Genomic DNA, 60,948 nt, shown 5'->3' on the forward strand with positions numbered 1-60,948 from the left:
TTAAAGTTTTCTTTACCATTTCACAATGGAAATGTTGCAGCTTCGTATGAATTTGAAACCATTGGAAATTTTACTGCAGGCTTCAGCTACCTACTCCTGAGCCAGTTACCAACACAGCTTCACACACTGCTCTGGCTTCAAGTAGAAAAACTACTTGAAGGTACTTCTCTTGATCTGTCCTAAACTTTCTCTCTCACTCCAACCACAAAATCATAGAATCACAGAATGGTTTAGGTTGGAAAAGACCTTAAGATCACCTATCTAGTTCCAAGCCCCTGCCCTGGGCAGGAACATTCTTCCCCATGGTACTACTGCACCATCATGAAGAAATAAATCTCTGCTTTATGTGACATGTCCTAGGAAAAACATTTCCAGTTAGGAAAACAATCCTGAAATCCAATTCCCCAAGCCCCTCTCACGCAGCCTGGCAGACACTTGATCTGCAGCGAGCTTTAAGGCATGTGAATTGCCAAAACTTTTGAAGACGGTGTATTGCGAGCTACTGGGAAGACAACTGTTGTCTCGCAGCGTCGGGCTGGCAGCGGTTATGGAGCTTTGCTTCGCCAGCTGACACCTCCGAGGCAGCGATTTCAAGGAAAAAACATGGAGTAACAGCCCAGGGGATGGAGCGCCTTCTCCCCAGTGGTCTCTGTCGCCATCCCCCTCCTCTCGCTCGCTCCCCGGACCCCCGCTCTCCATCAGGCTCTCCCCTAGAACGCAACTCCCTCAGCTTCTCCGCGCACTTGCAGCAGCCGCCACCTCCCTCCGGGTCCCCCCCGGGGCGGCTCCACCTCCCCGGAGGAGGCTCCGCCGCGGGCCCGCCGCCGCCGCGGTCCCCTCCTCCCGCGCCGAGCCCCCTCTCAGCCGCGCCCCCGGAGCCGCGCGGCTGGCTCTGCCCACCGCCCTAACGGCCCGTCCCGCCCTCCGGCGCGGCGGCGCCCGCGGGCAGCACGACGAGTGCCGCCGCCTTCCTCTCACCTGCGCCGCTGCCGCCGCCTGCGGCCCGGCTCGGAGCGGCGCGGAACGGCCTCAGCTCCGGCACCGTTCGGGCGCCATTTTGTCTCCAGCCTCGGAAGTGACGTTGGGGGGAGGCCAGCGGGCAGGTCCCCCCACCGCGGGACCCCCTCCTGCCTGCTGCCCCCAGCCTCTGCTGCGAGGCTCGTCAAGACCCCTTCAGCTTATCCCGCGGCCTCCGGCCACCACCCTCATCGCAAACTATAAGCTGTAGAGAAGAGCAGGTTCTTTCCCCCTATTTTTGGTTTTTCGTTCGGTTTTTTCTTCTCATACTAACGCAGCTCCGCAGGGAGGTGGTTTTCTCGCCTCTGTCTGAAAACGAGGTGTCTGAGGGGAAATGATTTGAATAACGAGGTGGTGTGAGGAGAGATGCTCGCCCCGGAGAATGCGTGGACGGTTTCTCTGGGCCAGTGCTCTGTGACAGGCCAAGACCTATTTGCCTCACGTATTTGGTGCTTTCCTGTATAAACCCTATTTTTCTCACTCTCATTTCTGAGCGAGTACCTGAAGAGAAAAAAACCACCCATAGGCACCTCGTGGGAGATGTTTCTATGTGTATTGCAGGAATAACAGTGTCTCTTTAATTTGGAGAGCAGAATACCTGTTACTTAAATTCTATATTCATAATACTGCCAAAAAAAAGATGTAATCCTCCTTGGCTAGGTCTGCTTTTTACAAAGAAATGTTAAGAGTTTGACCTTTTTTCCAGAGGAAAAGGCCATGAGTTAAACAAGTAGGAGATGGGAGGCATTAGTACCGTTACAGATTAGAACTGAAAGGTCAGAAGTGTTTTACATGGCTTTGTTTTCGTATTCATTGTGAAAGTGACATGAAACTTGGTGGTGAGCCTGGACAAAGCACTCACCTTGTACCAGGATGGAGAAATCCCATTCCATGAGCTAGAAGGTTTCTTTCACAAGTAGCCAAGTGAGTCCCCTGACTACTCCCTCTTGTCAAACCGAAGTATTTTTTAAAATCCACCATATTTTGAACAAAAATAGCTACAATGACAACATTTCAAGCATCAGGAAGATGTACACTCTGAAGACAGAGAATTTGAATGTCTCTGCGGCAGCAGACTGAAAAATAACAGGACACAGTGATCTTCCCACCTGGAATACTCAGAATGTGTTTGAATTTTAAAACATTGCCTAGATATACCAGAATCAGTTTTAAGCCTTCTGACTTTAATAGCAACAAATTCATATAAGCATGTTTAAGTTAGTTTATTAGGCTAAATTCGTTCTAATTTAGCTGTATTAACATTTAATTTCATAAGTGAGCCTGACTAATTACACCTGTGTTAAGTTTGGAGATAATTATAAGAAAAGCCAAGACTCTTATTTCTCTTATTTAACATGTTAGAGCTTTATAACAGAGAAAACAAAACCAAGAGCACAACACATACCACATCAGTTAATGAACCTTTCTACCCTCAAAATGAAGCCTAAGCTTTGCCAATAGTATCACAAGCAACACAAATTGTAACTGTCCTTTACTTAGCATGTTTATAGCTCCAGAAAAAACTTCCAACAGAGCTCAGACCTCCTCTTTTGAAAAAATACATTCAGCTTCCTACTTCTTTGATTTTTTTTTTTTCCCCACTGTGTTCTAGAGACATTACTATTGAAATCTTAAATGAGACAAGGTACATATCAACTTGCAGCACTAATGACAAAACACTGGTATTTTTAACATCCCCTTTGAGCTTCCTCATTTTATTTTGCCTGTCTAACTTGATTGCCACAATATTAATGTTTACTCACTGATTTAAGGATGAAAGAAGTAAAGGCTTTTACTCAAGAGCTGATGCTGCCTCTCCACTCCTTCCTCATCAAGGCTATGTTGGCTCTTCAAGGTCTTAATTTGAAGGCTCACCCTGCTACTGATTGGAGGATGTCCCTTTAAAAGACATGGTGGAAGGCCAAAGAAATTCAAGGCTGAAAACTAGAGCATAGAGGTGAAGTTGTTTTCAGGGAGACTGGTTATCTTTTGTTTTTTAATTTCCTATTGGTTTTGTTTGGCTTTTTGTAGGGATGCGATACAGCTGAGTTTGTTTTCTTGCGTTAATTGCATATTTTAAAAAGTGTTTTTTTATATTTGCTTTTTCTTAATCAACTTTCCAGTGAATGGAGCTTAAACCTTAAACTATTTCTGCTTGCTTCGAAACGTAATTTTTTTCTTATTATGTAGAAATATAGGCCTAAACCAATATGACGCTTTCTATACCTGTGTGTTGTTTATGAAGACTACCTAACTCCATGTTGCTTCTAACACTTTCTAGTTATTTTACTAATTTTACCCAAAAGAGGGTAAACAAGAGGCAATAAAGTTGGTTTTTGAATCCTGTATTGTTTGTGCAGTGACTTGTAATGGATTAAATTCTAAAGTCATCTTCACAAATGTCTACTGCATTTTGAGGCACAAGAATAAGGAGTCATGTGGTACCCACAAACACAAGCTTCTACTTTATCTATGGAAGCAGGCTTCAAGATCTGGAGAAGCTTGGGCATCCTTTGTCAGCTCAGTTTTACATCTATTGAACTAAAGGGATTCCAGTTACTTTACCTGGTCTCACTGGGGGTTTCTCAGCTGGTGTGTTTCTGCTTTATCCCGTCACTTTTGCTTTGTTGTAGTATTAATCGATGCTATAGTTTTCCAACTAGCTGTCACTTTACCAAGTTCTATATATTTAATCTACGTGCTTTGAGTGTGAGTAAAATACCTCTATACTGTCAGTACTTTTTTCCATATGCTTCTAATATGGGAAGACCCATAATCCTGTAATCAAGTGTATTTTTTGTTTTCTTATTGATTGTCCAAGTTCCAAATCATTTACACATTTCTGTGCTGCTGTGATTCAGTTAATATATAGCTTTAAAAGTGAAAGGTGGACCAGAGAGACACTAATATTTAACACCCTTTCTTTTAAAGTAATGCAGTAGCTCTGTGAGGTAGTTGAATCTGGCATATGTCCTTCTGATTAAAAATATTTCTTTAATACCTATTGCTTTTCATATATAGAATGTTACGTGTTATTTCAATGCTTCATTTAAAGCACTACCAAATGGAAAAAATGGATGAGACTCATTCCTATGTTGCTGTAAGGTATTATTAACAGTTGAGAGGAAACTTTGAGGACCTGTAGTATGGACAGTATGTTTTTAAAGCTATGGCAGGCTCCAACAGGGCAGAATTTTTGTCAAAGTTTGAAGCTGCATTTCTGTTTGGAAGTCATTAGTGTTTCTTTCACCTGTGATAACCAAAGTACTGACACAAATGGATTTGTATTTCAGGAGTATCGCTGTATGCTTATTTGCAAAAGGTGAAAAAGGATGTAGAAAAGCAAGATAATGTTTTCTGTCTAGCCTGAGATTAATATTGCTAGTTTAGAGTCATTAAATAGTAGAAACTCACATTAATATTTTAGTGTGTCACACTTGACGTAGAGGAGTTCTGTGTATGAGTCCTAGGGCTCTCAGGCTGCTCATTTAAATTATAAATGTCTCTACAAAGCTTACTGCAACATGCTACCCTCCCAGAGTGAGAAATGCTACAGCAGGCCAACCATTCCTTGTTTTCAGAGCTGTCCAAAACCGGTGAGGTTAACAGACTGGCAGCATTAGAAAGGCAGGTGACAAAATTTGGCTGGCTGTCAGGGAAACATGAAGGAAACATCTATTTTTACAATAAAAATACAGCTTCCAATATCAAGCTTGTCTCAAACTGTCTTGTACTATACCTCAGTTGCTTCTTTGTGGTATTCTTCACTTGTATTCAGGCACATCTGTGACTGTTAATCCCATTTTTCCAGATCTTGTCACTCAATCACACTGAACAGAACAAGCTGTTCTATTGGCATAGTCTGTGCTGGTCTTTGTTCCTCTCTTGCTCTGTTTATTGCTTGATATACCTCTTGGTTTTCTTTGCCTGGAAGGTTTTGCTTTTTTTGATTGTAGTGTAGTCATTTATTTGTGCTTCAAATTTAGCTACATCTGGCTATGTGTGTACAAGTCATCTTTATTTTCCCTGTATTTGCATTGAGAATATATACCACCTGATGGTGTTCAGTCACCTTGTAATTCAGTTTACACTATTTCTGGTGGTCAGAGAAGCCTGAAGATCAGCTGAAGATCTGAACACTGAAATTTTCTATATTGTGAAAATATCAATATTGCTGCTGTTGTGCTGTCTAAATTTATGAATTGGCTTTTCAGGTTGCCTGCATGTGTCTAAGCACAGACACGTATCAGCCCACAGTAGAGACAAATACTAGTGAAAACTCTTGTAAATCTGGGTATCAGACTCAATATATTCATAATGACTGAAAAAGTGACTCTTACTGCTTAGACAAGGAAATTCTTGTGTGTAGAAGCCCTAGTGAGCCATGGAAGGAAAAAGTACTTCTAGATTTTTCTCATGAGAGTCTAAAGCAGCCTTGAAACCAGACAGCCCCAAGTTATACCAGTATGGCCAGCTGCTGTCATGGTAATGGTCTTTATTATCAAGTTTATCTGCTATTCTAGTTTGTCCTTAAAAAGAGGAGACAGTGTGCTACATGTTGTGGCTTAAACTAATGTTTCTCTGGGAGAGACTGGCACAGTTTAACTGCCGGGGTTACTGGTCATTTAATAGCTCAGAATTTTAGGGAAAAAAAAAAAAGGTAATATTACTTAAAGAGCTTTTTACAGGTAAAACAAAGAATTGGCTGAACTACTAAGATATTTACTTAGCTTGTGCTTGAAATGTCCTGGAGAATGAGACTCAAAACTCAAGCACTTAAGTATTCTTGCTACTTCGCTTCGTTCTTGTTTATGTTATTCTTTCTGATTTAGGCTCAAGGTCCTTCAGAGTCTTAGATTTCTGCAGCCTGGGGAATTTGTACCAGTAGCAGGTTTCGTATATAAAAATCTAATTTTTCACAACACAAAGCACTGTCCAAGCTTACCAATGGAGTTTTCCACTACTCACAAATGTCTCATGGTTTCCTTGTCATTCTTGTCAGAGTTCATTGCTTGCCAGTTAAACTGCACATAAGCTCTTCTGCTAGGACAAGTGCTTCTTTTCCTATAGTTATTGACAGTTTCTCAGTACCACTTTATTGAATTGATGATATGGTCATAACTAGCTAGTCTTAGATATTTGGCCTCCATATGCAAGCTCCAAGTGGTCTTCCTGAAGTCCCATATGACTAACTTTAGCAAAAAGGTAACCAGCATATCTGATTGGCAGACTAATGCTGTCAGGTCAGTAAAATCAGGTTCACTACCTCCTGATCACAGGCTGTGGAACCTGAGATGTTTTTCTCCATCTGCAGAACAGATAGCTTCTGTCTTAAGACTGAACAGACATGCTTCACTTAAACATTGCCCTCTCCAGAACTTGACAGCAGCTGACATCTTCAGTCTATCAGGTAAGTTATGTAGGATTAGTAGCCATTACCTGTGTACTATTCCTACTAACTGAGTAAAATGAGTCTATGTCAATTACACCAACAGTGATACGGGGATGAAGATAAGGCCCATTTAAATTTGGATAAATTTAGATTTATCAAGTGGCATATGATGGTATCCCTTGCAAACTACAGCAGATCTTGTAGGGCTGCCTCTGTAAACTGATCCAAACGCTACAGGATTGGATTCCAAAAATGGATGACCAGCCAAGTTTCTTAGTTGAATTAATCACTTAAACTTCAACGCAAGTATTTATGTTGAGAGAAGATGTTGACAATACTCTGTGGAAGGGGAGGTGTGGTAAGAATAATGTTTAATTATTCTTTTGGCTGCCTACTACTTATGCAGTGATAAGCTGGTTCCGAGGGAGAAATAGCACTGAGTATTGAGAAAGTATCTGTTGTCTGTCCTAGTGCTGCTTTCAACTTTAAACAACTGGAACAACCAAAGCCAGTTGAGGTGCTGTATAGATGGGGTAGGCATGCTCTGTGAAACCAGTAATAACTTTGGTTTTGTTAGTAGCATTTTAAAACTAAAATCAGGCTTGACAGCTAGGAGGCGATATATAATAACCTGAACCTTTTCTATTTTGAACATGTTTATTTTTCTTTTAAAAATGCTTTCAATAATTCTTACCACTAGCTGGTGCTAGGGTACAATGCTCTGTGTGCAGTTATGGTGCTTGTGCATTACTAGCCTGTGGTGTGGGCCGAGTCTTTCGTTCTAGTGTTCTGCTTGTGTATTTCTTTATACATTGCAAGTTGTTCTTGTGGTGGTGGTTTAGTTTTCTGCATGAAATGCAAGCATGCCTTACCTTCTCAGATACTTTATTACTTTCCACACAGTCAGTCAAGTGTTCTTATTGTGGAAGTAAGCTAATTATTAATCATGACTAGATGAGCTGGAGAAAGCCATCAGGAAAACTCTTTTCAAGGAGTGACTTCATAATTCTGGAGTTAAACATTTAAATTCAGTACTTGTAAGTTTAGATGAACAGTTGGCAGGGTTTGCTCCCCTGGGAGTTGTGGTTAATAGCAGTGTATGTTTTCATAATCTCATTAATATTGTCTCTTACATAGAGGCAGATCTTAGTGCCAGGAGTAGTTTCCTCAGGCTAAGTCCAGCTCTGGAACACAGAGATAACTTTACGCAGCAACTTACACTATGTAAATTCTTTTACTACATTACTGATAAAGCAAAGGCTGCTGTTAAAGCAAGCTGTGTTTTACTATGCAAATTTCCTTTAAAGGCTGGTTTAGGTCAGTCTCGTATCACCAATTTCTAAAGCTATGTCTAAGATGTAAGAAGCAGACTTAATTCTCACTGTGTAAATGATTTGTATGAGTATAGACAGGGAAATACAGTTCTGCAAATGGCTGTCCCTTAGTATTTCTTAGTGCATCTTTATTGCATCAGGGCTAAGTGCACAGGAGAGGACATTCCTTTCAGGAGGAAGCTAGTGTGTGTTTTGCTATGCTCAGTTATTGCTGTTTATTCAATTTTTGTGGGATTTTTTGCAAAATGGCATACAGGAAATGAGGAAGAGCTGACTTTCCCATCTCTTTTCCCCTGAGTATACCTGCCAAAGCTGCTAATTCTTTCCTGCACAGGATGAGTCAAAAATGTTGCAAGGAAAAATATCCACAGGACTCTAAAGGAATGTGTTATGTGATGATAATGTGGTTGATAAAAGCAGGAAATCGAGTTACTTCCCAGCTCAAATGAGACATACACTACTAGTTTCCTAAGACAAACATCAGTGCATTTAAAATTACCTTGTTAAAAATGTTTAGTTGTTTCAGAGGTAAGGAGGAAGTGCTTTAAGGGTTTAGGTTCATCCACTTCTAGTCAATTATTTAACTCAGTTGCTGGTCAGTGTTACCTTTAAGTTGTTACCAGGTGATAGTCTTATTGTAGGGAAAATTAAAGGGCTTATGTAGTCCAGAAAAATTGATTTTCTTGAAACGTCAGTAGTTTCCTGTTCTGCACAGGAGAAAAAGAGGGCTTCTCTGAAGATTAGGACAGATTCTTCCTACCATTTTTCCCCTCAAAAAAGAGAGGGAGGTGTGGTTTTTTTGGTTGGTTGTTTTTCTTTCTGGTTTTTAATTTTGTTTTTTTCCTGGGTCTTACTTGAATTGTTGCTGTGCTGCATCAGTATTGCTCTTATTATGCTCCTTTTCCTATTGGAAGGTAAGTTTGCAATTACTTCAGTTACTTTCTGCTGCTGCAGTGTCTTCCTAGATTATATACTGTTAGGAAAACTAAAACCTAACACTGGTACAACTAGTGCTGCTGTACCATTTCGGAAGAAAATCAGTCCAGTTCTAAATTAGATGCAGAGCATGGAAGATTGAAGTTTACTTTATAGAACTTCATTATAGTTAATGATGCTTTCAGGAAGGTAAGCCATGAGAAATCCTTTGCTCCCTTTTCATTTCGCTAAGGTAGATTTAGCAGTGGGGGGGAGAGAGGTGCAAAAATTTGTTGCAAACTCAGTCTTTATTGACCAAAAGCAGTTCTTTGTTTGCAGAGAAGTGCATCCTGTGGCTTGTAACTGTAAACACAAAAAAGCTCTTAGTGATGTGCATCATGAAGTGTAACAAGACTACACTTGGTTGTGGTCTGTACTTTGTGTGAAAAACCAGGAAATACTCAGTAGAAATGGTCAAATCCATCTGACTTTTTAATGGGCTATAGTTACTATATTGTGGGAAGTTTGCTAATGAATACAGCTCTAGTCTAACAGAACCAGGACATGGCTCAGGAACGTGTATCTAGAGAAGCTGAACCTTTCTGGCAGGATAGTTCAGTATTGGAACGGTTTGCTGGATGGTGTGGTGGACTTCATAGAAATCTTTCAAAAGCCAGTTTTATTGAAAGCTGTGTTCTCATTACACCAGAGTTTCATTTGAGGTGTATCTTCTGGATTTCTAGATTAAGGAACAAGTAAGCTTAAAAGGAAACTAGTATTTCTGGAAGAATCTGTATGTGGGCACTTACCCATTCAACACTTGCTATAGACGGAAGATTTGACTTTGGTACCCAAGCAATTCTTTTCTCCCCATCTGTCCCAGTATTCCTTTATTTCAACTTGGATAGAATTTGCGGTGGTTTAATGTAAGGAAATACCTTCTTTATCCTTCAAAGAACCTATTTCAGAAGATTTTAAGGGCAGTTGTGGAAAAAATATCCAGTCATATCCTCAGTCATATCCAAGTGCATTTAAGTGAACTTCAAGGCTTAATGTTTGGTAGTTCTAGGGATCCTGATTGCACATAAAAAAGAAGAATATTGTATGTCTATGCAGTGGAACACTCTAATACTGCAAGAGCAGCCCAGGATTAACTGAGTGGTACCTTATCCTTGTATTTGTGGTGTGGGATCCCAGAGGACACTTAGATCTATGGTTCTATATTAACCTGAAGTGTAGCCCAGGAAAGGTTTACAGCCTGTGTATGCTGGACCCTGGACAAATGTGTTTGAGACAAACTTCTAGTCATAGAATCATAGCATAGTTAGGTTTGGAAAGGACCTTAAGATCATCCAGTTCCAACCCCCCTGCCATGGGCAGGGACACCCCACACTAAACCATGTCACCCAAGGCCTCACCCAACCTGGCCTTGAACACCGCCAAGGATGGAGCATTCACAACCTCCCTGGGCAACCCATTCCAGTGCCTCACCAATCTGTCAGAACAAAACATTTTTTCTCCTGATACAAGTTTTATCTTACTATCGATGTAGCTTCACATCTGAAATAGCCCCTGCAGGTGGGCAAGTCCTTTGTTTTATTTCAGCTCATTCTGGAAATGTGAATGAAAATTAAATGTTTATTGAAGACAATGTTCTGCAGTTGTGTACTTTCACCTCGTCCATTTTGCACTTTTCTTTTGTGGATGACACTGTTTGCTTTTGGTTCCGAGCTCTCAATCAATCGTCCTTGCCAACAGCTGTCTGGAAATGGATCACAACCTTAAAAATGCATGGAATGTGCAGCACTTCTTGCCTGCTAAGACACTTGCCAATTTAGCACTTACCAGAGTCTGAAAATGTGACTTCTTCAGCCTGGAAGAGCCTTCCAAGCTGCATGATTGAATGGGGACCTTTGTGTTGCTGTCCAACTGTTTGTTGCAGAGCAGGGGGAGCTGTGGGTTTGGTCCAGTGCCTAAATCCACAAGGCCTGGACAAAGACACATGGCTGATGGGATGCTGGGTTTATTTATACGTAAATGCCTTCATGCTGCAGCTGTGAGAAATATACAAAGCCCTAATTCAACCTTCTCATTATGGCACCTAGTGTTAAGTTACATATCCACTACTACCTTCTGTATCCATCAGTAGTTGCCTGGCAAAAGTAGAGGCTGGGAACTTCACTATAATTAATGCTTTAGGATTAAAAAGATGGCTGGAAAAGGATGGCTGTGGTTAATCTGACAAATAGGTGTAACAGTATCTTCAGACATGGTGTAGGCCAGTTAAAACTTAAGCTTTGAATTGCAGCAGTTCAGTAACATCTACAGTGCAAAACTTCAGGTGGTGGAGATGTTTTTAAATGTAATGATTTTTGATCAAACCCAACACAGCATATTTCTCATCTGAAGATTCTTGGTAGAGTCAGTAAGTTTTTCTCCCTATTGTTGCTATCTGATATTAAATAATGTTAAAGTTCATGCTAAAATAAACCATAATGGAACATCGCTTCATCTGAACTAGTATGGACCTCTGACAGCACTAATGGTTAAAGATTTCTGGGTTGGTGACTCTTCCCTTACATGTGGTTATAAGCTTTGGCAAGTCACATAATCAGTGTATCATCCTCTCCTGAACTGGAGGTACTTGCCATCCTCATATGAATGATGTATCAGTGCTTTTGAGTTTGGCAAATGTTAATGTGCAGGTTGTAGTTTATGAAATAATGTGTGGTTAGGATACTTTCAATAGCATACTGCGGGTGCTCTTAAAATGGATTAAAAGGAATCACTGAATGTTATAATTGGTATTTCACTATAAATGAACACTTTGAAAATTGGTTGGAGTAATGATCTCTGTGATTCTTCTAGTTCATACTTAATTATTGCTGATTTTATTGAATTTGTTGTTCTGACATTTTCTGATCTTTTAGTAAAAACATCTTACGTGAATTCCTGTAAGAATTGCTGTATGAATGCCTAGAAGTAGTAAAAATACTGATGCATCAAGTCACTGCTTTCATAGTATACTGATGTGTATCTTCCCCGCAGACATAAACACAAGGGGACAACTATGTTTATGATACTTTTTTGTGACATCTGGCATTCTCACAGGAAGCCTGGTGCCTTCTGGTCTGTTGGGGAGAGCCACATTTATGACTCCAAGCCAAGCTGCAAAAGGGAACATTACTGTTAGTAACTATAAAGGAATGAATGTGATCAGGACTAATGGCTTTAAGTTAAAAGCAAGTGTTGATGTATTCACTGTTGTGACTAAAAATCAAACCTGGCCAGCTGTTGAAAGTATGGAGCTGTTGTTTCCTCGTGTGTCCTCATGCATAGGAAGTCTCCTGACCTTGGGCCTTGATTCTGCAAGCATGTGTACTGATCATTCATTTCAGCTTACAGAAATATTTGCCCTAGGATAATGTGCTATGTGGCTTCTTGCGAAACAGAAAAGATCCCATCTTCCACGCAGATTCTACCAAAAAACATGGCTTATGTTTAACCTGCCTTTGAAGTCCTGAACTAGTAGTGGGAAGATAGATCATACAAGCCAATAAAAACGCAGTCACAGAAGGTTGCAGTAGTTTGCATATGGAATATAGACCTCTGCATGGATTTTTGAGTCAATATTTCTAGAATGCTTGTATCATGAAATTAAATTCCTGCTTAACAGAAAAAACTGGTGACATCTGTGCTGTTCCCTCCAGTGGTTGAATAATTCATAATTCCGTGAGGCATGCATTTGGTCAGACATAGAGTGCATATTACAGGGTAGTTCCAGTACAGACAAGAAATTGTTAAATCTTGAGTAACAGAAATTCCTATTCTTTTATGTTGCTATGATAAGAAAAAGCTGTAATCTTCCTGCTCTTGTATGAGTTTACATGTATTTTTAGCTAATTCATGTACATCAAACACGCAAATACAACAGTCATGTGAAACTTGGTCATAATTCTCTTTGAAAAAGTGGTATGTATGGACACTTGGAAACAAGATACCTGAACTAATCTGGTCCCCTTTAAGTCCTATAACCTAAAAGTACAGGGGCAAAGGATGCTAATATGAAAAAGTAAACTTTTTCTAGCCAAGTTCAGTCTTCAAGTGAACTGAGTCACAGGAAGTGGAAGGTGATTAAGGTGTGTGTGAATTGTATTTCAGGGATGGAGCCTTGTGTGTTCATCTGTACGACTTCAGACGTGCTTTCTTGGAAGATAACTCATTTGATGTACCAGAACTTTCAAAAATGAAAGTTTACCCTCACTGCATGACTTTGTTGCATGAGTAATGCTGCAGGGTGCAGTGAGTCAGAGATGAAAAAATCAACTGTTGCTGAAGTTAAACAGCTGCTTTTAAAAAACAAGTTAAACTGAGGTCCTGTGGCTTTCATAGAGGTTGTGAAGACTTTTCAACCTATTTCAAGCCTACTTTGGCTCTTGAATTTTGTACTTTAAAAATGCCCAAAACCAACTTGTGTTAGTAAAGGACTGACTTAAGATATACACTAGGCTTAAGCTTGTTTCAGGTTTGCATATAGTGCATTCATTGCACAGTGGTATCCTTAATTTGTCCGTTAGTTTTATGCAGCTTTTGAGTGTAAGCAGAAATAAACCACATAAGTTGCAAAATCATTCAGGAAAATTGAGGGAAGTTTAAATCAATTTTTTTTTATTTAAAAGAAAATAAAGAAACTGTGCAAAGTAAGACAGTTTACATTATAATTTTTATTTCCAAAGCTTGAAATGGTAGTTCAAGGCACATGAATGAAACAAAGCACATATAGCTAAGTTGACATGTTTAGCAATTACTGACCATATGGTTTATCATGATTTTTACACCAAACACTTAAAGTTTAGAAAACATAATGCCTGTCACTTGACATACAAAGCCTTTGCTCTGGACTCTGCATTCAGGTACTGCAGCACTAAACATGCCACAGAAAAGCTGTGGACTCCAAAGATGCTTTATATCTTACTAACATATTCTGTTCTTGTTTTGCACACATTATCAAACAAGCCCACTATACAGTTAGAAAAAAAATGTATATGCTAATTCAAAAGCTTCTACATATCAGCTCAAAAGTGGGCTGAGGAACTGGTTAAAGTGACCCATCAAAACTGGGTATTTTCCAAGCACCCTTTAGTTCAGGATGTGTATTTCAATCCCTGCATGTCTCTGCAACAGGAAAAGACAGGAAATTCCTGGTGCAGCAGTCAGAAAAGCAAGCTTTCAGCTGGTAGGTCAGTTCCAGCTGGGCCTACCATGTTTTGCCACATAATGTAAATATCAAGAGCAGAAAATCTGTATCAGGAGTGGAAAGATTTAGCTTCCAATATCTATCTTGTAAATAATTGGTTCTTGCTGAAGCCAATCCCTTCTTTTTGAGACATCATTTGGTAGATAAACATGCCACAAGCACTTAACCAGCCAAAACCACTTAAGATTCTGGAGATTTTTTTAACGCATAAAATGTAATGTGAAATAACCTTTGGTAGTGTTTAAAAATAAAGCTAGGATATTTATATATTACCCGCAAATCACATTTCAGATGTAAATCTCATTGCTGCTCAATTTTTTCTTACTGTGTAATCATTTTGTGCTTCTACTAAACTGGTTAGTAAAAACCTTATGAAACCACACTCTGTAGTCTGGGGCAGTGGGAGTCTGTAGAGTTGTGTGGGATCCCCGTAGATCTGGAATTTTTCAACCATATTTTCCATGGATCATCTTCTCACACAGATACAGGAATAGTCTTTATTTCTTATAAGAAGCAGTTGTATTTTTCTGGTGTAGAACAGAGTGGCTGCTTGTTTCAACTATTCAGGGCCTGTAGAACAAAAACCCAGATGTTTTATGTTCATACTTACCCAAATGTTGTGTAGTCTTTAGTCCCTGTTCTTGTATGTCTTATTTCACTTTCCAGTTCATAGTTTGCTTTATCCTAATGCTGTATCAGTAGTACTCAATAAACATAGTGTGGCTTTCTTACTAGTTTGGAGTTTATAAGCACTTCAGATTTACATGGCACCAGTAAATCTTGTTGATACCAAAACAGCTTCTATGAATGTACAGAGTAATAAGATAAAGATCACTTGTGTCACATGTTATCCAGCACTTCCAGAAGTTGGTCCTGTAATACTTTATAGTGGATTTTATCTCTGTGCAGTGGAGTAATCCAAAACCCATGCACCTGATAACTGTTATAACGGCATGAACACAGTGTCTGACTAACTTCTTTGAAGTGTGTAAGTGGGTTTAGATCAGTCACCTCACATTGGTGCCGTGAGGTCATGAAACAGGTTATTGTGTCAAAGCAGCATTAGAAATTTCCAAAGCAATCCCTGTGACCTTGCTCAGAGGATGGTGTTTGTTTGAAAAGCCTGAGTAACAATTTACTTACGAGTACCTGCCTGACATCTTCCTTACAACAGCAATGATGATTCCTGCAAGGATTCCAACTGCAACTATGACTCCAATAATTATTCCAACCAGTGCAATTGTTTCCAGACCACCTGAAAGAAAGTCGGGAATGTTAGCATGTTTCTGATGGAGACCAATGATAGGAGGCTACTGATAGAACTGACAGTGTTGTGCTGCATCCCACTCTTCAGGGAAAGTTGCCTTATCTTGTGAGCTCTGAATTAGGTTGGGTAAGTTCAGCAGGCTTTTCGTAACCTATAAATGTGCTTTTGGACTGGGGCGGGCTCCATAGAGATATAGCCGTGGAGACAGCAATGAAGTGAAACAGAGGAGGAGTTCAGAGAGCAGCTTGTGGCTCCTGCCAAAACTTTTATTTAAGTATAGCATGGGCATCACTAGTAGTTTTTTGAAGGGTATCACCTGGAAGTTAAGTTCTCCCGTGTTTTTGTAAGGGTTGCTTCTGTTCATACCTTTTTCAGTTTTTTCTGGCTCCCCACTCAGTCCACCTGTAAAGCCAAAGAGAGAACAATTTTATAATTACTTGCTCAGCTTTGTATGGAGTTTTTCATCCCAATTTTTAATGCTATATCAAAGTAAAACTTATCTACTTATCCAAGGAAAAAGTTTCTCAAACTTTTATGGGAGTGGTTTGAAGGTGTGTGTAGTAGGTTGTTCTTTCCATAGAAGTGAGCAAATGAGAAGCTTGAGAGAATGAATGTAAAGAGCTCTCTGAAGTAACAGAAATTAAAATCTAAGGGACTGATTGATCTAATATATACTAGTGAAGCTTAAGTGTGATCACATCAAGATCAATAAGGATATACCTGGTATAAAATGATTGAGACAGAAATCAGATTTTAATTGAGTTTATGCCGATATGCTGACAACAAGACACAACTTTATTTGCTGAACTACTCTTTGTTAATAAAGGCTTTTTTGTCAGTTTGAAAGATCCTCAAGTTGCTTAAGTAGTATTTTGTGTCTGGAAGATTGTACAAAACCTGTTTAGTATACTTCTCTAATCCTGGAATTTGTAGCTGAGGACTCATCAGAAACAGATGAAGCACAAATGCTACTTTGAATTCATTACAAGTATGTAATCCCTAATCTTTCATGTTCCCTTTTAGAAACATCTGAAAATTCTACATAAAATTCAAATCTGCTGAACAGTTTGTTATTTAATGCTAAGCTGAGAAGTCTCCACTCAGCAGAGAGAAGCAGGCTGGGAAAGGAGATAAAAGCATGTACAATTTTTAAACAAACGTGTCTGATTTACTGAGGGATATAAAACTGCTGTAGAACATGAAAGCTTCAAAAAGAAGCTAGCGAAAGAGAGAAGTGTTTGCTCATAGCTGCTGTCTAGAGGTAATTGGTTTGGGCTGCTTTGGGGAGAAGCAGTGAATAATATACCTACTACAAGACTTTGTAGAAACCCAATTGATTTGACTGTTTCAAAGCAAAGCCTATGTGCTAAAAACAAACTGACTTGCAGTGGGGTTGACAGATGCCATTCATGTGAATTGGGTTTATCACTAATGTATTCTGATAGGGGAAGCTGACATATCTGTGAACCTGATTGACTTCCAGTATTTCTAATCTGATTGTTGGGCTTGTACTTGAGGTAGAGTCCACAATGAGCATCTGTTGGCAACAGCTACTACTGTTCACATTAAATGAAGAATGGTTTCTTTGAGTTTTCTTAGACACTGCTGAATTTGCATTTGGTTATCAGAAAGTTGGTCTGGAAGCAAAACCACCTCTTTTCTCATGAAGGTTCATCTGATCACTTTAAAGTGAGATTCGTTAGACTGAAGATTAAGTCATTGGTACTGTTATATGACTGAAAGAGCAGAAATTATGATGCTTGTGTTCTCTCCCTTTTTACGGGTATGAGAGTGAAGTGCAAGAACAACCACTGGTGAACAGAATGATATAGCTACTCATTCCTATTATCGGTACACATCTGTGATGAAGTTAGGATGCAGAGTGATTATTGAGTAATTTTAGCAATCTCTTTTCAGCAATGCTACCTTTGAGACCACCTTCAACTTAGTATTTGAATTTTCCAGGTATTGTTTAGTAGGTGGCAGTAGAACTTTGATATAAAAGAACAAATGAAAGAATTTACCATCAGCATTTTCTGTGTTGACTTCGTAACCAGTAGAATTGTCACTGTCTTCAGCTGGGGCAAATGCATTTTCTGTGGTCATCAGTTGTCCAAACTCCAAGAGACTGGTTACACTCTGTAGTCTTGTGGGCAACTACAAGAATTTGGAGGGGGAAAGAGGGGAAAGAAAACCTCAGTACATTTGGTCTGTATGTATGAAATAAGCATTTTAAATCTCTTGGTCTGTCAGGTGGAGGATCTCTTAGCTATCATATGTCATCTTTGATTTGTGTACAGTGACAGGAAAAGTAAGGTGATTTGTCTTCCCAGCCAGAGGCTCTTAAGATGGGATGACCTCTCAGTAGCACTACAGAAGGTGTAGGACAGCACTGCAGAATATTGCAGACCTGCCTTTTTCATTGTTTTTTCTTTTTTACAGTTTGTCAGTTTAGTTTCACTGAAGCTAATGGAAAGATACTAAATTAAAGGTAAATGGCAGCACATAAGCAGTTATGAATCCTTTTTACAGCACAGAACTACTGTAAAAAAAGTGTTTTCAACTTTATTACCTTCAAGCTGATTGCCTGCAAAACAATGATATTGGTGTTAGAGCTCTTATGTTAGAACTCAAGATTATTCTTTATAATGATTATCGAAAATTTAAGACACAATACCAGGAATGTGAAATCAGGGTACCCTAAAGAGACCTCTCTATTCAGAACGATACTCACCAGGGTTGGTGATTCTTCAAGTTCTGTGTCATTTCTGGAATCTGTTGTTGCACTTTCTTCTCCCTCTAGAACTGCACTTGCTGAATAAAATTTTAGGAAATGAGTTAGCATTTTACTTGGTAATCAGGTGTCCTGCCTACACTGACATGGAAATTGTGTTAAACCTGAGATCTGAGTAGTGTTCCATCTCCCTTGCCCTGTGCACTTAGGTTTGCAAAATTATTTAGATTACCTTTGAATTCTGCTATACTCTTGTGCAAAGCTGTAGGATGAAGAGCTGAAATTCACATCCCTTAAACCTGGCACAACCTTGAAGCTTACTGGTTACTAAACACATTGTCTAAGAAGAGATTTCTTTGAGGAAAAAATTTCCCCCTTCCCTCTGGATGGAGGCAACTACTCCAGATCTAAAGTTAGGCATTAACTTATGTATTTGATAAATTATTTCAAGCATCTTCCACTTTTTAAAACAGTAAGAGCTTTCTTCCATTTTTCAGCTCAGTCCCAACTGCAACCTTTATTTTTAGAACTATCTTTAATGTTTATTGGTGTAGCTATAGTTTAGAAACTATTCCTATACAAATCCATTCAGAGCTTTTTTCTAAATTGAACACATTACTTGCTGAATATTGCTGAATAGGGATTTTTTATGTAACAGTGTAAGGTCTCCCTTTTCATTCTAGACCTTCATATGTCACCTGTGTTCTTTGGTGTAACAGACGTGTAAGTTTTGACCTACACAATGTTTTATTTACAAATACCTCAGACTTCATCAATAGGAAAAATAAGATGGAACAAGGTAGAACATGAAAGATGTATATATGAAGACAACTGATAATATCAATGTTAAACATAAGTATCATTTAAGTTTCTTGCTGATTCATAAAACTCTGATCATACATAGTATGATGCTACTGCAGTATGGCATCTCTTGGGAGTTTCTAATTCAGTGTGCTTAAAAAGCTTGGTGAGGCTGCTGTTATGCTGCTGCATGGGGCGTAAGGGTTTCTGCTAACTCCAGATAACAGTGTTTTAAGCTAACAGCTAATAACAGCCATTGTCCTGAGTGAAAACTGCAGGCAAAGCCCCTTAAACTTCTGAAAGATTCTTTCCTGGATTCCAATTTTGCATCTAACGTTAATTTCAGCAATTGGAGCAAAAGTTTGTCCAAGTAAGTTGTTGCCAGGAAACAGTGCACTGATGGCTGAAGGTTAAAATAAAAATGTTATTTCAAATGAAAAAGCCAATATTTAATTTTGAAACAAGTAACAAAATTACACTGAGCACTTTAAAGGAAACTTTTCATACAGAGGATGAATGATTTGACATTGGAAAAAAGCAATCTCTGGTTTTGCTTGAAACTCTCATCTGAATTGTACTGGAAACTTGCAAATATTTTTCCTTGCTCCCAAAACTCAGTTTTGAACCAAACTAACGCTTTTTCATCCGTCTCTGGCATTGTAAGACTGAGAGCTTTGTCCCATTGCCAGGAGCCCAAACACTGATCTAAACTTAAACTTCTAATTCCTGGTTTACCCAAGTAAATAGAGTTTTATATTTTTACACCTTTATAAACCCAAATGCAGATACGCTTTCATTTGAAGAGCCAAAAGGGTGTGCGAGTAGTACTTGAGACACAAACAGATGAAGAAAGTATATTCATATTATGCCAACATGAGGTCTAATTAAGCCAGTGAGTCTCCCAAAAATCACCACCGAATCCATGGAAAGTCTAGAACAGGCCGAGGTAAGTTATTTTTACCATCTAGCTTAGAAATAGGGTGTTTTGGTCATATTTGATTGAAATACCCTAGGTGAGCAGCCTTGCATACTTTTCTGTTGAGATAGCATTGAGGGGCCTGATTTAAGTGTGTTGCTTTAGCCACCATCTACCTATCAGGGCATTTTTAAGATATGGCACTACTTTGTAATATTTTTGTAAGTGTCTTTAAAGTACAATATTGGAATTATGCTCTGTAAACACTAAGTATAATGAAAGAAATTGCAGTAGGGCTGAATGTGAATTGTGTATGGGTCAGTTTACCTTGTAATCCCAATTGGAACTGAAAAAACATCCCTCATTCACCAGTTGCAAAATAAGCCCAGATGGAGAGAACCAATTGCCAAAGGAAAAACCCAGAGTTAGCAAGCAGCTTCTTTGAATATACTGTTGGCATGCCAGTAGCTTTCAGCCCTGGAGAGTTACCTGACACTGAAGGTAGGACAGTGTCACACAACAAAGGTGGAAAGAATTAGTTTGTCACAAAGAAGCATGAAATCATTATTCTTTGTGTGATAAAGTTACTGCAGATTCTTGGCAGTGAATGAAATGTAGAAAATCTCCTTCAGTGCATTTGCCCTCTGGGTACAGTGATTGATAAAAGGAGGTTGCCCAGATTAATCTAGCCTAATTTTAGGTTCTTAAAGGGGCCTAAATAAAATGTCTGCTTGCTCTTATCTCCTTTCATAGTCTGTAGGGAAAGATAAATCTAGAAGGTAATTCAGCTCACCTGAGATTTGGGTCACCCTAGGTAGTGCTGCCTTTCCTTTACTGCAAAGGGAAATGAGAATAATATGGCTCCCCTCTTACATGCCTCAAGCTTATTGATATCTGTCGTCGTGTCCCTGTCCTGTCCAATCCACATAATTCTGTGTTCAAGTTGAGCTCGAGGATTTGCTGGGGAATAGTCCCTGACTGTATTTCTAGGTTTGTTTTTCTGGAGAGACAGTTGGGGGTGGTAGTTAAGCTGACACTACTAACTGACCAAAAGACTGACTGGGATGTAATTTAGCGGTGTACTACATTTGTAAGAAGGAATACTGGATACCAGACAACTCTTTGGCAAAGAAATTTGTAATAGAGTGAAAAGTGTTTAACTGGAATTGAGAGAAACTATTGGACTTGAAATGTCTTTCCTTCGACCCAGTACAAGGCACATACATCACTGACATCAAAGAGACTGTAAATAGGATGCAAGGCTGTATGTGCTTTAGTTATTTGTTTGTTTTGTCTAATGTGGGTGAGTGTAGCAAGAGCCATAGGGTTAAGTAGTGCTTTTGCATATGTTCTTGATATGATCTTCGAGGAGGCTGTAAATGAAAACATTGACTCACAGTGCTGTGATTGTCTCCAACCAGCATTATGGTCTCTTCTATTTGCAGCTATATGTTGCTGCAGATTTAAAAGAATCACTGCATCTCTTTCTGCCAGAGTTCCAGCTGGGTGTGTTTCAGTTCAAAGTCCTCAGCTGCTATCGGGCTGCCAGCTTCTCACACCAGGAGAAAATGGGATGCCTTTAAAAGTTTAATACTGCTTTGAAACCATCCCATGGGTAAGCATCCCATGACCCAGTTAGGGGAAGATGAGCTCACTGCTCATTGTTATGCACGGAATGACAGTTTACTAGAAAAACCTCTTAGGGTTGCTTTCAAAGCACAGTGGTTGTGTTGGAAAGTGAGTGGTAATTGTTCATTAGCATTTCTTTCAGGTGTCTCCAAACCCAACAAAGATACTGCTGAAGATGAAAAATGTTGTAGGATCTTGTTTCTTTCCTGTCAGCCTGAATAAACCCAGCCACTAGTGGGCAAAGGCAGTTGTAAGCCTGTATTTTATCTTAGTCCTTGAAATAGGAAGCCCTCAAAATAGGATGTTTCCATCTCTGTGATAAAAGAGCAGTAGATAAAAATAGGTAACCTTAAAGGATTCCCTCTAGCAAGAACTGAAATAACCTTTATTGCTCATTGCCCCTCTGCTCCTATTAAAATAAAAGCAGCTTCAGTTATTTATAACAACTAAAAAAAAATCCGCAGGTGAACTGTTAAACTAAAGCTTTGAGCTTAGAATTCAACTTTATGTGTATCTTATTGATATCATATTTTATCCTATCCAGCTGTGCCAAATAGGTGCTTTGGGGAATGCTGCTCTAGAGAAGCAAGGGAAAGAATTTAGTAGGACAGGTCACTTGAGAGATACCACTCTTCTATTTGAGATATTACTGAGCTAACATCTGGACTTTACTAATGGTTTTCAGTATCTGCTTCCTGAATTGTTACAGACCAAGTGGTGGTTGAAGGACTCTGTGTGTACGTGTGTATTGGCTGTCCTGTTTTGCCAACATTTTAGTCAGCATTTGTCCTGATACAGGAATTCCCTTTCTGAGGAAGTATTCTTCACTCACCGATTTGAGCAAAGTGAGTCTTAGAGTCAGTATCTTGTTACTGGAACCAATTCAGCTCTAGTTCAATGGAAACTTTTATTAATAGTGGTGGGAGCTGAACAAAACTGTGTGATTTGATAAGGTATCTGCCTTCAGAATACAGAATGTCTCAGCAGCAGCTCTGTGATTTTCAAAACCAGTTTTGTCAGTTATTTGGCTTCATCCTCAATTTAAATATATTCCAGAGTCAGGTCCAAAGCCGACCTCATCAGCCCAACCTTCTCTGGTAGGAGTTTTCCATCATTTCTCTATAATTGCATAAGTATTTTCTGGGATTTATAAAAGCATATAGTTGTCTTTGTGTGTGTGAAGTTGTTTCATGCTGCCAAATACAGGCTACAGAACATTTTGCACTTAGAAAATTTGAGGGTTTCAGGAATATAATATAGTTTATCCTGAGTTTTACCTTCTGGATTTTGAGGGTTTGGACAGTTAAAATTTTCAGGCTCTAGAAAGGAAGTTCTTCATGGAAACTGAAATTCTCACTGTTCCTCTGGTTCCAGCATTATTCATGACATCTGCAGTACGCTGAGCACTTCGCGTCATTACCCTCTTTGGGGCCACAGCATTGGCATATCTTGTGTTAATTCCTTCTGGTAGTTGGACTAATGTATCATGCCATAATAAAGAAATGCCCTGATGTATGCTTAAGTGTCTAGGCTTCTTGTTCAGGAGAAAGTACGTACTGGCTGTGGGAATCCTGCAATGCTTACTACAGTTTTCTTTCACAAAGACTGACAGCTTTGCTGTAATGAAGGAAGCTGATGACAAAATACCGTGATCGTATATCTGCCAGTTAAAAAGTGGCTGTGATGCACAAGAAAGGATTTAGTTCAGCCTTCTTCAGAGTATAGCTGCCTTTGTTCAGATATTCCCTGTAGCTCTTGATGACAGTGTTTTGCTGAATTGTCAAAAACATTTCCTTTGGTCACCACACCCTACTACAGATGGTTTCTATTGCTATGACTGGCTTAGCCAAAGGAACAAAATCAGAGTTGAATTCTACAGTGCCAAGTGACAAAGAACTATGTCCTGGGTTCAGCTACTCTGCTGCTTCTGAAGGAAATCACATGGCTTCTGAATGTTACAATATTCTACATGGCCATATTTGATACCCACAGAAAAGCAAAATAAAGTATATTTTAACTGGGCAGATAGAGAGGAAAATAGCACTTGAAGAGCAATGATGTGTATATGACCCACAATCAAAGCTATGAAACAAAGCCACAGGAGGAAGTGGTGGTAACTTACTAAGCTTTTTCTTGTGCATGATAAAATTAACCACAGAGCTGTGGGCATTGAAAAGGAAAAGAATATTTAATTCCATTATGGAGTATTCCTTGGAGAACTGGAGAACTAGAAGTGAATCTTCTGAGATTTATAGTTTTAATACTGTTGCTGTGTCCGTCTCTGATTTCTTACCTGACAATTACACTGAATTCAGAGATGTTATCCCATGAATGTAGGGTAAAGCCACTTTCTTATCGGTATTTTCTGCCCCATGACCTTGCTGCCCTGTTTGAGGTCTTACTAGCAACTTTGTTGTTTCTTCTGAGCAGTAAGGGTTTGACTGGGGCAACAACACTGGACTTGTGATCAAATATAAGTCTCTTCTGCATCTTTCTGTAAGTGGCACCTGAAACTGGAGCACTGCATTTATCACTGCATTGCTGACAAGGAGCATTGCAGGTAAGACAAGGAGGAAAGTATCAAACTTTGTATAACATGTCAGCAAATCTGAGGCTATGTGCAGCAGAAAGCAGACAATCTGTGTACAAATATTGGCGTATTTAAATGGAGATGAAAGGAATTAGGAAATGACCTCTAATACAGTAATAAACTAATTTTTTTTCTCTGAATCACTTCCTTCCCAAACTCTGAGACTATAACCATATGCCCTTTCACAGCTGCCTTGGTGAAGGTTACTAACCCCGTGTGTCTGCCAGCAGAACTGTTTGCATGATCATTTCTTAACTCATTTGTTTGAAATATGCATACTAAACTGGAAACCGGTCAGGCTTTCATTTTGTTCACACAGCCATTTCTGGTTAGCTGCTTTATATTGCCACCCTGCAAGCAAGATCCGTTCAAATATGTTTAGTCTGACTTTGATACTAACTAATAACTAATATTCGGGTGGGTTTCACAGTCATGAAAACTTTAATACGCGTTTGGAATGAAGTGTGTCCCCTTTACAGATTTCACAGTATCTCATATACTACCAAAGCTCTCCTAAGAGAATATGTATTTGCTTGAAATGGTGTACACAGCTGAATTGTGCCCTCGCAAAGGACTATTCTGATGCAGTTTATGCTGGATGTTGTAGTGTTTGTAATCAACAAATACAAAGATGGAAAAAAACCATGAGGAAGTCTTAAAGCAACATGAGAACGTGCTCAGCATCAGCTTCTATTTGCTTTGAGAGTCTTGGCCAAACTTCTGAGACAGTGAGTTAAAATCAATAGTAAATTTAACTCATTGTTTCTCATTTGTTTCTCTGTAGAACATCCCAGCGTACCTATACTCCCAATCCTACATCTCTCTCTGAAATGCTCTGCAGCATGTTGTGCCCCACACAGCCATGGGAGCTTTGCTGTAACATGAATTCAAGCTGAGGGTATGGTATGTGCACACAAAACTTAGAGGAGGCCGTTTTGGAGGCTGCCTTCTCTGCAGCATGAATCCAGGATGCAGTGAATAGTAGGACCTGGCAGCATTTGGCTTCCATCCTTTAGTCCCTAACCACATCCAGACAAAAAGCAAACAAACCAACAAAACAAATGTGCAGCTGAGACAGGCCATGTGTTAGGGCTGGGCAAACAGTAGTTTCTGTGGTCTGCATGGATGTATGGCTTGCCTTAGATGACATGAAAAAGAAACACTGCATGCTTCTCCCAGAGCCCAACAGCCTGAATGCTGTGGGTTATCCTTTACTGGCTTTTTATTTTGTATTAAAACATGCTTGAGGTTCTCAGCTGCTGGTTTCTGCAGATGATTTTCAAGTTCTAGATCTTGGGTTGGAAACCATTGAATTACAGGAGCTGAGAATCTGGATGCCTTTTCTTCGGTTTTCACTGTGCAGCCTGAGTTAAAAGTCCACTTGTAAGCTTTCAAATACCAATCTTTTGCTTGTAAAGTTACACAGATTCAAAACCTATCCTTTGTGATAGGGATGGGCAAGCCTCTCTGAAGCCTCTTTGCTTTCCCTGTGAAGAGGAAAAAGCAAATTTTATCTATTCTCTGCTGGTCTTTTACCAAGATACTGCAGAACAGAGTCACTAAGTTGCGGACTTACTAATTGAGATCCATTAAGATGTTTTTCTCCTCTTTGTGATGAGTAAGTTTTGGGTATTGGACATGAAGAGCTAGATTCATCTCATGCTAATGTAGTTTTCCAGAGGCCTGTGTGGGAACACATGCACAAGTGCACTCATCATTCATGATGCAGCCAGATGCAGAGTGAAAGGCTTACTGCGTACAAAACTGATTCTTCTGAGTCACATGTGACTGTTCATTTTGGTGGTTCATTTTATGTACTACCAGCAGTTACCCAGTTTGATTTTCAGAAGTGTTCGGAGTAAACCAAGATCTATTTGAACCAATCATTTCTTGTTATTTTGTCAATTCTAGTCTTCATGATTTTGAAAAATATAAAATACTTTTTAGTCTTTCATATTTGACTGTAAACTTCAGTTTCCTCTTACCATATAAACACTTTTCATCTAACTACTCTATGTGTTTACTTATAGTCCAACAGAAATATAATGTCACGTGACCTAGTATAAACCTGTTTAATTGAGACTTGCATAAGGAGATACAATCTAATATTTGCCTCTAGGTAAGATCAGGCATGTGGACAAGTGACATGTGGTAACTTGTTAAACAATCTCGTTAGTTTTTGTTCATGTTATGTGACAGCCAATAGAGTCACCTCCTTCCCTGCAATGATACCTGCACCAGGGGAAAGGTTTCAGACTAGGAAATGTCACCTCCCTAAAGCACTTGTGCTTCTAATTGTTTGATTAATGCTGTGCCCAGAAAGAATCAGGTTAACTTCCATTTCAACTCATTTGGTCTGATCCTGTGTGCAAAGGTTTGGCTGAGTACTTACGTGCAGAACAGGATCACAGGACAAAAATTATCTGGTAATCACTGGATAGGAAATATTTAGCTTATAATACTCTAAAGATTCATCAGCTTGTATAGAGTCCTCAGGGCTCTCCTTGCTTGTAAGAACAAGAAAGTAGTTGGCTGTTTCAGTGAGGATTTAAACTATGAATGGATAACACAAATAGAGTGTTATCCATCAGCAGATACTGATGAAACTACTCAGATTGTGGATCCCTTATTTGAAGGGTGAAAAATGCTATGCTTAAAACCAGGATCAACAGCTGAATTCAGTTTATTTGGCAGTTCAAGGAGGAATTTGGAACCAATAATCTTTTTGGAAATACGCTTCCTGATTGAAACAAACCTGCTTTTCTTGAGTCAGTCTCAATCCATAAAAGAGTGTCCAAATATAACAGAAAGATGGCTGTAGACTTTTTTTCCTTTAAAACCCTCGGGCCAAATTGTCTACGCCTGAGGTTCAGGTATCTGAACATACCCACTCCCCTGAGTATTATACAAGCCTAAGAACTTCTATTTTCACTATCTGTGCAGGCACAGATTGCCCAGGGTGAAATTGTCATTCTAAGTCTAGTCTAACTTGTAATTGCTAATGGTTATCAGTAAACAGCACTGATACACGTGCTAAATAATTGAGACTTGCTTATTTTATATCTGGAGTCTATTTTCCTAGTGTGCCCTTTGGAGGTTATCTGAAATGACTTGTTCCACATGAAGTCATAAAACCTAAACAGACACGGAAGGCCTTAAATACTGTGAACTGTGTTCTAGATCCAAGTGTGGAGTTCAATGCAAACTACATGGGAAATAGAGGTAGAATCTTGCACGCAGGAAATACTTCAACATTCTTCTGGCTGGCAGGATTTCAACCTGAGCATTGCTGGGCTCCTTCTCTTAGGATTGAGAGAAAGAAAATATACTTAAAAATTCCCCAAAAGCTTGTGATGGAGATGTAAGATCTTTTCCTACAAGAAAAGGTATCTGGTATTATGGTATCTTAGAAACTGATGGAGAGAATTCTATGAATTTGGGATAGTTTTTCCTCATTTCTCATGGCTTTAAGCTTTGGTCCAGGTAATACTGATACTTTTTCAGGTAAGCTGGCTCAGTAGGCCTAGAAAGGAATAGTTGGGACTTGCCTAATTTCTGTGGATTTTACATTTTCTGTGAAATTTTGAAGTGCAACTCCAAGCTTCCAGCCTCACATTCTGACATCCAGTCCAGAGCACCTGGAATTATCATTAGAAGTCTCAAGCCAACATTCACACGTCCTGTATATTGATATAGCTGCACTATTCCAGTGGAATGATACAGATTGACACCAAGCCAAAATTAGGTCACATCGTTCAGTTAGGGTCCCTCGATCTAAGTCAGACCAGTAGGTTTATGCTTTGGAAGACAAGCATCTGTTTACTGTTTCAGAGCACTAGGACTTGGGACATGTTCCATAGCAACAGCAGCTGTATTTTACCACTACAGGCATATTTTCTGTTTGCACATACCTCACACATCAGGCATGTTGCCTGATGGCCAATTCATTCGTAATGAGTCAAATACTATGCAGAAAGAGTGGGTTTTTTTGAATGCAAAATTCCTGGAATCAAGTACTGCTCAGGGTAATGCTGATTTACTGTTAATCAGACTCTTCTGTAGCTGTAAAAAGACTTAATCTGTTTTACGTTAAAGTGTGTGGTTTGTTTTTCTTAAAAAAATATAAATAAATAGTTTGCCAAATAAACTTTCTAAGTAGATACTTAATGCTCTTCAAATCTATCTTGCATGATAATCCTTCCTGGTTTCCCTCGCTTGTATACATTGCTTACGGCTAAGTTAGTATTAGCAAAATCCTGCATAAGGCTCAAATTCTAAGCTGTTGTAATGTCTCAAAGTACGGAAGCTAAACTCTTGAATGGAAAGATTTACAAGTTACTGTCACAGAGTTTCACCACCTAAATATCAGTTACCACTAAATTATTGCTTGCAGTCATCTTTGCATATATACAGTGAAACTACAAACATTCCAAGCGCAGATGCTGTGCCTTCACTGTCTGCTTGTACCCTTCTTCCTTTACACAGACACACTCTAATAGAGCGTAACTCATCTGAAAACTTTGGATGTGTTTCTTTCCCAATTACAGCCATAGTAGATGCTGAGGAGTAGCTTAAGGATTTGAAGGAAAGTTTCATAAACAGGACAGAGCAATTCTATTGGCTATGAGTAAGCATACAAACTATTACATTACAGGAAATAACTGGAAATCATTGTAACCAACATTTCTTCTTACCTTCTTCAGCAAGTGCTATGAAAGGTACTCTCCCTAGAACGAAGATGAAGAATTGAACTTTGATCATAATAAACATCTTTGATCTGCTTTGAGAATGGTTTTCCGATCCTGAGACCAGATGGATTCAAATTCAGATCAAGTTTTTGGAGAACTGAGATCACAAAAAGAAATTGCTGCAAAAAATACTTTGGTATTCCTGATATTCCTTTAAATGCTGTAGTCTAGAGAGGGAAGGTTTTCCCAGATGATAACTATACAACTGAGGAAAGCTGAGTGAAGTCAGCATTATTTGCTTTAGCCAAGGGGTGGGAGCATGCCTAAGGTGGTCCTCAAAGAAGAGCCAGGCCCGCCCTCTGCACTCTGTTTGGTCAGTACTAAAATGATGATCTCAGCCCAGGTTTAAAGTTACAGGAGCTGTTGTGGCTTTCAGAAGACTCTTATTTAGTAAAGGGGGAAAGGGTATTTAGGCGGAGGGAGGTGTTCAGGGAGTTCTCTCCCTTCTGCAAACTGTCCTTAAGAAATATTTAAGGAACAACGCTAAGGACATTTTTCCTGTTATTTCCAGCAAGGAACTAGTGTTTTTGTTCATTTCAAAGCGAGCGCCCATGTTTATCTGAGCGAGTGTGGTAGTGAATGTGCAGTTAGGGAGACTGAAATAGTTTTAGGACAGGATATTTAATTCTGCAGTAAATACTGTCTGAATTTTTCTGCATGTTGAAGTCTCTCTTGTGTCCTCAAGTGCCATCTAGCTGTCCTCCACCATCAGTCTCTGCCCACAGGCTTGCTGTCCTCGTCGGCGTGCTAATACAACCCTACAGAGGTGGAGGTTTTTCCCTTTTCTAAGGGAAAGTATGTAGCTAGTAGTAGTAAAGCTGTACAACGGTCTGTGCAAGACTTGATATTTTTTCTTGTGTATGTTTCTGCCCGTCAGCATTCTATGGCATGAATGCAAGACTAGATGAACATCCTACCAACATCTGTAACAGATACTACTTCTCACAAGTCATGGTTGTTAGACAGGAAATGGGACTGAATTAGGACTTGGGAAGCAATGATTTATATTAATCCTTTTCTGAATCTTCCCTTGTCATGGGAAAGTCATAATCTAATGATTGACATCTATTTAGCAATGTGGTGAGTTTTAATCAGGGTTCACATGTACCAGTGTGCCACATGGCTGAGTGGAGGAAGAATGTGACCTCCCTGGGTTTCTATACCTCAAAGTCCTGCGGTGCCAGGACATTAGGCTTTGAAGCATAGATTTGTTTTCTTTCTGCTGAGAGCTGTGGAGGAGGTCACCTCTGCAGGAGAGTGGGGCACACTTATGGACGAGGTTTTCACTATAAAAAACAACTCTGAAACATGTCTACGTTGTTTTGCTCAGTGATTGATAGTCAGAGCTGACCCCACAACGCTTTGTTGCACTATGAAGGAGCAAAGCAAGTCCACACATAAGCAGTGGTAGTAATGTACAGAGGGCTGCAGGTGGGAAATGCAACACCTTCCATAAGCCTTTTCTTTTGAAAGTGATAGGTGCCAAAGGAATTCATTAGCTATAGATCTAAGTTATGGTGCTGTAATTGTACTCGTTGGATTGAAGAAGACTAGGAGAGCAGGATTTCAAACAGTCAGTGTTAATGCAAAGAAACAACAGGCAATATTGGCCCATTTCTTTAGAAAAACAGTGAAATATTGCCACCTACTAATTTTCAGCATGTCATGAGTCTTAAAATCTGGGATTAATTATTCCTCAATAATGCAGCTTCAGATTTACTTAAAGAATGTTTGCTTATTGGGCAATGCCATCATGTGAAGCTGAGATTTGCTGGGGGGAGTATATCAGTTTTAATGAAATTTACTTTGAAAAATGGAAACAAATCATTTTTACCATATCAGAGCAGACTATCTGGAATTCTGTCTGTATCTTCAGAACCAAAACTGAATGTAGTACACTATGAAAGACAAACTGGAACAAACAGTGACTTCTTAATGTTAATAAGTTAGTAGGAACAAAGAGAAGGTATTAGGATTTCACTCAGTGTCCTTCAAAGGTGCTCTGAAGATATGTCACATTTATGATTGTTCATAGAAACAAATCTGCCTCAGGTTTAAGAATAAGCTTTTCTAAGGAAGGACAAGCTCTGTGCTGAATGAAATAATATTTTCCTTTAAACAGTACTGTATTCTGGATATAGAACTGGAGCTCCTGAGCTTTCAGGAATTGTAGATGTCCAAGCTCCAGTGGCTGCTTCAATACTTTTTAACATTTTTAGTATTCTTCCCAATAAGGAATAGTTTCTCCTATAGCAGCTATTTCTGCTGCTGCTCATAGAAAAACTCTTTAGAAAAATTTACTGAACTATGAAGAAGTCAATAAAATCAGCTTCTATCATGGTATCAAAGTGACAGATATACAAACATACATGTATCAAAGGTATACAAAGGAAAGGAATTTGCCTACCAAGTTGGTGAAAAAGCTAGAATTGTCTTACTATTTGTCATCTTGTTAATTGTTCTTAAGGAAACAATGCAATTGTTAGTGTAGAACTAATTGTTCCTTGGGGACAACAGTGATAAGAACTTGCCTTCTAGTGGGGTCAGCATGTTGCTGAGTAAGGAGATTAAGGCTGGGAGCCATTGCTGAGCCCTCTGATTTAAACCATCAACTGAATTCTTTCAGAAGAGCCAATATACCCTTAAAAGGGAGTATGGAGCCAGGGAGAGAGGAAGGAGCAGTTTTCCTCTGAACTGTAACAAATCAATGGGTTTTAATGAAACTGTAGTTTAACATATTATAATTTGGTTAAGTCAATAGGGTTTGTGAAAATGAAGGAATTATTCTAGGTTCTGATTTAACAATTCATCTGTGTTTAAAGCAGCACTGAACCATGTGCTCTGCTTGCTTCAAAACAGAAGTTAAGCACTTACTCTATGTAAGTGCATGTCTCTGGGAGTGGACTTGCACGTGTGCTGCAGCGCTGCAGTGAACTGAGGTCTATGAAGAGATGTCGTAATTTGGTCTTTTTTGTTCTGGGTGTGTTCTGACAGTCCCCACAAATTGCCAGGATATGAGTGCATGGGCGCCCTCCTTTTTTCCTCAATTTTTCGGCCAGGCAGCTCTGTTTTCAATCACAGTGTTTTAAGGGAGGAGGTGGAAAGGGTCTTGAGTACAAGCAGCCCTCATGTTTTCTTTTCATTATCTGGCGTTTCTGCCTGAGTGTATCAGTCATGTACACAGCCTTGAGAGGCTTAGTCTGTCTCTAGTTTAGCAAGAGCAAAGAATGAAACAGACCTGGGGGAGTAGAAAAGTAGTGACTGTATCCTGCAAAGTGTTATGCCTCAGTGGGCAGAAGTGTGGGATGATGTTTTGCCCTGAATCAGTGTTGCAATATGAACCCAGGAGTGCTGAAGTCAATAAAAGACTCCCTGTTGTCATAAATGGGCCTTTAAAGAGCAGCTCTGGTATGAGTGAGGGCAGCCGTCCTCCGATCCTGTGTAACTGCTCGTGCAGGGCGTGAATGTAGGCAGCTCAATTTCTGTGGCTGTAGGACTGCACTGGTCCATCTGCCTACATACACCCTTCTGAAAGTGCAGTGCTTTATGATGATCTCTTCCCTGGTATTATTTGGCCTTATAATTGGCAATGGTTTGGCAGTTTATCCTGGAACTGATTGCATTTTGCCGCTCATGGAAATAATCTGTAGGTGTACATTTAATTCATCTACACTGTAAAACTCTAGCTCCAGATTTCCTTTCTGTGCAAGGAAACACTATGATCCAGAAAGTAAGGAATGCTCCATAGGGCAGAGTGTGACAATGAGCTCTGGGGAAAATGCTGACTCAGCTCCTGAGGTTAATGGGCAGGAGAGGTGAAGGGATGGTTGTAACACAGTATCACAGTATGCTAGAGATTGGAAGGGACCTCAAAAGATCATCCAGTCCAATCCCCCTGCCAGAGCAGGAACACCTAGATAAGGTTACATAGGAATGTGTCCAGGTGGGTTTTGAATGTCTCCAGAGAAGGAGACTCCACAACCCCCCTGGGCAGCCTGTTCCAGTGTTCCGTCACCCTCACTGAGAAGAAGTTTCTTCTCAAGTTTAAGTGGAACCTCTTGCGTTCCAGTTTGTACCCATTACCCCTTGTCCTATCATAGTTTGCCACTGAGAAGAGCCTGGCTCCATCCTCGTGACACTCCCCCTTTATATATTTATATACACTAATAAGGTCACCCCTCAGTCTCCTCTTCTCCAAACTATAGAGACCCAGCTCCCTCAGTCTTTCCTCATAAGGGAGATGCTCCACTCCCTTCATCATCTTTGTCGCCCTGTGCTGGACTCTCTCCAGCAGGTCCCTGTCCTTCTTGAACTGAGGGGCCCAGAACTGGACACAATATTCCAGATGCGGTCTCACCAGGGCAGAGTAGAGGGGAAGGAGGACCTCTCTCGACCTACTGACCACCCCCCTTCTAATACACCCCAGGATGCCATTGGCCTTCCTGGCCACAAGGGCACAGTGTTGGCTCATGGTCATCCTGCCATCCACTAGGACCCCCAGGTCCCTCTCCCCTACACTGCTCTCTAACAGGTCGTTCCCCAACCTATATTGGAACCTGGGGTTGTTCCTGCCCAGATGCAGGACTCTACACTTTCCCTTGTTATATTTCATCAAGTTTCTCCCTGCCCAACTCTCCAGCCTGTCCAGGTCTCGCTGGATGGCAGCACAGCCTTCTGGCGTGTCAGCCACTCCTCCCAGCTTAGTGTCATCAGCAAACTTGCTGACAGTACACTCAATTCCCTCATCTAAATCATTGATGAAGATATTAAATAATACTGGTCCCAGTACTGACCCTTGAGGCACTCCACTAGATACAGGCCTCCAACTGGACTCCACCCCATAGACTACAACTCTCTGGCTTCTGTCCTTCAGCCAGTTCGCAGTCCATCTCACTACCTGATCATCCAGGCCACACTTCCTCAGTTTAGCTATGAGGATGTTGTGGGAGACTGTGTCAAATGCTTTGCTGAAGTCAAGGTAGACCACATCCACTGCTCTGCCATCATCCATCCACCGTGTTATTTCCTCATAAAAGGCTATGAGGTTGGTCAAGCATGACTTCCCCTTGGTAAAGCCATGTTGACTGCCCCTCATAACCCTCTTATCCTTGACATGCCTTAAGATGGCATCAAGGATAAGGTGTTCCATCACTTTCCCAGGGATGGAGGTGAGGCTGACCGGTCTATAGTTACCCGGGTCCTCCTTCTTGCCCTTTTTGAAGACTGGAGTGACATTTGCTTTCCTCCAGTCCTCAGGCACCTCTCCCGTTTCCCAAGACTTGGTAAAGATGATGGAGAGTGGTCTAGCAATGACTTCCACCAGTTCCCTCAGTACCCGCGGGTGCATCCCATTGGGACCCATGGATTTATGGATGGGTCATATGAACACAGCTCCAGATGTTTCATGAAGCTGTTAATTGTACTTACCCTCAGATGACAACAAACTTGTTACTATTTTCCTGAGATGCTTCAGGAATAATTCCCCTTTTCACTACAGCTACCTGAAAACCACAAGGAAATATATATATAGAGAGAGAGGTCTAAACTTCGTAGGGCTGTTACCAGAATTGATATTCAATTTTTCTTGTGTTTGACTGTTTTAGAAACCCTTTGAGCACACCTGAATCTTCTAGGATGGAAGTTCAGGAGCGCCAAGCATGCAGAGCTCCTGTAAACTGAGCCTGGACGTGCCTGTCCCTTCTGCAGGCCCAGGCTCTAGTGTCTCAAACTGGACAGGAGGTTTCTGCAGCTTTGGGTTATGTATCACAAGAAGCTGCCTAAACATCAGTTAAGAAAAATGCAACCTATGGACAGAATTTGCTTTTGATTTCCACCTCCAGAAGAATTTGGTTTGTGGATACTCTCTGCTTGTGATTTAATGTTTTCAAAGAGTAAATCTATTATATTATGTAAAGGATTCAAAAATGGAGATGGGCAATTCTGTACAGCATGATTTGCTCAAAGGTTACCTCACAGTAAAGCAAAGTTGAAAAACTGTAGCTGTCATTCTGGGTCTTCTCCTCTTTCAAGTCCTGGAACATCTCCTAAAACTGAATTGTGTGGTTTTGTGTATGTCAGTACCTGCCAAAAGGGGTGGGTTTGGCTGAAAAGGGGAAACAGGAAATGGCTTGAAAATTAATAAAGCTTGCAGAAAACAATTTCTGTGCTTCTGACCAAATATTGCAGGGCCCACAGCTGCCCCTGGGGTACAGAAACAGGAAATCTGGCAACAGAAAGAGACTGCATCTTTTCAGTTCCAGAGCAGATTTGCAAAGGATATAATCAAAGTGAATGCTTAATTTCCACTTTTTGAGTATAATTCTAGTGAAAGAGTAGGGAATACTGGTTTATTTTGTATGTGCTGGAGATACAGAAAACTTACATGAGTCACAGTTCTGTGGGAGGAGAAATTCTGGCAGCATGTGAGCTGTATATTCATGGGAAATAGGGTTAGTCAGGTGCAAGCCCGGGCTTTGAAACCTGTCAGCAGTGCCCAGTCTCTGACAACTTGTGCGACTTTGGGACAGTAGAGGGGTAATTTGGATATTCCTCTTTCAAGAGATGAGGCATTTTTGTTGCCTTTTTACATGTGTGTATATAGAGAGAAGTCATCTCTCTATATGCATTTGCAGGTCTACATAGTGGACTTGAAACTGAGTATGGATGACTGTGTTCCCATGTTATGGGGTTATTTACATGGAAGTCAAAGATTCTTAAAAGGCTTTGCAGAAATACAGACTCTTGCCCTCAGAAATGGCCTTTACCTTCCCTTATTTACAAACCGGTAAAGTTGAAGTCCATAATATCTCTTCATTGATTTGCATAGGCTTTAAATAGGCATGGCTTTATGGTAGATTTTGGTTTAGAGTCAGTGTGCTTTTAGTTCCTAATGTCTCGAAATGCATTTGGTATGCAAGATATGAGAAAAGGGCAATCTAGAAGTTCTTCATTATCAGGGAATGAGAGAACTTAAAGACCTATCTGTGTTTCAGGCAGCCTTTTCTGACTGGCAGGAACACCACTTTTAATGTGAAGTCAGCCTTGCAGCTGATGTAAGACATAAGAATTCACTGTTTGAAAGTAAAACATGCCCTGTAGGAAGGGATTGGTATTAGTATTAACAAACTCAAATATTCGTATTATACATCAGTTCTTAAGATAAGCAGCTCTAAATCAAATCCTGTTCCTTGACCAAGTGTGCTCCTGATTGTAGTGTAGTATATGCACAGATGTGTGAGCAGCCCTGGCTGTCAGATGTACAGAAGAGATTATTGATTTGAAAAATGGCAACAATGCATGATAGTAGAAGATCTTAAGCTAGAATAATGATGTTGGTCAGTTTTAGAAATGGTGCTAGATTTTCAGCTGATAGTACTCAGTTTCACCAAAATCAATATAGACCAGTGCTCACAACCAGTGCTCCAATCTATGTGGCATAGAGGCAAACTAAAATACTTCATGATCTGATAAATGGGCACAGACTGAGCTTGTGCCTCTGGGCTGTACAGCAGGATGGCTGATAGAGCAATTCTGAAGTAGCCAGGTTCCATCCAAGCCAGGAAATCAAAATGTATTCATTTGACTCTCAAACAAGTATCTAACAGAAAAGGAACAAGCACCTACACTTGCAATAGTTTCATTTGAGATTTAGGGACAATTGGTCTTTGTACAAGCTGCTTTTCTCCATGATGCTCCTTCAGACAGTCCTCAAAAGACTTGACTAAGATGGGCTGGGAGAGGGAAAGGGTAGAGAGGGCTACACAATAGTTATATGTAAGAGTGAGTTGATCTATGTAAAATGTCAGTATTTCTCTGTAATGTTTCAAAGACTGCGGTTTGATGTTAAAGTGAATTTATTTCCTCTTATAACTTCAAAATGTAAATTGTCGGTGGGTTTGGGTTTTTTTGTTTTACTGAAAGGCTCTTCACTGGAAGTAGAATTTGGACTCTTTAACCCAAAAGCATGATTTATAATCTTTATATCTTTTAAGTAAGAGTAACACCATTGCCTGCATGAAGGGAGTAGGATGCAATTGGTAGACACTGCCTTTCTCAAGAGGATAGATATTTATGTTGGCTGTTTTTATAAAGGCCCCTGGAGCAGAGCTGCTCAGCTGCTTTCTTACTAAAGCTTTCTCCTCAAAGTGAAGTTCTTGGGAGGAACAGTCCTGAAAACACAAATTTTGTGGGATACAACAGGAGTAAGAGCTGATTGTAGGGAATGGGCACGCTCCTGAGGGCTCACTGGAGTTGGGATTTGTCAATAAGTATTTTATTCAGAAAAAGTCCTTGCAGAGGAGTTGTCTCTACGTGACATACAACAGAGTGACTCAGAGTTAAATATGGAATACCCACTCTTTACTACTTTTAAACCTGTGGATGACCACCGGCTATTTAACAAAAAATTATAAGGTTGATATAGGTTTTCTTAGGTCAGCAGTGTTCTTTTAACTAGAACAGTTAAATAAGGAAAGCAACACAGCAATGGAGCCAAAAGGGGGGTAAAACCCACACAGATACTGTGTATTCAGTCTCATTTATTACAGAATGGTTCTGTGAGTTTGTTTCTCAATACTTTCAAAGACTTTCATTGCTTTTATAGTGAGTTTATACAGGTAAAGCAAGTGCCTCTCATTAGGAATTTACAAGTTCTAATGGTTTTAAATACACATTTAAAACTGTGTTACTGTGCTGGAAATGCACCAAGAAATGCTGTAATCCTGACAACGTGGCTGAGATCACACTGCTTGGAATGCAGGCAGAGCCCAGCATGGTCCCTGAATGTCCTGTGGCCCAGCAGCCTGGGCATCTTCAGCACGGAGCAGGATCTGTTAGGGTTTACAAGGAGGTGGACTGAGGCACTCAAAGCATATGGGTGCAGCCAGTTGGTCTGTAGATTTGTAACTGTCTCTTTGAATATGCTTATGTGTCTTCTAGAATCAATGAAATACACATGGATGAATAAAGAAGAAGTACTACCTCCATGAAGTTTCATGACAAAAGTCCCTTTTTAACTCTGATTTTAGGGAGAAAATGTATATAATGTTGTTTCTTCTCCTTTCTGCATACAAAGCATGTTCCCAAGAATAAGCAGCTTCATAAAGGAGATGCAAGGATGGAGAGTTGTTTCACATGGTGGGGGACAGGCAGGGGCGGAAACACAGGCTGGTGTGTGAACGGGTACTTAATGTGGGGAAGGTGGGAGTGCAGAGTGATGTTTTCCGGTGACCTTTCCTGACTGACACATTTCATGTGACTGGGATTTATCTGGAAACAATAAAAGTGAATAAACAAGAGGCCATATCTGCAGCCAGCAGAGGGAGTGATCTGTTCACAGGTACTGTTCAAAACGTGCTCACTTCCCTAGTCCCAGTGAGGAGATGGAGCAGAGAAATGGGCTCCAGACAAGTAAGGTTTTGTACTGCAACCTTTCTGCCACGTCTTCAAGCAGCAGCATGTTTTCCCACCGTGGCTACATGTCCAAATGGGTATGAAAATACATGCTTCTGTGAAAGGTTTGGTGAGAGAAATAAGGCACAGTGATCTTACAGCAGTAGAAACCATGGGTTTGCTTGAAATGACAGTTGTTGTGGTGACCCCCAGCTCACCTTCTGACAGGCAAGCAAATTCAACAGCTAGCAGCAGTCTGAAGCCTGTATTAAGGGGCGCAGCATACCTCAGCTGAAAATGAAACCAAGCCCTGAAATCAGGGCAGGGATCCTGGATGGTTCAGCTATTTTGTAAAATCTGGATTCATTCACATATTATTCCACTGACATGAATCATGTAGTCTCTTAAAAATGAAATAGTATACCACTGAATTTAATAAAGGGTCTCAGCTGCAAATGCTAATGCTTTGTCTACAAGAAATACCAGACTAATAACATGGCTTTAGAAGTATTTTGGCCAAAACGTTATAATACTGGGTTGTTTTCCTGAAAAATAAATTGTGTAAGTATCACAGGAATGGAGACAAAGCAACAGAGGACACAAAAAAAAATCTAAAGTAAGTTTAGCGTGATTAAAACAACCGTTAAATTCAGGGCTTGATTAGTTCTCTGAACTTTGCTATGAATCATGAATGTCTGGATTAACTGAAGTGATGACTTGAGACTGTGTAGGGGGATGGAGTCCCAGGCTGAGTGTGGAACATGGACCTAAAGTAATGTGGTTCAACTGGAATTCACAGAAAGACCTTCTTTGCATTGCACAAACTTGCATGAGCTCAGGCTTTGTGATGTTCGCTTGTCAGTAATAACTCGAGGGAGAGAAGGGAAGGTAGTTCAAGTGCAGGATTTTCCTATCTAACGGGTAAATTCAGTCATGCTTTAAATTAGGAAATAAATGTTTTATGCTTTGCTCTCTATTTGCAAGACCTGTCTTGTTCTAGAATTAGTTTATACACAAAGGAGAATGAGAGAGTTTCTCTCTTGGAGGCCTGCTCACCACTTCAGTAGCTTCAAGCCATGTGTCTTCAGATCAAGGCACTATCATGTTGTTAAAATATATATATTTAAAAGCCCATGCCTTTTAAAATGGAAATGCTGAAAGCTTCTGAGCTGAATATCATCTAACTTTAATGTTCCATCCCGTTGCTGCTTCTAGTTATTTCCACATGAAACTGTGGGGAAACTGAGGCACTTAGCACCAGAGTGACTTTTCCAGGGTTACACAGTAGATCAGAGTGGAAATAAGTGTTGCAGATTCTCCTTCCAGTGCCCACACTGTCTCTGTTCTGTAAATTATTTCACTCAATGGAAGTAGTGAATCAAGAGGTTTTTTCTTTATTGGAATGTTAATATCTTCTTGGTTTCACTGTAGGAAACTGTATTAGAGGACCATGATTCATGTCTTTGTAGGCATAGGCAACTGTACACCAAGTACAATACCAGGAGTATTAACAATTTCAGTTGCTTGCAGGCTTTATTGATAATACAGCATCTTTCATAGCAAAGGAGATCCTTCCTAAAATCAGAGGTTTAGATCCATATCTCTTATACCCTGTGCATCCTGTAATCCTTATAGCAATTTTATGCCTTCCCCTGTTTAAAAAAGGGAAACTGAGGCCCTGAGGTATTGCCATGTAAGTAAAGGTAAAACACTGGGATTTAGATGGAAGTGTGCAAACAATTAGTAAGACACCTCCAACTCCCACCACTGAGGGTCCTACTGAAGTTCCAGTATTTAAAACTATACGTACCACGGTGGGTACATATACCCGTATGGTATGTTACATCAGCATGTAGGCTGAAAGAAGTTGTGTTTAAGAGACCAGCTGTGCTAATGGTTGCTAATGCACCATTCAGAGTGTGCCTGTAATAGACTTCTGGAGGTTAGGTGCCGGAGAAGTACCCCCAGTTCATTGTCAGGGAGGTAAGTAATTCCTGAAGCGATTCTGAAACTAGTAATTGTAATAATTTGCATTACCTATCAACATGCTTTTGAAAAGCAAATCCAGAGGCAGCATTACAAGGCTCCAAAGAGCTCCCGCTCGGGGATGGCTGCACTCCCTGATATGATTCCACCTGACATTTTACTCATCTTATTACCAAGGCGAGTGAAATGTCAGAAGGCATCAAGTCAAAATATGCCGCATTCCCTAAGGGACACTGGATTTGTGTATAGCCAGAATGACTTGTGAGAGGATAGAAAGATCACTTCAGAGTGAAGACAAGTGACTGACGAGGACCATCTACCATGAACAGGACTGTAGATATTTCAGTCATCGTAGAATCACAGACAGGTTGTACAGGACTTGGAGCAACCTGGTCTAGTGAAAGGTGTTCTTGCCCATGGCAGGCGGTTGTAACTGGAGGCTAAGGTCCCTTCCAACACAAACTAGTCTGGGATTCTATGAAGGAGGAAAAAATGACTGTTACAGCTGAAACCAGGACATCATGAAATATTTTTATTGAAAAGGACAACAGAGGGCCATGTAATAATTATTTCCATGATTGCTACTACTCAACTGATACTTGGACTTCTCACTGACACAGATATACTTTCTGCACATTTAAATCCATAAAGGGTAATCCATTTAGGCTGCGTGGAGACCTCATAGCAGCCTTCCAGTATCTGAAGGGGGCCTATAAGGATGCTGGGGATGGACTCTTCATTAGGGACTGTAGTGACAGGACAAGGGGTAACGGGTTCAAACTGAAACAGGGGAAGTTTAGATTGGATCTAAGGAAGAAATTCTTTACTGTGAGGGTGGTGAGGCACTGGAATGGGTTGCCCAGGGAGGTTGTGAATGCTCCATCCTTGGCAGTGTTCAAGGCCAGGTTGGATGAGGCCTTGGGTGCCATGGTTTAGTGTGGGGTGTCCCTGCCCATGGCAGGGGGGTTGGAACTGGATGATCTTCAGGTCCTTTCCAACTCTAACTATTCTAAGGGTATGCAGCAACAATCAGTGTGGTAGATGGGAGAACGGCAGTGACCACAAATTACTGTCTTGAGGAGGGGGGTGGGGAGCAGTGTTTATCTGCATTCAAACAAAGGTCTAGAAGATCCAGCCTGTTTCTTTGTGAGTAGCTTCTATTATGTCAAATAAATTAATAGAGCCAAGGAAGGTGGCTTTTCGTGGCTTTTCATGGCTTTGTAAAATCCCCTTATCAAAGCAAACTGAGGAGTCATGAAAAGCCCTTGACTCCCAGTAAATTAGCTGTGCCTTTGTAAATGGAGCTGTTTTCTGGTACTGTTTGTATCTTTAGTACAAATTTGCATAAAATCCTCACAAGTGCAGCATCTGCTTTGCTCTGGAAAAGACATTTGGCCCATTAATGTTATGATGTTGATAGAAAAATCAAGCCAGGGCCTATTTTTGTTTGTCTGGGGGGTTTTATGGTTGCTGGGGGGTGTGTTTTTGTGGTTTGTTGTTTCTGGTTTTGTCTGGTGTACCATGCTGACCTCCAGAGAGGTTTTATTCTCAAAGAATATATAGGGCATATTTTAATAAGCATTAGCTGTCAATTGGTTTAGTTGCTATAAATGCATTTGCTGTTCATTAGAACAAAGAGAACTCTCCAAAGGGTTTTCAAGGTGGCACAGGGCACACATTAAAACTATCTACTTCCTACTGAGAGAACATAAATTTGCTTCCCAGATATTTCAGAATAATTTCTGGGTTTCCTTCCTTGAAAGATAACTTGCCTCCTCTCTGCTAGAACAGGCACCATTTGTCACACTGCACCCGCTGCTCAGCCAGATTGCATAGGGGCACATTCAGTGCTTTGATAGAGCATTCAGCAGTTGTTCTCTAGAGGGGGGGCTGGAAAGGATGAGTATGGAGGGCATGACTTGGAGGAAATCAGTCCACAAGACTTACTAACTTCCTCTCTTTCACTTTGTAGTAGCAGTCATGGATTAAAAATAACAATCTGCTTGGCTTTACATCAGAGCTGGATTAAATTTTGTCATGTCCTGGGGCTTTGAGAATTTTCTCCAACTTCCTTCGGTGTTTAGATGCAAGTTGAAACAAGTTTCAGATATGAAAGTTATGCTCTACTCTAACTGCTACTTTAAAGTCATTGACGTCCATAAATTTTCCCCTACAAGTCTGATGGTGGATTTTTTATATATATATGTCATTATTTAGAAACTCTTAGGTTTGACAGAATCCCTGATCTCCTCAAGGCTTTTCAGAACTTGACAGACCCATTGGTGAATCTGCCCAGATAAATAGTGTTCGAGAAGAAACCTGAGCCCAGCTTTATTTGTGACTCTTACATACAAGAGTAGCAGTGGATATGCATGAGCACACCTCTGTGCTTAGGAGAACTTCCACCTTCAGTCACCTTTAATTTGCTTTAAAGCTGCGGCAATTCAGGATCAGCGAAGCAGAGGGCATGGGGCTGACTACACTGTAGTGGCTGGATGCAAACTCATTCCTGAGGGAAAAGAAAATATAATTTACACTGTTCCATCTCTCGTGGATGCTTTTAGAGATTGTCAGTGGTTTACAATAAGGCAGTGACCTCATATCCATGTGATCCACGTTCTCTAGAGCAGATGATGGAAGTCTTTTGATGGGGTTAGACTGGTCTTATTTGGCTCTGAACTGCGGTGTCTGAAGTTTTCAAACTCAATCCTTGCTGCTGCCAGATTGATTAATTTTGATGGCATTTCCCTCCCAGTGGCATGACAGGAGCACAGAAAGGCTGGGCAGGTGTAACACAAGCTTCAGTTCACGCTTTCTTACATCTCAGGAATTGTAAGACAAAGGAATCTTTCGCTTTTTCAGCAGTTCTTATATGTAAGATCAGAAAGGTGCCCTTTGCCTGCATTCATACGACATACCTGGTCATGGCAGGGGAAGGTTTTTCCCAAAAGAAAAAAAGCACTGGAAGCGAAATGGTAAACATCTGAAGAAAAATGGGACTTGTGTTCAGAGCTGTTGTTTAGTGCTTTATTTCAGTGTTTGATGGATTAATATGCAGTTAATCATTCAAGTTTGAACACTGTTCCCCATGACACATTGCTAATGTATGAGAGTGAGGAGGAAAACTGTTTGCAGTCCTTGTGTGCACCTGGTACAGCAGCCTCAGACACGACATGTGCCTTAATGAAGCATAAGTTTGGAATAATAACCTCCTCCATGGAAGGAGGAAGTTTCCATTTTCAATGAGAAAATATGCTCAATGAGCTCTTCAAAAATGTGTGTGGGGATGGCCCATTTTCAGTCTCTTCTAGGTAAGGATGTGTTGGCTGAGATTGGGATCCTTCATGTTCTTTCTTTTTTTTCGTCTATTACTCAAATTATTCCAGGAAGTTTTGAGCACTTTTTAAGGGAGAGCTGGAAGTTCCTGCAGTGAAATCTTGGTCATTTTCCTGCAAAGCTATTTCTTACTTCACTAGATGGAGAAGCAAATGGGTTTTGTTTGGTTCCTCCTGTTTGTTTCCTCCTGCTTGCCATGATGTAGTGCTACAATCACACTAAAGATCCGGGATCAGTGTGGGCTTGTCACTGTTTTATTTTAGAGGTTTCTCTTACCAGTATCCTGAATAGCAAACTGAAGGAATGAAAAGCCAGATCTTTGTTGTTTCAGTCCAAAGCCTGCCCACTGTTACTGTTCTGTTTATTCAACTCCTACAACTGGAAGGTATGGAGAGAAATTGGGTTTGCATCTTCATTCTGCACAAAAGGGTTTGTCACAAACTTCTCCAAAGTTCTTTGATTATGAGACTGTTACCCTGTTTGAAGTACAAGCATGTTCCTTGAACCCATCCTGTACCTCTTGCCTTAGGGGAACCTAGAGGGCAGGACCACAGGTTTTGTATTTATCACAGTGGCAGGTGAAGCCAAACAAATCCTGATACACGTGATACATTGTGAGGTACTGAAAATGTTAGTGCAATCATGCAATAGGTGATTGGCAATCTGTTATTTAGGGTCCCTGCTACTGTAACAAGTAGCCAAAAGAGCACCACCAGTTAGCGCATAAGAACACTGCTGGGATTATATCTCTTATTTTCTTGCATGGAGTGATTTAATAGGCCACTGGAAGAGGAAGAAGTGAAGCTCAGAGTGTAGGTAAGCTATAGGAGCATGGTAAAACTTGCTCCTAGCTCCTCAGAAGAGACCAGGGTGGCTGTGGAATGACTGCTGCCCTGCAGGGCACAAGAGGGTGCTGTGCACTTAGCGGAGAGCAGGCTAACCCCTTGTGTAGCAGAGCAGGTTACTGTGACTGCCTGGTGCAAATAAAGATGACGAAAGTAAAGCTTTAATTATTAGATAGAAAGCTGTGCTGCCGAGTCTCCTTCCTGCTATCCAAAATTGCCTGAAATGTCTGGCAAGCGAATGAAGCTTCAGAATGATTCCAGAGAATATTTATGCTGTGAGGAAAATAGATACAGAAATAAGCAGTAGCTAAGGAGTGAATAAAGCTGAGCAGACAAAATGAAACAGGAATGTTATACAGAGAAAGACAGCTCAGGAAGAAGCTCTGTGGAATCAAAGACAGCAGGAGAAAGGTGCCAGACTATGCAGGTGGCCTGTGATAGCAGGCACTGCGCCTGGTCTGGGTAGCTGGGACACGTTGCCAGTGACACTCCATTTGACTGGATGCTGTGAGCAGGGCTGATGTTTGACAAACCTACAGGATACCTATCCCAAAATATCCAGAGCCAGTAATCCCTAGTCTCCTGCAAGCCCCTTCACAAACCTCCCAGACAGGAAAGCTCCACAGGTTCTACAGAGAAAATGCAAACTGCATGCAAGTGTGCAGGATAAGCTGTGAAGATACTGTCGCTTACAGGGCTTACCCTAAGGGGATGAGATGTGAAGAACACACATGCACACCTGAGCAAAAGGAAGGTCTGTTCTGTACAGAAAAGAATGGTGGTTTTAGCAAGGGCTGGGGGAATTTTTAGGAAGCTGAATTCTGCTGCTACCCGTGCCCCTAACACGTTCTTGGATCTTTCACAAATTGTGCCTTATTGTCTGCAGTCTCCCATCTGTGGAATAGGCATAATAAACACTGAGGCCTCTTGGAAAAGAAAATGGCAGAGTCTGATTCTGTACATTTGATAGGGAAAGGTGGGTCTGCATAGGAGGAGCCATAGGGACCCCTGAGTCCTGTGTATTATAAACTCACTAAATAGAGAGCTAGATCTCTATGTAAAATTATCATTACTACAAGTTACTACGCCAAATCTGCTTTCCTGTGTTAGGAACAGCTTTATCTTGACCTAAAGTCTTAGTTAAATTAGAGGCAGAAAACCAGTCAGTTACAGCAGGAGCAAAGTGTTTGCAAGGTACGGCCTTAAAAGTTTAAAAAGCATCATTTCTACATGAGAAATACCAGATGCAGTTACTTGTTGATGCTGATTCATTGAATCCTGATCATGAGAGTTACTTTGCATGGGGGTTTTTATTATTTCTATTCATAGGCAGCCTATCAAACTTCCACTTCCTCTGTAACGTAAAGGTTTGAAATGATAATGTTGGGATTTCGGTTGGGCTTTGCCCTGGTGATTTATGGAGGCCGCTGTGCGCGTTTCTTTGTGAGTGGTGTTTTAAAAGTAATTCAAGACATGAAAACTACCTGAAGCAGGATCTGTGGTTATGGCAGGGATGTAGAGGCTGGCTCGAGGTGGTTTAGTTGAAAGACTTGCGAATTAGAAACAAGGTGTTGCAGAACGTGAGAGGTGCTCAAAGGTATAACTCTTTGTCCTGGTTTAGCAGTAGCAGTCATTTTTTCTTCTTCTTAGTGGCTGGTGCAGTGCTGTGGTTTTGACTTTCGGCCTCGGGATAATGCTGATAAAGCCGATGTTTTCAGTTGCTGGTCAGAATGTTTACCCTGACCAAGGACTTTGTGAGTCTCGTGCTCTGCCAGGGAGGAGGAGAAGCCGGGAGGAAGCAGGGACAGGACACCTGACCCAAACTAGCCAAAGAGGTATTCCATACCACAGCACGTCATGCCCAGGATGTAGAACTGAGAGTTCCCGGGAGGGCTAGAACGCTGCAGGGTGGGAGCGAGGTATCAGTCGGTGAGGTGTTGTGTTCTCTTCCCGTGTTATTTCCTTTATCATTGTTATTGGTGGTAGCAGTAGTGATTTGTGTTATACCTTAGTTATTAAACTGTTCTTATCTCAACCCGTGGGAGTTGCATTCTTTTGATTCTCCTCCCCGTCCCTCCAGGAGCGGGGAAAGGTGGGGGGAATTAGACTGCGTGGTTCTGATTTACGGCCTCGGCTTAAACCACGACACTCTTCCTGGCACGTTCATTTCCTGACAGCTGTGAGGCTGGAAGGGATCTCTGGAAATCTTGTCCAATCCCCTGCTCAAGCAGAGTTGGAGCAGGTTGCCCCATGTACAGCATGGGAGAGATTTCTCTTCTTGGGTATTTCTGTAACTGGAGACTGCACAACTTTTCAGGGCAACCTCTTCCAGTGTCTCACCACCCTCACAGGAAAAGAGAAGTGTTTTCCTGTCTTCAGATGGTTTTTAATCTGTGCCCGTAGCCTCTTTTTCTGTTAGTGGGTGCTATTGAGAACAGTCTGGCTCCCTCTTTGTTCCCTCATAGCAGTTCAGTGTTTCTACGTCCTTCCTGAAGGAGAGGTTGATAATCCCACTTTCTTATGTGAGTTTAAGTGCAGTATCTTGGGAGGATAGGCTATTTTAGAAGGAAGTTTTTATACCATGTCCTGGATGAAAGATACTGAATTCAGTGATGAAATACAACCTTAAATCAAGATTACTGGCCTCTCTTTGACATAGGAATGAGCTCTCCAAAGGTGTTTGTGTTTGTCCTCTAATCTTCAGGACACATGCACACAAATACAACCTGTCTCTAGAAAAATCTTCCTTCATAGGCGTAGGTATAGCCCAAGCACCAGAGTCCCATTTCTATCTGCTTATACGACGTGCATGAGGAGGGAGGGATGGAGTTAAATGTTAAGCTTGCAGCTGGCAGAGGATTTGCCTTTCTGGGTGTGGATTTGGGAATGTGAGAAAAACACAGATACCTTGTCACAAAATCATCTCTGCTGGCCCATGGGAGACAGGCAGATGGATGGTCAAATGTTGCAACCCCCTGAAAATGAAGAAAATCTGTTCAGTTTTAACTCACTGAAGATTTGAGCCGCAATTTGCACTTTTATGTGGCCCAACAGACATTACTGGTGCTGGATTGGAAAGTAGCTGGTTTTGTCATTAAAACAGGAACGAAAAACCCCGCGCTCTTGAGACCATATTCCTTGTTGCTATAGGAGATTGTCCTTCTTGGTTAAAAGATAATGAGTCATATCCAGAAACAGCCAAGTTCCTTGTCTTTGGGCTCCCCCTTTGCTGCTCTTCTGCTCTCTGTTTTACAAAGGAAAGGGAGAACAGCCCTTAGGAGTGAACCAGGATGCTTCCTTGACCCTCACCTGTGTTTCTATAGGGCACTGCTCACCTTGAGATAGGCTCATGCAAAGAAACAAAGTCAGTGATTTCATTAGGGTTTATTACCTGGAGGGCTTTTTAAGCATAAGCTGTTGCTGTCAGAGTCACAGGATCAGGTGTGATTTCCCATTTGCTGGAATACACAGCAAATATGCGAGCAGGCTCTCGGCTTTTTTTAGCTCACAGAAGCAAAGGGAGCCCTTTTGAAAGATCCACCGCTTGCCCAATCATCGCTTTCCCTTGCACTGTGCAGCATTATAACATTCTGACAGTGTAAATCCTCATATTTGCCTCCCTCCCTCCCTCCTTCAGTCATTCTCCCTCCCCCTCCCAAGGCTGTGCTGCTATCGGATCTATGATGATATGTGATCTCCTGGATACAATCACACACACACAAATACCAGGCACTACTGCTCAGCTGAGCAAAATGTCTTTCTCTTAGAAGTGGTGCTCATCACAGCTTTCAGATCCTTGACGATGTTGCCATGCTTTCCTTTCTGCCTTCTGCCTTCTTCTCTCTTTGTCTGCCTGCTTTTCTTACCCGTGGGTCATTTTTGCCCTGCTGTCTGTAGCTGTATGGACTACCACACCATAGATTGCCGGGATCAAGGACTCCCAAGTGTTCCTAGTTCATTTCCATTGGATGTACGGAAACTTCTCATAGCTGATAACAACATTCAGGTGATACCAGCTGATTTCTTTATATTTTATGGAGATCTGGTCTATTTGGATTTCAGGAATAACTCCCTCACCTCGTTAGAAGAGGGCACTTTTAGCAGGTCTACCAAACTGCTCTATTTAGATTTAAGCTACAATAATTTAACACAGCTTGATGCTGGGATATTCAAATCAGCAGAAAAACTGGTAAAATTGAGCCTTGGCAACAATAACCTGGTGGACGTGGATGAGGCTGCTTTTGAGAACCTGGAACAGCTCCAAGTGTTAGAATTGAATGACAATAACTTACAAAGCCTCAATGTGGCAATCCTAGAAGCGCTTCCCTCCCTGCGGACTATACGCTTAGAGGGCAACCCCTGGGTCTGTGACTGTGACTTTGCCAGTCTTTTCAGCTGGATACAGGACAATGCATCGAAGCTCCAGAAAGGTAAAGCTTGGTGCCTTACAGCACAGCATGTATGTTCTTTATATGTCTGTCTTGGAGGGCAGGAGGGTTCTTGGTCAGGTTGTCTGTGTGCTGCCTGCAGTGTCCCACACTGCAGTTTGGTCCAGCAGTAATTGCATGCTTTCAGCAAAGGAGTCCATTAAAATGATGTTGGCTTTTTTAGCAGCAGCGCCTCTTCCCAGTTAATAAATACAAGTTAAAAATTAAGCCCTAATAGTTTTAATTTATAGACTAAGCTTACACAGGCAGTGAAAGAGCCTTTTCAAATTCATTCAGCCCCAAGCTGGTTCTCCTCCAGACTTCATTTTCTCTCTGGTAAAAACTGTTTTCTTCAATGAGCCCTTTGAGAGCAGCTAAAGATTCCATGGCAGCTCCTTAGGAAAAGTGATTTTTCTCTCATCTTGCTGATCAGCTCTAAAGCTGCTACAGAAAAGTTAAATCCTCATTTTATGCAACTGTGATTGTCAACCCTTTCCTGGAAGGGTTTTGTTGTGATGCTCTGTGTTTGAAACTCTGTAGCTTGATTTGGGCTCTTTTTCATTAAAATAGCAATGCTTCCCGTACTAGGAATAAATGGAATTGGCTCTGGAACACCCCAAATATAGTGCTTGTATTTGGGCCAGTAATTTTCAAAAAAGCATGGGAGGGGAAAAAGCAGTATTAACACTGGAAGCATAGGGAATCCAGACTCTTGCTCCGCACATCCCACCCGACCCTAAAGCCTCTCTTAATCCAGCTTTAGCAGGAGATCATCTCCCAGTTCATGCCTCTGAACAAGCACCAGGGTATAATCTTAGACCACTGAGCTGCCCAGATGGAAACTGCTTGAAGCAAAGCACCTCTATAAGAGCTACAGAGGCTGTACAGGCGTTGCCTGACATGAAATCAGTGTCTTGGAGGGGGGATATCTGTGCAGACGATGGTGAGAACTAAAAGGCTGGGGGAGAAGACCTCAGGAGAATGGGTTGTGGTCCAGTAACTGTTCCTTTGAATTCAGACAAAAAGGAAGAAAAACAGTGAGGCTACAAATTCCAGAGGTCTTTTCTCCTCTTTCTTGATCAGTAGTCGGTTATTCAGGTTCTTCCTATGATCCTGACCTTGGGCAGCATTTCTTTCATATACTCATCTAGGTTGCCCTCAATATCCATAGCTGTAAAGCAGCTGTGTTGAGGAAGAACACAGCGTCCTCACTTTTCATTAGAGGAAAAGTGTTGTGGTTTTGCCCTTTCTCTCAGTAAAACTCTCATCTCTGTTCTTTCAGAACCAAACCTGGGCCTGTTCTCATGCCTCCCGTGATGCTTTAGCTGAAGTTTGCTCTATTTGAACCAAGTATTTGCCCACCTCTCATGCTAAACATCCGTTCACTTTCTCTGTGCTTTCCATCTTTTATAATAAGCTTCTGCTCTTTCCCCCTTAATCCTGACTGAGTCTGTTCAGTTTGAGAGTCTGTCCCAGCCCCGTCAGTGTTCTAAAGCATCTCTGAACTTAGGTCTGGAAATTTCAAGTGATTGAGCTCTCCCATAGTATTACCAGTGCTCCCAGTGTCTTGCAAGCTTCGAGATGCTTTCTCACGGCATTTTCTGTCATACACAGTTGTGTTTCAGCCTAATAGCTAAAAAATGACTCCCTCATCCGCTTCTTCCAAACTTTCAGTTAGATTTTATTTGGGAAGACAAGGAGGGAAGGAGCAAATACTCAAATGGTTGGTTGAATCAGAGCTGTCCCCCTGACTTGCCCCCTGACTTGTATTTGTTCCCAGGAGCAAGTCTTCTGATGTCTTTGCAGCCAGTGAGCTCCAGTGCATGTATGCAGAAAAGCCTGTGGAGTCAGCAAGCTGCTGCCACAAACATACTGGCTGTCTCCTGTAATAAACCGGCAAAACATTATTCACAGAGGGTAAAATTAACCCCAAAAAGGAAAAACTGTCTCAAAGCCAATTCTAAAACCACGTGGCCACAATTCAGTGCCTTTCAAACCAACTTTTGGCAAGTCAATGTAAATTTAATTCTTGGAATGATGATCTGATTGCATTTAATATCCAGGTTTTAGGTTTTAATTATATCACAATATTATGCCCATTAAGAACTAATTACATTTGCAGTGTTTGTGTGGCTGACCTTGTCCACAGCCCTGTTTGCGTGGCCTTTCCTGGTAGGGGTGGGAAGAGCAAGTCACTGAAATATCCAGCATTCTAATTCCCTGGCTTCCTCAGGGTACTGCTGAAAGGCTGGAGACAGAAGTACTCTGGCAGCAAACGCATCAGGCTAAGTAGGGCAGCACACGTTATGTCTGGAAATACAGCAAAAGCAAAAAGGATGCATTTTCAGGGGCCGAGAGAAGAGTTCATATATCAATGCTACATGGTTTTCCTTTATGATTCTACTTAAGCATTTGCATTGCATGGCCTGTACAAATGGGAAATCAAGGAAGGAGAAAGGAGTTAGCTGGTGTTTTTCCTCTCTTGTGTTCTTTAAGAATAAACTGTGATGAGCAGTACAGAATGGTTCCATGGCAGATGGAAGTTCCCCAGCCTGTAAGTGGCAGACTTTGTAACCTGGGTTTACTGAGAAGGGAAACTGTGGAAGGGTGAATGACAGTAAACTCACAGTGGTGATCCCTAGTCCTCTCATGAGAAACACTGCAAAGAAACTAAAGGCTCTGCACACTGTCTTGTGTCTTACACTGGCTTGGGATGCTTCTGTCATTAAGGTCTCTGAACAAAAGCCGTACTTCAGCTCCTTAGTTTTGCAAAAGCCAGGTCTATTCTTTCTGGCATGCTCCCAGAAATAGCTTATGGACTTGTACCTTCTACTGACCTGTCTGACTTGCTGACTGAGAAGCCTCTTCTCAGCTGAGCTGCCTTTGCACATCTGACTTGTCACTTCACACAAACAGCTGGGGTTTGAATCATTTTGCAGATCCCTGTATTTATTCACCTAACCTAAATGTCTAACTAAAGGCTTAATTTGGCAGTGAGTGAATGCTTCTGCATGCCACATCTGCAGGCAGACTTGTTAAAGAAACTGCACTGAGAGTTTTGCCATTAAACTCAGCACTTTACCTGCAATCAAACCCAGCACTTTAAAACAGCAAACATTTTTCTACTTGTAAAGAGATAGTAAACCAGAATTTTCATCACACCCCAAACCAAACCAGTCTTTTCCCTCTGATTTGGTTACTGATTAAGAACAAATTGAAAGCGGAGAAGGAATTGTGAAGACCAAAGGTGATATTTGGAGACTATAACTATTATTCTTTCTCCTAGACATGACAGATCTTCTATTCTCTGCCTGATTATATTTGATCCATCTTGAATATTGCGAAAAGCAATTGTCAGGTCAAGTAAGAATTGAAGAAGGAGGAGGAGGAAGAAGAGAGTTTGGGCTCTGACAGAAGAAATTAAGAAAAATACGATTAAAAGCAAGAGAGGTGCTGGATAAAGGGAGGGTGGTTAGAGGTTGAGTTAAATAATTTCAGGGCATAAGGTTTCAAGTCTAAGGAAATTTGGCATTCATTGTTTTGAGATCAAGAGTCATCTTTGAGATTTCTTGCATTTTCTACTTCAGAGAGAGCTGGAAATCCTGACAAAATACACTCACTTTCTCTTACTTGGAAAGGTTTTCTTCAGCTTTCAGAGCGTTTTCTGTATCACATTTTATCTGGGCTAAAAATGCACTTTTTCTTTCTTGCCTCATCTCTTAACCTACTTTTAAGAAAACTGTTTGAAACTGGGGGCTCATCCAGCAAAAGGCTGTCGCTGGTGCACGTGACCTAAAGAACTGAGGTTTATGAATGCTCCCATTTATGTTTAAATACAAATGGCTTTGATGGAATCAATTTCTGGTGAAAGATGCTGTTAAAATTAATGCACAGCACTCTGAAAAACGTTTCTTGAATCCCTCTGAGGATCCCATCTTGATGAAGGGATTGGATTCAGATAAAATGCATGTAACAAGGACGTACAAGTAGTCTGCAGTGGCTGCATTGAAGTGCTTTGGAGAGATCTGTGACTGCGAACATGCTTTGGGCAGCCATGCCTGTGACCTTGTTTGCTAATGACTAATGCATTTCTAACATTACTTTTAATTAGAGCTGAAGTATTCCGGGAGGGTGACTCCAGTGTCTCCTTTCTGTCATCTTGCCCTCGTTTTGCTTTTTACTTTTTTCCTTCTCGCTGTCTTTGGAAAAACCTTTTGGGGAAGTTGTGTAGTTTCTGGAATTGCAAGAAATAGTCAGTGCCTGTGCTTTCCGTGCTGGATGCAATGATGTTTTCCCAACCCTTTTTGTTTAATACAGACTTCTAGTTTCCCACTATCATAGAATCATAGAACAGTCAGGGTTGGAAAGGACCTTAAGATCATCCAGTTCCAACCCCCTGCCGTGGCAATAATGAAAAATTTTGCTGTCCTCTGTTAAAAGAGTATCAGGTTTGTAGCAATTTGATGAGGTTTAGACTGAACATTCTTATTGGTGTCTTGAAAAATTCATTCAGAATTGGTCAGTGACAGAATTCCAGATAGACTTGTGCTGTCTGTGTGATAAATAAAGGGAACAGATGTTCTGAATGTCTGACATTGAAGTAGTGCAAGTTTAACATGAGGATCAGTGCTCAGTGTTAGCCTTGCGGATGGGATTAGCTAGCATAGTGTCAGTGCACCATCCCCCTGGATGCTAACACTTACCTTCACACCACTAGAAGCCAAACTGGTGAAAGAAGCCCGAAGAAGACAGAACTGGCTCCATGTGCAGGACTGTATCCAAAACTAAGGTAATCACTGAACTTTACTAGAAAAAAGTTCATCAGTGGCTGCAAATCCTGTGTCACAACACAAATGTGTAGCTAGGACCATGTTTCCCTCTTCATCTGGGCAAATGTCACTCCACTTTGGAAAGTGTTGTTCACAAGACTGCAGATTTTTAAGGTACTGAAAGGGGCTTGTAGTGATAATACTGATACAGGTGCTGTTTAGCTACTTTAAGGACTTCTGTAGCTAGTACCTCTATAGGTAGATAGGTAAACTCTGGTAAAGTGGAATACTTCCAGGTAAAAGCTGTCTATGGGAAAGAATAGGACAGAAGGATGGCAGGAAGAGGATGTAGGAAAAAAGCCAAAGCAGGTGACGGTGAGAATATAAGCAGCCTTCTGGAACAGGAAACTCAGGCTGAATTCAGTCCTAAAAGAAAACGGGACATTCAGAAGAGAATCAGTGTAGTGAGAAGAATGGAAGGATTTGTGTAAGCCTGCTTAGAAAGACTGCCACGAGGTGATCATCTCTTGCTTCTCTGGCCCTTTCTATAATCCCATTCCAATCTAAGATCCATTACTAAACTTACTCTGTAAATAAAATAACATCTTACTTCACTGGTCCAGGCTGTTACAGTAGCCCTGGGCTCACTGAAAATGTTAACCATTGTCTTCAGAACAAAGCATCTCTGTTAAATGGGAGCACGGCTTTCATTTGCCTGTCTAACTAAAACTCAGTGAAACAACTGAGCATTTTGTAAGTCATCTCAACTTAGCATTCTTATCAGTGCCTATTTATCTGCTGTGTAGAGAAGGCTGCCTTAACTTCATGTACTAATACAGACCAGAGCAAGCTTCAGCTAAAAAGGACAGGCTGTTCTGTCCATTACAGCCACTCAGTTCTTCCCTGAGTATTGTGAACATGCTAGCACATCACTGGTACAGAACATAACATCTGTCTTTATGGAAAGGAATATAAAAGCCTTAAGACATTTCACACAGTCAGCAATTTTTATTCTGTTCAAGCAGAAGCTCCTAACAGAAATTAGATTCCCTATGAAGTGCACAAAATCTGTCTCTACATATAAATACATGATTTGCTATCCTAGTCGTTTTCAGTAAAATGATCTGACTGCAAGTGGCTTTTCACTCTGTTTCTTCCATCTTGAGGTTATTTGGAGTACTTCCATCTTGAAGGTGTGAGGACCGCATTTGAAGATATGAACACCTAATGTTAATATTTAGGCACTGAGACAAACTGTTACGAACCCTCTGATGTTGATCTGTGAGACTCTAGGGCACTTGGCTATAAAAAAAATTGCTTTAAGGACCTAACTCTAGGCTGCGGGTTTTTTAAGCCTGTTCTGATAGCTTGAGGCTATTTCCAGTGAGAACTCATCTCTCTTCAGATGCAATGCCTGTCTTTATTAATGCTTATTAATACATCTAATGCATTAGTGACAGTGTTTAAGTAGACGAAAGAGAGCTATAGCTGGAGGAAAGATACCATATGAGAAATATAATGCCACATTTGAGCATTTCAGTGGCTGTCAACTGCATTCAGCAACCTGAGAGAACAGCTGAATTCCACCCAAAAGAGCAAATATAAATTTTACTTAAAAATAATAATAAATAGCATATTATAATGTTTTTATGTTTACTGCATAGAGAGTAATGAACATGTGTGCATGAAGCTCACTTGGATATTTATGGCTTCAGGTGTTTTTCTGGGTGTATTTCCTATACATACCAGCGTATGTATGAGCGATCATTTTCATGATCTCATACTGTTGTACACTGCTGAATGTTAGGAAACTGTTTATTTTGATACCTGTTTTTTGTGAACTCTACAAAGACCCAACAGAATTGAGGCCTCTTTTTAAGCTCAGCATCCAAAATTGCTGGGAAATTTCCCTCTGAGGGTAAACAGACCATAAAATTCAAGTAATAATGAATTTCAGAAGTTCTTCAATAAAAGCATGGGTATTAGAAATAAGCAAAGACAGAAATACACAAGGAGTCCTTTAAACTAGAGTTGAGTAGACCTGGAGTAAGTGATACCTCTTGCTTAAAAACCTTTTTCCTTTTAAGGTCATGGTTCTAGAATTCCAGCATTTTCATACTTGCCATGTTACTGAGATGATCTATTCCTCAGGGTACAGCCTCATATTTTCATCTGATTTTATGTTTCCGTGTTGAGGCAAGCCGATACAGAATCTAGCACCCGTCCCTTCACTGGCACTTCAAAGCATTCCCCTTTTAAAAGCAAACAATATGTTACAGCCTGCCAGTAAAGTACATCTGCTGCTTCAGATGACGTAGCAGAAAGCTATAGCCTGTGTGACATTGTCCTTGGGCCGGCTGGAGTCACTGCAGATAATGTGATTGCCCTGACCAAAATAACATAAGCTATATATTTATAACACTCACACTTGTTAGTTCATTTACAGATTTGTTCGGTATGAAGAAGCAACTCTTTGAACATGTTGTGGGAGCAATGAGGTATATATATAACTATCATCAAAGGTTTACTTGCTGCAGCCAAGCACTAAATATCTTTGACATACCCTTTCAAGAAGCTTGGCGGGTTTTTTTAATGATTAAATTGAACAGGTTCCACAGAAAACAAAAAGCAAATCAAGCAAAGAGGAAAAACCCAAAGAAAGTATATGAAAAAAAATAGCATTCCCATGGCTAAAGTGTGTAAAAGTGGAGCACTGAGGTTAAATGGCACTCTCCTGTCCTTTGGAAGTCTTGTGTGTGTGGACAGGTAATCTGACTGAGCCAGTCTGTATGCAACAGAATCGCTCAGAGGGAAAATACCCCACACTTTATAATGAATGCTGATCACTTTATAGAAGCTGTTCTTTTGTTTGTGCAGAGGGTGTGTGATGACGTGGAATTGTGTCCTGCCCTAGCAAAGCTGAATCTATTGCACAGGCGGAGTACAGAACATCAGTTCCCCGTACACACTGGATCCTCGTGTCATAAGGACAACTTACTTTTAAATAATGAAAAGTCATGTATTGATGTGAAAGAAAGCAGATGAAATAGTATTTATTGTTCGTAAGTCATCTTAAGCAGACATGCATTAAGATGACTTATTGATGACATTTTCAGGCAAGCAGTTAGGAGCTCTGGTGCAATAATCACTGCTTTAGCTTTGAGAGAAGAAATTCCATGTGCCATCAGAGATACAGCTGCTAATCTTACTGTTGTTACAAATGAACAAACGGCCTGTTCCAAATCCTCTTTGGAGTGGAAAGAAAAGCTACTGTTAACTGTACTGGGGTTTGCAGTAGCACCAGGACACAGCAAAGAGAAACATTCACTTACCAGGGTGTTCGTCCCTCCCTCAGTCGCTGCCATGTGCTTTCACTGAGCTCTGCAGTCCTCCTAGATTGCTTCCAGCACAATTTTAGCTGACTGCCTTTTCTGTGGATAGAGGAGGTCAGTTCCTTCCTGTCTTGTTGAAAGTGATGGTGCAAACACAGGTTGGCTGAAAACTAGAGCTGGGAGCAAGGCCTCTGCGCTGCCCCTGGTTCATGATGGTATATTTTGCCCAGTGGCACCTCTTGCTCTCCATGACATGAGAATTCTATAAAAACTTAAGGCTAAGCTAACGCGTTGGAGTGTTACAGGGTAAAGAAAGTAAGAAATTCCCATCTAATCTATTTGGTTTGAGAACATGACCTACGTTCCACTACTCATGGCTACATGGGGAGGAGCTTTTCTATTTCTCATTATTGCATAATCAGACTCAAAATCATCCCAGCAGATAACAAGAAATACTCTCTAAGTGACTTGGTCTATTGCAGGTTCTCTTCTTTATTCTGTGTGTTGTTAGCTGAAAGCATCTGGGGAATGGGAATAGAGCTCACAGTCTGCAGGCTCAGTTTTGATCTATAGTAAAGCTGCTGATAGTAATCGTAAAGAATAAGTGAGCTCTTAGTTTTCTATCTCTGGGATCCTGGGCAAATACTACCATGCTAATAATACCTACCATGTAATAATACCTACCAGTAATAATACCTACCTAATAATACTACCACGCTTTCTAGAGGTAAGGGCTGTAGTCTGTAGATCTACTTAGAACAGGAGTTATATTTTGGAGTCTTTTCCCCCATCTATAGTATATCCTTTTTCTGCTTCCTTCCTTATGAAAGCTTAGGTCTGATACTCCAGCTCATCAAGGCCCCTCCAACACAGGGGTCACATTAAAAGGTGGCATGTGAGGACACCAGAGAATTTCTTCTGCTTTGGTCTGAAATACAAAGTTTAGAAAAAGAAAAAACTTGTTTTTTCTTGTGCTTGATACAAGAGAAATGGGATTTTTTCAGGTCTCACATTCAATTGGACCGTGATTTTCTGCCAAAATACTGCAATGTTCTTTTCTGTTAGCAAGGAACTTCCTCTTCGAATGAATTTGCAGTATGTTACATTCATTTTCTTGCTGTTTCTATACAACAGCAGTAACTGCTTTGATTACTGTCAACATCATGTTGATTTGTTGAAACTGTTTGCTTTTTAAACTCTGATTAAAAAGACACAGGGCTTGGAATTCCAGCCCATGGTTTTTCACTCCTCCTGTAGATCTCATGGTTTTGAATAGGGAAGGATATCCATTTGTGTCCCCTTTTGCTTGTTCCTCCCATTAACCCAAAGGTTGCTATTCTCAAGTCTTGATGAGAAGAAAATATGGACTTGGTGAACAACTCTCTTTTCTTTCAGTAGAAAGGTTTGTGCAAAGAGCTCTATTACAGGCTAGAGAATGCAATAGTATCCTAGGCATCTGTGCAGTCAAAGGTACGCTCAAGTGCTCCTGTATGTCAGCTTGTATACAAGACACACTATATATGAATACTGCAGCTTTTGGATCTCCAAGTGTCTCAGAGGATGTTGGAAACGGTGTGGCTTCTTTACCTTCCAGGTTGCATAGGTAGGTTTCAGAGATGTGCAGAGCAAGTTGCCTCACCATCTGGTGTACGTCACTAGTGCACTCCAGGCTCAGCAGGGAAAATGTAGCATGTATTCAGGTGGCAGTTTGCCTAGAAGAAACCTTGGGCATGCTGACTTGTCCTGTTCTGCTGGTAGCTTTTATTACATTGTCAGCAAGAGGAGCATGAAAAAGACCAAAGGCAACAGAACTTTAGGCAAATATGACAGATACAGGTTGGCTTTTAGGGATTAAAACTTAGTACAATCATCATTGAAAGGTCAAGGAAGTCATTGGATCCATAGTAGACTTAGCTAAAACTCCCTCTCAAATCAACCTAACAGCTGAGCTGGACCAGTTTGCACCACTAACCCTAGAAGCCTGGGTTTAATAGTAAAATATCATATGCCATAGCTGTTCAGCCACAAGAAAAATGATATTCACAGAAGCAGAGGAAATGTTATTGCCACATCTTCCTTATTTAGTGACATATTGGTTATATGGTAGAGCTATGTGATGGAAACACCCTCTAGACTGTGTGCACACAGGAGTGCAGAGTCAGATGCTTGGATCCCTCCTGTGATCACTAGCAAAGAATAAAAGTGTATTAAGGAAACCAGCAGCAATTCTCCTGGCATTAATGCACAACATTACATTTGCATTCGTATCCTTAGCAGCAAGATAAAAACCATCTTGCCAACAGCCACACAGATTTAATTCGTGTCATTATTTGTTCCATTCTAGCCCTTTTAACACACTCTCCTGATTTTCACATTATGAATGAAGAGGGAGATGGTTCTGTGCAGTGAACTGTAAGCTTTTACTGCCCAGTATCAAAGTATATTCTCATCGGGTTTTAAAAATGGATTTTTTCTTTGCTTTCACTATGAAGAACCCAGCTCTAGGCATTCTTCAGTAGTGCATGGAGGAATAACACCTGCCAGGCTGCATGTCCTTATGACAAGCAGAGAGAAGAGGTGAAAACAGGTCATAGACAGACAAGCATCCATTGAACATAAGCCTCTGTTTCGACCAGAAGAAAAATACAACTGTAATTTTGGAACTACATGGAAAAAAGTAGTGTGGAAGGAACTTCGGTGTCCCTATTACCCTGATTTGGAGTCAGAATTCGTGTTCAGATGGAGTAGCCGGACAGTGCTTCCAGGTCTTCAGATTTAGGTGCATCCAGGGTTCAATATTGGCTTTTTTTCATCTCAATAATCCTGGTCCTAGGTCACACCTGACCCGCTGGAAGACCGAAGGGGAAATTAACTTAATACTAACTTAATTACCCACTTGAGGGGGCTGTGTAATGGCTTTTGGGTAGTGATGGATTTTGTTCCGTTATTTTCCTGAATTTTGTACAAATTCATAAACCTAGAATTAAGCCTAAAACTTCTCTTCAGCCATTCAGTCTCTGACCGGAGCAACAGAGGACTTCACTAACAGTCCACTGATTTGTTTCCCTTTTCCTCTTCTTTTCAGGTCTCCATGAAATCCAGTGTTCCCTGCCTGTAGAAAACAGAAGAATCTTTCTGAATGAATTATCTGAGGTCAGCTTTAGTGAATGCAAATTTAGTTTGTCATTGACAGACCTGTTTTTCATCATCTTCTCTGGAGTCGCAGTCTCCATTGCTGCTATTCTCTCAAGCTTCTTCTTAGCAACTCTAGTACACTGCTTCCAAAGATGTGCTCCCAGTAAAGATGACGATGACGATGAAGATGATGGTGAGGATGGAGTTGGAGCTTGCATCCAAGACTGTTAGCTTTTCTTATGTATGTAACCTGGTGCAATGAGAGAGGCTCAATTTCTGTGATCCTTACTCAAACGCTGCATTTAAAATGGAAGATTGGAGGAAAAAGGGGGTAAAGGCTTAAAAAAAAAAAAAGCTCCAGTGTTTTAAAAGACTAATAATTCTCAGCTTCCACCTTGTCCTTCTGGTGAGACACAGATCCCTGTAAGGGCTTGATAACGTGTTCTAATCACACTTTGAAAAGGACGGGTGAGATGGAGGCATTTCAGCTGGAAAATAGTAAAGCAATTAAAATAGTGTCCTTCCTGGGTCTAAGTAATGAGAGATTCTCTTAAGCTCACACAAGTAACAAAATGTGATTAAAAGGATTCCTGGAGTTAGAGAATGTATTAAAGGAAGGTTGGCGTTTTCTCTCTACAAATGTTCTTTATAAGCATTTATCCTCCGTTTAGTGACAGCAGTTGCAGGCATCATTCAGCCAAAAAAACCTTTTTCTATAAACCCCACAGTTCTGTGTCTGAGTCATCCACTGCAGCTGCCTGGCACCTCTTTGGTTATGACACAAATACTGAATATAACGTTCCTTCGCATTTTTAGATGCAATGAAGTAAAGGATTCCCATTCCCTGTAATGCCAGGCATAAATAACTGTTGCAGTATTCAGTCCATTTAGTTATTTTAAAATACCAAGGGCTATATTTGGCTCCTGATTATACTAGAGTAGCACAACTGAAATGAACACCATGATCCAAATTGGCAACTGTACAAACAAGAGTGGAATCTGGCCCAAGATGTTTCTGACTGTATCATAGATTTGTCAAAACTTGAGCTCTTCTGTATAAGGGTAGATATTTTTGTTAGAATTTAAAACAAGACATTTATTACATGAGATTTTTGGAATAGTGCTGGA

General features: G+C 40.7%; 2 protein-coding genes across 2 annotated transcripts; one reads left to right on the top strand and one right to left on the bottom strand.

The window, feature by feature from the left end:
* Nucleotides 1–15,054: 15,054 nt before the first annotated feature.
* Nucleotides 15,055–28,622, bottom strand: PDPN (podoplanin; the record flags this gene model as incomplete). Its single annotated transcript, XM_080631000.1, has 5 exons — nt 15,055–15,170; nt 15,549–15,584; nt 17,207–17,339; nt 17,917–17,996; nt 28,547–28,622. 5 exons carry the CDS (start codon nt 28,620–28,622, stop codon nt 15,055–15,057), a joined length of 441 nt encoding a protein of 146 aa, XP_080487126.1.
* Nucleotides 28,623–47,944: 19,322 nt separating this feature from the next.
* LRRC38 (leucine rich repeat containing 38) lies at nt 47,945–60,296 on the top strand. The gene is made up of 2 exons (XM_080631371.1): nt 47,945–48,587; nt 59,771–60,296. Exons 1-2 carry the CDS (start codon nt 47,960–47,962, stop codon nt 60,049–60,051), a joined length of 909 nt encoding a protein of 302 aa, XP_080487497.1. The 5' UTR covers nt 47,945–47,959; the 3' UTR covers nt 60,052–60,296.
* Nucleotides 60,297–60,948: the final 652 nt, after the last annotated feature.

Source organism: Psittacula echo (genome assembly GCF_963264785.1).
Source record: "Psittacula echo genome assembly, chromosome: 17".
Taxonomy (NCBI): Eukaryota; Metazoa; Chordata; class Aves; order Psittaciformes; family Psittacidae; genus Psittacula; species Psittacula echo.

Coding starts and splice junctions, on each gene's coding strand:
- LRRC38 (XM_080631371.1), top strand. CDS start 47,960: ATGTTGCCATGCTTTCCTTTCTGCCTTCTGCCTTCTTCTCTCTTTGTC. Junction 48,588..59,770: donor TGCATCGAAGCTCCAGAAAG/GTAAAGCTTGGT, acceptor TCTTCTTTTCAG/GTCTCCATGAAATCCAGTGT.